General features: G+C 45.4%; 1 protein-coding gene across 2 annotated transcripts; it reads right to left on the bottom strand.

The window, feature by feature from the left end:
• Window positions 1–18705: 18705 nt before the first annotated feature.
• PGD (phosphogluconate dehydrogenase) lies at window positions 18706–51652 on the bottom strand. 2 transcript variants are annotated; one of them, XR_014962867.1, is made up of 13 exons: window positions 51482–51649; window positions 48801–48876; window positions 41973–42152; window positions 37224–37289; window positions 31073–31191; window positions 28979–29045; window positions 28605–28739; window positions 27492–27681; window positions 23505–23635; window positions 21358–21491; window positions 20347–20544; window positions 19566–19688; window positions 18706–18938 (listed from the first exon to the last, which is right to left on the bottom strand). XR_014962867.1 is itself a non-coding variant. In XM_085609830.1 (13 exons), exons 1-13 carry the CDS (start codon window positions 51487–51489, stop codon window positions 18819–18821), a joined length of 1449 nt encoding a protein of 482 aa, XP_085465956.1. In that variant the 5' UTR covers window positions 51490–51652; the 3' UTR covers window positions 18706–18818. The 2 variants fall into 2 exon arrangements, 1 of the variants encoding a protein (XP_085465956.1); XM_085609830.1 differs by having other exon boundaries at window positions 20347–20446; window positions 51482–51652.
• Between the last annotated feature and the right edge of the window lie 20437 nt (window positions 51653–72089).

Below are 72089 nucleotides of genomic sequence, written 5' to 3'. Positions count from 1 at the left end.
GTCTACAGTAAACTTACCCAGAGCTGGATCTCCTTTTGAACCAAACTCAAATCTGGACGCATTGCCATTTTCTTGCGGAAGTCACGGTCATAGATATACCACCCAATGCCCCCTGTCTTTTCCGCCTCATCATGGATAAAATGAGAATACTGCCACATTGCAGGACCCTGTTCCGGGAATTTCTGCAACACCACCGCTGCTAATATCGCAAACACTTCACCCCATATTTTAATGGTCTTTTCTAGCTATGCCTGGAATTTTACCTTTTTCTCATCGTCCTTCCCCCCCCCCCTCATCTTTCTAGTGTCCTGTCCATCCACCCCATGCATTAGCAAGGTAAAGATATCCACAAATTCCCTTCTCCAGATTCCTTCATTAGCCGCCAATGGTACTTCCCAAGCGAGAGAGCAGCGACCTGATGCTAGCGGCGCAATTGTAACAAGAGGCAGCGGTGTTGCTGCAACTGTGCCCGCCTTAGTTGCCTCTGCTGGTGTGGCGGGCTTGAGGGCATCCGGGGGGGCTGCAGACAGGGGGGGCAGCCTTGTTTACAGGAATGGTGCTGGGGAGGGTGTGGGCTGCAATTACCTGTGTACTGGGTACAGCCAGCGATTGCCCGCTGTATGGCTGCTTCTGGCCGGGGCGCCCCGTGTTCTACTGTAGTTTGTGCTGGCAGTCCCTGCCATAACCCCGGCGGCTGCTGCACCCGGGGGTGTCTGTGCATTAGCGCTGCCAGCCATTTCCCTCCACACCTGCACAACAGATGGTGGACCCTCCCCCCCTAGGTGCAGCGGCCACAGGCGTGGGTGTTTGAACAGTATTACAAAAACGTGATTTAAAGTCATCCAAGATCAACAGAGTCCATCATCTTACCGAATTTATCAGAGTTCGTGTTGCTAACTGTGATAGGGGGTGGCAGCCAGCCGGGATGACTGCAGGCTTCGCTGCTCGTGGAGGGGAAGTCACCCTGACCTTCTGCGCTGGAGGCCCTGCTGGAAACTCCTTGTTCGTCGGCCGGCAAGTACGCTTCGACCTCCCGAGTGCTGCCTCAACTGGCACTGCTGTCGATGCAGCAGGCGCATCCTCAACTACACCAGAGTCTGCTTGTTCACAGGCATCAAGCATCCCTTTGGCCCAGGAGACTCCTCTAGCCTTCACCATTTCCCAAAAGTCTGCCCAGATTGCCTCCTGCAACGGGCCGGGCTGGGACTCTTCCACTGTGGTGATTTGGGAGAACAGAGGGGGCGGGGATCCTTGGCTGTCCATGCCTCTGGTTTGTAGTGCAGAAACCTCTACGCGGGTCCTGTAGAGATAAAGGATCATGAATATCGGACCCACTGGACCTTACCTCTGGTCTGCGGGCACACCTCCCCCGTTCTGTTTGGCCAGAGTCCATACCCCCTGCATACGCCAGTACTTACTTCTGTCATTGCTTCCTGGCTCACCCTAGCCCGACAAAGTATTTACACTGATTTCAGACGTCTGTTAACGCTTGACCTTGTGTGTGTGTGTGTGTGTGGGGGGGGGGGGGGTCGGTCTCCGTGTTTGCAGGCAAGTGAAGGGGGAACCACTCTGCTGTAAATAAAAAAACAGGTTAAGCACTTAGCCGCTTCACGGGACCACCCACCAGGGGTAACAGGATTGTGGAGGGGTTGCTGATCGGGGCAGAGGGAGGCGGTTCGGAGGGGGGGGTGGTTTTGTGTTCACCTCAACCGATTCTGCTGTGATTTGCTCCTGGCTGAAGCGACTGTCTAACTACGGTCTGTTCACCTGTCCTGGAAAGAACAACGATTAGCACGGACATTCATAGCAGCTTGGTAACACCCCAAACCAGGTTTGGGGCGCCAGGTAAGGGGACTCCTCCTGGAGTCCCGCAGTAGTAAGGAGGGGGTGAGAAGTGCCCAAATGCCACTTAAGGGGCAGCCCTTTTAGGTTGGCCCCCTGAGGGGGCTGCGGGCAGCCGCACATCCAGGAATTCGCCATGAACGGGTATCCCCGGTCCAACGTGGACACTCCCCTGATACGTGAGGAATTACAGAGGGACTTGGTAATTCTGCAGACATGCCAACCCTCCCGATTCAGGCGGGAGACTAGCAATTTCAAGGCTAGTCTCCAGCCTCCAGAAACCAGATTCCTCGGGGTTTCAGCCGACAGGGCTTGGTATTGTGTAACGTGCTAATTCTTCCGGTCAGGGTGGCGATGCAGGCGCTCTAGGAGGGGTGAAAAACCAACAAAGCCCCATTAACAAGCGAATGGTCTTTTAAAGACCTGTGAAGTACTCGGGGCGGCTGTGTGTGTGCCCGGGAAGCTGTTTCAGCCCGGGCTGCCACACACGAGGAGGGGGGGGGTGCACAACACTTGCATCACCCTCTCTCTGCCTGCCATTGCACTCTAAGCTTCTGAAAGGTAAGAAAAAAAACATGCATTTGAGTTTCAAATGTCCGATCCTGCAGCAGCACACTTCCAAAACCCATACATGACAGTAACCTGATTCAAGGCCCCATTCTCCCGATTTTTTCAAAAAAATCTCCCACTTTGCTCTTCTGAAATGCTGGCATGTATGAGTCTGTGTTCTGTCCCCACCATAATTTCTCATTTTACTCTGGATTTTCACCTGCAGGTTTCTGCTACTTTGAACAGATAACCACTGGACGGCATTAAAAGGACTCAACTGGTTTCCTCAGAGGTCATATTTCTGCTGGGGCTGGTAACTACTGCTGCCGGCGCCATCTTGTTTATTTACATCTGTGCTTTGGCTTCTATAAGGACTTTTGACAGAGGGTTGCAGCGTCAGGCTATGGACAGAGGAGGCAGGCAGAGCCCTCAGCCTCTCCCTTTTGTATGTAAAACTCATACCATGTTGCGCTTAGTAGTACACAGACCTTTTGTACACAAGCAACGGAAGGTGTGCCACGTTAATCTGCCCTTTCCAGCTAGGCCTACTCTGTGCTCACACTGTAGCTGCTAGAAGCAGAACTCTGATAAGGCAGCGCTCCTCTTCACAGTACAAGTTTATTATTAATTTCTTAAGGCCCTTTAAAGCTAATCAGAAATGAACAATAATACTCCGTCTTTATTTGTAGTTCTTATCACATCTTTACGTTACTGTACCTATTTACTTTTAATCATTTCATTTTAACTCTATGAAATGAAAGGTTGGTTAAGCTAGGATTCAAACCAGAGACATGCAGACCACACAGATTTCAAGAGCTAGGGTTTACCTCAGTGAACTAGGATAGTAGCTAAGACATCAGACGGTAGTACACAGAATACCTCCAGAGGTCTACAAAATCATGACTACACTACCTGTAAGGCAAACATTTTAAAGGATCAAAAATATTAAATGTAATCATCACACATTATGAATAATTACTGGGGCAGGCATAAACTGAATGTCTTTGGGTCCATTAGTTGTTAGGTCGTTGGTATTGAAAGTTTATGCGCATGCTTTATTAAAGCTCGGTTAGTTAAGCAATCACTGTGGAGATCTTTCTATCTTCTGCAGGTTCAAAACTTTGCATGCTCAGCTTATCCTTTCAGTTGAACAAAAGGAGAAGCAGTCTAGAATGACTTAATACCTATATACACATGTTTTGCATAAAGGATTTAGATAATATATACATAACATGCAATTATTATATAATTACTCGGTTATTTTTATGTATAATTTTTTTACTTTGAATGAAGCATGAATCCTAGGCAAAAGGGTATAAAGTACGCCTGTGCAAGGGCCTCTGTATGGTCGCCGCTGCTGCCCGCTTGTAGTTCGAGGCCCTGCCATACTTGTGCTTCTGCCACTGTATTGTGTTTTTGTGAGTAACTGTAATTTGCCCTTATTCTCCCTTGCACTGTTGTATTGTTTACCCCTTTCTGCCTTCTGTAACCCCCGCCTGCGCTACCCTACCGTTTTTCCTGCCGCTGCATCCCCTGCGGCCCCGCCCCCCTGCTCGTCGCCCTGCTCCCGCCTCCCACCACTCCTCCCTCCCACCTCCCCTTATATGGCAGCCGCTGTGTGGGCGCACCTAAGATAAGCCCATCTGCATCTGGACCACGCCCAGCGCCAGAAGCCCTGGCCCCACGAACACCACGACAGCCGATGCCACTACAACACCAACACCCTCCATGCACTCAACACCGGACGACCACACACCTGCTTCCTGGCCGCCCCGAAGCGCACCAAAGGACCCTTCTCCTGCCGGAGCTGCAGCTTAACCAGTCTCCGAGCCGCCAACCCACCCACCGTGAGAGGACACAACCACCTCAGATGCATACTACTGAACACCTGTTCCTCATGCAACCAGGCCGTCAAACTCTGGAACCTGCTCGACACATCCTTCCCGGACGTCGCCTTCCAGACAGAGACCTGGATGAACGACCCCTCGGCACCCAACATAGCCTAGCCATCCCCGACGGCTACAAGATCACCCGCAGAGACTGCACCAACAGAATAGGAGGGGGGAAATCGCCATCATACACATGGACCACACCAAGGTCTCGACCAACTCCAACAACACCCTCAGCACCGCCGAACACCTGCACTTCCAGATCCACACTGATTCCCCAACACCACCCTCAAAGGAACTCTGATCTACAGACCCCCTCCCCCGGACCCCGGCCTCAGTACAGCGACTATCAGCACGCACTCCCTCGCCTCCACGGACTACATCCCCCTCGGAGACCTGAACTTCCACCTAGAGAACAACAACGACACCAACTCCACCACCCTGCTCGACAACCTCGGAATCCGACAGCTCATCACAATGCCCACCCACTCCGCCAGCCACACGCTTGACCCAATCCTCTCCGCAAGCTCCTACGTCTTTCAGCCACACCACCGAACTCCACTGGACAGACCATCACTGCATCCACTTCACCTTCCGGAAACCCACCACACCCAACAGATCCCCCACCGCAGCTGGACTGAAATCACCAAAGACCAGCTAAACACCGCCCGAAGCCTGAAGCCCACCCGCTGACCCAGACACCGCCGCCAGCAACCTCAGGCATTGGGTCGACGACTGCGCCACTCTTGCCCCGATCAAGAAACCCTCCAACAGATGCACCAACATGAATGCCAGCTGGTTCTCCGTGGACCTCCAAACAAACCTGCCAAAAACTAGAGAAGAAATGGCACCATGAACAGACCCCGGAGAACCACGCAGCTCATAAGAACGCCATGTGCCAACACCATTGCCTCATCAGATCCGCCAAAAGGACCTCCTTCATGGACCGCCTCGACAACAACGCGCACACAACAGCAAAGAGCTCTTCAACATCATGAAGGAACTCTCCAACCCCAGCTCCAATGCCAACATCCCACCATCGCAAGACCTGTGCAACTCCCTCACCACCTTCTTCCATCGCAAGATTGCCGACATCCACGACAGCTTCGACGACCTGACCACCCCAACACCACCTCAGACCCCACTGCCACCACCCACAGCGACCCCCTGCTCACATCAACGACACCATCAAAATCATGAACACCATCCACTCCGGCTCCCCGTCAGACCCGTGCCCACACCACATCTTCAACAAAGCCGAGATCAACGCCCTGCTCAAAAAAAACAAAGCGGATCCTGTGAGAAGTTGGCCTGATGTATGATGTCACTAGTTCTAGTGTACACATTATATCAGTCCAAATACCCTTATGGTGATTGGTTGTAAAGTCAACCTTATAGACCAGCTATCCTAGTGGCAGCATGGACAAGAGCAGTCTTAGGCTAAACTCTGAATGGCATGTGAAGCCAGCTGTGATACCATATATAATCCCTTGAATACCAAATGAAAGGACACCACAACAGATATATATATAAAATAAAGTGTATTTATTCTAGTCAAACCCTCAGCACTCTTTATGAGATTAGAGGTAAGTACAACACAGTCTTATTTAAGCATACATTAAGTCACACAGGTAAGTAATACAGTTAGGCCCTAGGGGCCACGCAAACCATATACTAAGTAAGTGGTTTAAGGACCACTGTCACGGAAATAGAATAGGCCTAGGGAATCGCTGGGGCTACACTACACTAGCGTTAGTTAGGAAGTGGGAGGCCCACGGGATTTGTGTGCAGAGTGGAAACACTCACGCGTAATGCGTAAAAGTCAATAGCAATAGTACAGTTTAGAAAACGGTAGATTTAGGACACTTCCGGAGTAGCTAGGAAGTTGAGACTTGAAAACTAGACACTAGGATAGTCACTATCCTGATGAGCACCGGAGTACCCAAGTTACCTAGCCCACAGGCTGCGGGTGCATAGGGGTGAAGATGCGTCGTTTTCGTCGTCGACTCATATGGATGCCTGAAGAAAGATGCTGACAGGCAGTCAGTGAAGAGTGTCCGGTGGATCCCAAGGCTGGGATCAAGAAGAGGGGAAACCTGCAAGCAGAAGGGACAGAGTCAAGGTCACTAGCCAGTGACCACGTGGAACCAGGAAGGAACCAGGCGATGTCGTGAAGAGTGAAGGTGAAGCTTGTCGCTGCAGCCAGGAGGACCAGGAAGCGTCGAGGACGACCAGGACCAGGAGGCGAGCTGTCCCACGAAGGCTCTTGCTGTTGGCAGCAGCGAAGTTGGACTAGGACTCACCAAGCGGAACCCACGAAGAACGGAGGACTTGCTTCTGGTGCAGACCAGGAAGGTCTGGGGTGCTTCTTCTTTGCAGAGAAGCGGGAGCCAGTCTGGAGGAGCCAAACCAGCGCAGAAGATTTCAGGGAGCGTCGTCACAAAGGCCACCAGCCAGCGGGCAAGCAACCGGACAGACGCGGCAAGCAGGAAAATGCAGAAGGGCCCCACGCAGGACTCGTGGAGTGTGGGGGGCTGATCTTCGGTGCAGATGGTGCTTGGGGTTGGGGCTTCTCAATCCCCGGTGCACAACTTCGAGGGTGCCTCAGAAGCTGCGCTGTAAGTTACTAGCCACTTTTCCCAGGTAGCCGGTCCCACGTCGCTCGTCGCCTCCACGGATCTCAGCTTTGCTGTGGATGTGGATCAGGGTCGGAGAAGTCTGGAAGTCAAGGCTCTGGTCGGGCTCTGCAGTCGGTTCCTCGTAGATCGTGGGCAAAGCAAAGGGTAGTCTCTTGATGGTGCCTGTTTGCACAGGGTAGCCACTCCTTGGCTACAAGGGAGATTCTTCAGTCTTCTTCTTTCGTCGAATGTCGAAGGTCCAGAGTTTCTGTTCAGTTTTGCAGGTTCAGGATAATCTAAAGTCTTGAGGCCCAACCCCCACTCTTATACTAATCTGGGGGGCTGGGATACCTGCTAGGTCACGCCTTATGGGTGGGACCTGGGAGGGGGTGGTTACACTCACTTCCCTTTGTCCAGTTTCGCGCCAGAGCTGGGGCTGGAGTGCCCCAGCGCCGGTTTGAACTGGACTATGCAAGGAACACCTTGTGTGCCCCAGGCATGTCTCATTCCTTTCAGCCCACCCTGCCCCAATACACTAAAGGCTGTCTGGGGAGGTGCTAGCACCTCCCCAAGCAGGAAACCTATTGTCCAGGCCTCCCTGGCTGGGATCACTCCCAGCTGCAGGAGGTCAGACTTGTGTCTGTGGCAGCAGAATCCATTTTGTGATGCTGAGGCTTTGGTTAGAGTTAAACAGCAAAATAGGATTTTAACATGTCTCTCCCTCTAGAAGGGAGGAAGAATATCCTCATCACCAGAAATGGTATGGGGGTATTATTCCAAAGTGTTAGACACCTTACACGACATGTTTTGATAAAGCCAAACCATAGTTACCATAACCGTTTAAGATTATAAGGCACTTTAAGAGTATATGGTAGGCTATATCATAGAACAGCTATAAGGACATGGTTCCGAAAGCTGCAGACAGGCTCAGCTCATGCTAGAGCACCATCTCACATGTTACCAAGCACTCTGCCTCCAGGATTGTTAAGGCCTGCCATAGGAGTGGCTGATAGGTACACATGTGTCTATATATAAGGTAGATATAGGTATACTATATCTAAGCAAGGGGTGGTTACACGACCTTGCCCCAGCTGAGTGATCAGCCAGTTGTGTCTGATTGGAAGGCCAGACCAGGGGTGGCATAATACATGCTGCAGCCCCTGGGAGGCCTAGGGTACACCTATGCCCTGGGTACCTAGGGTACACTGTACAGGGTCCAATAAGGTGATCCTTACCAATTGGTTATGTACCTAGGGTACATGGAGTCCATTTTAAAGAGAGAGCAGACAGCCTGAGACCCTGAATGGCAGGATCTCAGGCCAACTAAGTCGAAAAACCAGCTAGACACTAGGCAAAAAGTTGGGGGTAACCATAGTCAGATATCCACCTTCCTACAGATCCGAGCAACCTCAAGAACTTTGTGGCCCAGCTCACTGCTCCCGTTCCTGACTAAGGTCATCGAGAAAACCATCAAACAACTGACCCGCTACCTCGAGAACATCCTGGACCCATCCCAATCCAGGTTCCGCAGCAACCACAGCACCGAAACTGCCCTCATTGCCACCACGGATGACATCAGGGACCTGCTGGACAACAGAGAAACCACGGCCCTCATCCTCCTGGACCTATCAACCGCCTTCGACACGGTCTGCCTACGCACACGCCTCCACAACGCAGGGATCCGAGACAAGGCTTTGGAATGGACCACCTCCTGCCTCTCCGGGAGAACCCAGAGTGTCAGCCTCCCACTTACGTTCCGAAGTGTCCAAGATCTGCGGCGTACCCAAAGGATCATCCCTCAGCCTGACATTGTTTTACATCTAAATGGCCCGCTCACCCGACTGCACAACATCCACATCATCTCCTACGCAGACACACAGCTGATCCTCTCCCTCACCAAGGACCCCCCCCCCCCCCCTCACTGTCAAAACCAACCTCCACAAAGGAATGAAAGCAGTCACTGAATGGATGAAGAACAGCCGTCTGAAACTGAACTCTGACAAGACGGAGGTCCTCATCCTCGGCTCCACCCCCTCAGCCTGGGACGACTCCTGGTGGCCGACCGCCCTGGGAGCAGCACCAACACCCACCGACCACACACGCAACCTGGGGGTTCATCCTCGACTCAACGCGCCCCATGACCAAGCAAGTCAATGCCATCTCATCCTCCTGCTTCAACACCCTCTGCATGCTCCGGAAGATCTACAGGTGGATCCCCACAGACACAAGAAGAACAGTCAGCAGGCTGGACTACGTTAACGCAGGAGCCTCGGCCAAACTGCTGAAACAACTGCAACGTACACAGAACGCCTCTGCCAGCCTGATCCTCGACATCCCACGACACAGCCACATCACACCCCACATGAGAAACCTGCACTGTCTTCCCGTCAACAAGAGGATCACCTTCAAGCTCCTCGCACACAAGGCACTCCACGACACTGGACCAGCATACCTCCGACTCACCGTCTACACCCCAAACCGCCAGCTCCGCCCTCACTACCGTCCCCGCATACGAAGAGCAACCTCCGGCAGCAGATCGTTCTCCCACCTCGCCACCAAGAAATGGAACACTCCCCATCCTCCTACGGCAGACCCGGGACCTACTAACCTTCAGGAGGCTACTCAAGACCTGGGTTTTCGAGCGGTAGCACCCCCGCCACACCTTGAGACCCTCACGGGTGAGTAGTGCGCTTTACAAATTTCATGATGGATTGACATAAAAAGCAATAAAATGACCTATATTTTAAATTATTTATGATCCAGGACTATTGCTCCACCCTCCTACAGCTTGTGAGCCCTTATTTTCCCATTATGATATGGACAGACCACCTATCAGCCCTTTTCCAGATTTTCATAATACTTCTGTTTCGTAAGAAATCTTCATGTCACCTTCTCTGCCAGGTGAATCTGTTAAGGATTTTATAAAACTTTGTCACCATGTCCACCGCGATCATCACTTGCACCCTCTCCCTCCGCAAAAAAGTATTTCTTTTAAATCCTTACAGATTCTATTCTAGCCTCCTTGTATTAGCTGCTTCCTCAGTCTTGCCTTATATGCAACCATGAGCAACCCTTCGAAAACATGCACACCCCTTGTTATTTTTTTTTAAATAACTTTATTAACAACAAAATATGCAGCATTACAGCGGTCATGACACATGCACAGACAGACTGAATACAAGTTGGGCATATGAGACAGTGAGCATTGCATTGATGACAGCTAGGTCAAAGTCACCCCCAGTCGCGGCACATTAAAGAGGTGATTCTCTACCCCGGTAAGGAACAGGGGGACCCACCACCCAGTATCTCGGCTAGGTTGCTCCAGGTGCTCAGGACGACGCCCCAACTCCCAAACTGTCTAGTATGGCCTGTCTTTGTCGGAGTTCTATTGTGGGAGAAATGCAAATGTCCCCCCCGATATTTATTCCATCGTCCCCATTTGTGATCCCACTTTGCAGGGCAGCCTCGACCTTTATAGACCGTTTTCTCCGCCACCATCGAGAAATCCATATCATTGGCCCATGCGCGCAGCGGTGGAACAACGGCCACCCCCCACTTCTGAGCAATATTCCTTTTAGCTGTGGCCCAACCCAACGCCGCCCACTCATGCTCGGCTTGGGTGAGGTCGGTATCATCCCACACATTGAGAAGGCTGAGGGGAGGGGGTGATCGCTTTACCAATGGCCCACGCCATCTGCCGCGTGACTTCTACCCAATAGTGGTGTACGGGGGGGGGGGGCAGGCCCACAATATATGTATAAATGTGCCAACTTGATGACAATTCTGCATGCAGTGCTCATCAGGATGCCTACCTATTTTACACAGCAAGGGTGCATCAAAGTACACCCGGTGCAGCACTTTGAGCTGAACCAGCCAGAGTCGCATTGGTATCGCCACCTCCCGAGGGGAGGCCAACGCATCCCTCCAGTCTTCGTCAGATAGGTCACCCACATCTGTTTCCAACCGGGCCCGAACGTTCTGCATGGAGTCAGTGCGATTATTAATTAACTTTATAAGTTAAGGAGATAGCCCTGCGGTCCATTGGATCTAGCAGCAATGGAAAGGTGAGTAATTTGGAAGGGATGAATCCGCGGGCAAGGCGCGGTCAATAGCATGGCTGATTTGTAGATAGCGACAGTGCTCTGAGGGAACAAGCTGGTACTGAGTTGAAGCTCAGCGAATGTCACCAGCTTACCTTAACCCCAGACGTCCCCCACCTTAGAGTTGCCAATAAGATCCCACTTATCAAATCCCACGCAGGTGCTCAGCCGGCCCAGACATTCAGGTTCCCAGAGCAGGGTGGCTTTCAGCCGTCCGCACCACCCCATGCACCTCTGGAGCTTATGCCAGACCTCCACCGTTCGGGCCGTCGGGCCAGTCAGGCCAGTCAGGCCAAGGTTCTTCGGGTTGGAGTACAGCACCCGGTTGTACCCTCCCTTTCCCATGAGCCAACGGTCCATTCGAAAGCTGGGGTCGTCATGACCCGAACACCCACTGGTTAATCGCAATCAATTGCGTCGCTTGGTAATAAAGGCATAGTTCCGGAAATCCAATCCTGCCGTCATACCAGCCCATAGTTATTTTTTGCATCACGATACGCGGTGTACCAGCTTCCCACAACAGCCCACGCTGTGCTGCATCGATCTTTAAGAAATAGGACTCGGGGATGGGTACGGATGTGTTTTGAAGGGCATAGAAGATACGGGGAAGAGCTAGCATCTTGAAAAGGGCCGCCCTTCCCAGGAGGGTAAGGGGCAGTGTTTTCCAGTGAATCACATCGGATTTGAACCGCTGCAGTGGGCCCCACAAATTACGCTCGTGGAATAGCGCCGAATCCATAGTTATGAAAATGCCCAGATATTGAAAACCCTGTAGCGCTACCGGTATATTATATCCCCTAGGGCTAATCAGCAGGTCACCCCAGAGGGGATACATCTGGGATTTGGACCAGTTGATCTGGTACCCAGAGTGGGCCCCAAATACATGAAAAGTGTAGCGCTCGACGAATCGAGCGTGCGGGGGAGGCCAGGCACAACAGAATATCGTCCGCATATAAAGAGATGCGATCTTCATGATCCGCTGTCCATTTAAGGCCCCTGATTTCGGGGGTCACTCCGGATCCAGACCGCGAGCGGCTCCAAGGCGAAGAGGAGCGGCGATAGGGGGCAGCCCTGCCACGTCCAAGGGAGAAGGATGACAAACGGTGGTTGTTGACCGAGACATGGGCAAGGTATATAGTAGTCGAATCCACCCTATCAGCCGGGGACCCAGCCCGATACAGGCTAGGACAGCGAAGAGATAATCCCACACCACCGTATCGAACACCATTCTCGCATCGAGTGCAAGCAATAGCGCCTCCTCTCGGAGTGTTTCCGCCCACCCCAGGACCCCGTGAACACGACGCAGATTACACGCGGTATTGCAGCCAGGCATAAAACCAGACTGGTCCGGGTGGATCAGGGCCGCTAGATATGGAAGTAAACTGTTGGCCAGCAGCTTAGCCAGGATTTTGGCCTCCACGGCGATCAAGGAAATGGCCTGTACGATGTGCACTCGTCTGCTGGTTTGCGTATCACCACTATTGTGGCATCACAGATCTCGGCCGGGAGTGTACCAGTCGCATAGCATTCCTTATACAGGTTGAGCAGGTGGGGCGCCAGCTTTAGGGTCATAGATTTCACTAATTCTATCGGGATACCGTTAGGACCCATGGCTTTTCTGGAGTGGGTATCCCGGATAGCTGTCTGAATTTCATCGAGCGAGATGTCCACCTCCAGGGACTCTCGTTCTTGCTGGGAGAGACATCTCACGTCTATGGTGGCCAGGAGGGCCGCCGCCCAACACACCTGCGAATCTTGTGGCTGGGTATATATTTGTTCATAGTATTTTGCAAATAGCTCAGCAATGCTTTGAGGGTCGGTGATCAGTTACCCCTTGTTATTTTAAAACATGAGTTACAATTCTTCTTGAAACTCCTTCTGAATAGTCATGTCCTTCAAGGTCCTACAGAGATGTTCTCCCATGATCCTATATCTCAGCCAGACCTAAAATCAAAGAAGATCAGATCGTAGTGACACCATGAAATGATTCCATCCAGTCACCTGTGCCTAAACATGCTCCTCCAAATCTCCCTGGCTGATCAAGTGATACCAATACATCAGGTGTAGTATCCAACAATGACAACACAACCAATAAAAAAAAAAGAAGCTGATCAGATTTGCTGTAGCTATGATTCACTTCATCCAGACTGTTGTATGTTTTGCTCCTACCCACCCTGTGTGTCACACAACAGACTGTAGAACGCTGACATTACATAGTTTACCAAAATTAGGTACACTGTAGAAATTCCAGATGACCCTTATTGGCTTACCGGGCTTAAATTAATAATCCCAAATGCTCTTTTTAGGTGAGAGCGGTTTAGGCTTCTCAGAGGGTAGTGTTAAGCTTTTGTTGTACACAGTCGGTAAATGAGACATTTGAGAGAGAAAAAAAACGAAACCAAAATTCACTGGGTGGTGGATGCCAGGCTCTTGAGGGTCTCAGGACCACAGAGACAACATCTCAGGCTGGACAGCTCGGGTGAAGAGGTGTTTTGGCAGGCGGGTGGCTAGTGGCTGGGAGATGGATCTAACCTTCTGGAGCACCGAAGGCCACTTATTGGAGTGCTGCTCTTTCAGTGGGCCCGGGAGACCAGTCAGAATGCTGTACTGGGCAGATGTGGTCAGTGCCTGCTGGTGAAGGGAAGTGGCTCCTCCACGCCAATGGAGGAGTTGCTGGGCCAATGAAGTGCTGGTCAGACCTCAAAGGGTTATGGGAGGCTACTGCAGGAGTCGGTCGATGATTGTCCAGAGAGCAGCAGCCAGGCCTGGTTTTGCACCAAGTTAGTTTTTAGTTCACAGTTCACGTCTTTGGCTTTTCATTGTCCTACTTTCAGGCAGATGAATCGGAGTTCCTGGTGTCTGGGGTCTATCCAAATTTAGGGGCATTAAGAGGAGTGAAGGAAGTAGCCAATGGGCTACTTAGCCCTGGGGTCACTACACCCCATATATGACAACTTCCTGTGGAGAGTGGGCATAACCCGTTCCCAATTCCACGAATAAATAAAAAAATAAGAAATGATTGTGGAACCCTTCTTTCATGGAAGACATCAGGTAGGCCACCTTAGGGGTGTGACTAGCCTGGAGGTGCAACATGCCTACTGTACAGCTATTTTCCCGCCTGTCCTTGTGTCAAATGGGGATCAGGGCACTAGGTGGCATCTCCCACATCTGGGGGAATCTCAGGTTGCATATCAAAGGCAGCAGGGGCTTGGATATGCTTAATCACTAGCCATCCTACGGGAGGTGGTCTGAACACCTTCCCTCAGAGCAGGCATGGTTTCTGATCTCAGAATGCGCAGGCTCTCACCTGCAGGGGGGTCAGAAACCTGTATGTAGTGGAAGGCTGGACAATGCCAGTCAACCAGCACACTAGAGAATGGAAGGTTTTTTCAGGGGGGCACCTTTAAGGTGCCCTCTGGGTGCATATCATACTAAGTCTAGAACTGGTAACAGTACAAATTTGAGACAAGGTATTGGATACCAAACACCATAGGTTTCAGTAAAGCCATCATGTAGCTGGGAACTCGTAATGACCAGTGCCCAGTACATACCTTAAGATAGCTTCCCTGTTCACCTGCAATATCTAGTTATAGACCTAGACATCACAGGGGCATATCTGCTCTTGTAGATATGCCCTCACATAATTAAGGCTTCTACTTTTCAGTTTTTTACAGTTAATACAGACATAAAAACAAGGCTTCCGGTCTTTATTTTTTTAAAGCGAAGAAATACAGAAAGTTTTTCAAGAAAAGTATATTGACGTTTGACATCCTTTTATATACTTATTGACTTCTTTGAACAGTGTTGAACCCCTTGGTGTGTAATTTTGTGACAGGACTTGTTCCTGGTGAGGAACAGAGGGAGTGTTCCTTGCACTGTAAGAATCTCAAATAAAAACACTATTCATTTGTAAGGTGTGGTATCTATAGCCCCTACCCTCATTGTGCGTACTAAATGTGGAAATATACCATTTTGTGACTAATCTCAAAACTCAATATGGATAAATACCAATAAGATGGCCCAAAAATGATTGATAAATAAACAGAAATGAAGAACACAAAAAAAAAAATAAGAAACCTAAATACCATCAAACTGGGAGCCCTAAATATAATGCACCCTGCCTTAGGGCTACAAGGCCTGCTGGGGTGATTTACATATATTATATGCAAGGACTTTGACATGGCATACATTGTGTGCCATGTTGTGCTTTCATGCACGGTTTACAACATGTCACACAGTTTGCAATGTCAGCCTGCACGCAATTTTTATGGGGGTCCCTTAGGGTGGAATACTACAAGTGATGCCCTGCCCTGGGTACCATTTACTAGGGACTTACAGGGGTGCTAGTGTGTGACAATTGTAACACAATTCGACCATTTTACCTTGCTTTTAGAGAAGCACAGGCATTGGGGCCTGGTTAGCAGGACCCCAGTGTACATCAGTACCAGTGGCAAAAAGTGCTGGTGACCACGACAAAAAGGGGCCCTTTCCTACACAGCCAATTTAAAGCAAACTTGAACCTAGATAAAATGTGCCATTTACCTTAATCATCATGCCCAACTATTGGGCTCGATGGCACACGCAGGTCAAACCCACCCCTGAACCTTACTGTATTCATATTATCCTTTTAGAACAAGTAATGCTTTGAAGAGATGATTGAACATTTCATTTCGAATGGGTCTTCATGACTTTTGCTATACAACAGTTTGCTTTTGCCGCACCCCTCTGCTGGAATCGGAGGCCTTTTACAAAGACCTTTTCATCACTAAGTGAGAGAAGGAGTGTGCAAATAACAGAACATTCTCATACCATCCATACAAACCTCAGTTTAGGAGCCTTCGCCACTTTCTCACTTTGGTACCAATGCAGTGGCATTGCGCTCACTCACCTCCCACAAGGCCAGTGGACACTCTTCCTAATGTAACTGAATGCACCACAGCCACTGTGCTAGTGCTCCTGCCTCATCATGGCTCCTGCAAAGACAGCAGTGTATGGAGATAGAATAAACACATCTCCTTAAAAATCTATCCATCTCTTGCCCCTCCACTTCTCGCAAGATCGGTTCATCAGCGAAATGAGCTCCTCCATGTGCCTTATGCTCTAGAAGCTCCAGGACTGTAAGCACCGAGCAAATAACTTCCTAAATGTCTGCATTAGCCTCCAAACCATATATTAATTAAAATTCCAAATTACATTTACAACGCAATCAACTCTGCCCAATGTCTCAGATCAAGATCCGCTCCGCCATCAACACCTGAATTTACTTCCATAGACAATGCGTGGACACTTAAAGCAAGGGTCAACTCTTCTTGTGATGCTGCCATGCCTGCTTCTCACCCAACCAGTGTTTCACTGGAAGGAGACAGCCGATCTTGCAGATTCATGCACACTGATCCTGCCTTCAGTTCTGGCCTCTCCGCAATTAACATTCACCCATCCTTAGCTGCTCTGGAACCTTCGTCTCTGCTTTAAACACTCCACCACTATCAGCACGACCTCCTTTCATGAAAATGAACATTTCCCCTCTTCCTTATTGGGCAGAGCTGATCACAAGCCTCATATCCCCCATGTTACACCACATTTCTGAGAATGTAAAAATGTAGATTGCCAAAAGAAAAAAAAGCTATAAACAGCAAACAAAACAAAAAAGCCCTAAACGAAATTTTCCAGACATATCGAGTCCAACTCATTGGAAGTGAGTCTCACATTTGATTGCAATCCCATGAGTTAACAGCAATTTCAATACGATTTGCTTGTACATCATCCATAAATCCAGGAGGCCATCACACGACAGGATGGTAATAAAGGAGCCGATGGACCTTACCAAAGTATCCACCATGTCCACGGCAGAGCCAATGATCTGTCCATCGCACATAATTTCTGCAAAGTGGTCACAAAAGTATGCTGAAAAGGACAGGATGGCAAGTTGCACATCTCCCACAAGCTGTGGAAATAATGGGAGAGGCAGAGTTGCCTTGCCCGAGCATAGGACAAGGTTCTTAACACAGAAGACCCCCCCCTTCTTTCCCCCCCCCCCCCCCCTCTATTGCATTAATCGCATTTGACTGCCTATCTAGAGGAGTAGAGGGAAATGAGTCTGGGTTCTTCAAGGAGGAAGAGGAAACCTGATCAAGGTTCTCTGGGAAGGGATAAGCGGTCAAGAATTTCAGATTAGAGTGCTAGGCGATAGGAGCACGAGCCCTGGCACATCACGGGTAAAGCGGAACCTGGCTCACTCTATGAAACAAAGTTGGGGCCCATCAATGCCCCACTGAAGAGCAGCAACAGCTCTACTGTCAGAGAGGAAGGCTGTGGAATCTGAGAAGATTTCTTGTGGAGAAGAAAAAGGACAATTGCAGCTAAAAGACGGCAGCAGTCTAATGAAATGGCAATTTAAGTGGGAGGCCGTGAAGGACCCTCCAGATCAAACTGTGGGGAAGTTTCCAGTCTTGAAGCTTGAGTGCAACTACTGTGTTCGGGACAGACCAAGTAAAAGGGAACGTGTAGTGGTTCAATTAGGATAGAGCGAAAGTACTTTCAGTTTGACACATCTCAGTAGTCACATAGAATATGTCAAGTAAATTACTTTTCTGGCAAGTAGGAAGTGTTCTCCCTTTCAAGCCCAGCATGGTAAAATCTCCCAAGTAATGCACAGTATCGGTTGGATGGAACTGGACCTGGTCAAAAGGTATACTTTCTGTATTACAACCCCACCCTTTCACATGATTGGTTGATAAGGCTTAAAGACACTAAAACAATGCAATGCTAAACCATTACTTATTCGTTTTTAAAGTATCATGGATCATAGGGTGCAATTCTGGCAACCCCTAAAAAGAAAAACATAAAATCGAAAGTTACTGCAAGACTAACCTTTGCATTCACCCTTGCTGTACTCATGGGACCCTCACTGTCACACAATATTCAGTTTTCTAATCATACAATATCACATTAGGAACAATATAACAAACTGCAAACATAATGAAGACACTCAACTGCATACTGATTCACATCTTAACTCTACCTACCACGAGCAAGGGTGGAGGTGAGACTTATGGTAACATTGAAGACTTATCGCTCATCCCCACCATCCTCACTCAACTTTAACTCCCACTCCACATCTTAACCTCTGCGGGTTACAATCCAAGATGATCATGCTCGTTTTACGGGAGGAGGGGTGGGGTTATAACTTCACTACATGCATGATGTGCCCTGCGGGCAGTGCAATGGAAAATGTTCATTCCCAGCCTGCCCATTTCATATTTCAGGCCACTAAGCATGTGGCTTGCCGGAATAATCAGAGTTCCAATTCTGATCCAGCAATCGACTATGAAACAGATAGTGTGCTTGCAAGTAAATCTATCATTGGTAACACCCAGCCACAACCTATGTAAATGCCTGGCAAAGTACCAATCAATCTACAGCCCTGGCACAGCGCGGACCACCTCACCCAGAGTCAAGCGGGGACTACCCCAAATTGTACATTGAACTAGACACCCTCCTCACTCTTCCATTCAGAGTGAAACAACTCACCACTAACTCACAACATGAAAGAGAGAGGGTCCTGGAGCTCAAAATAAATGCAAAATGCTCTTGCAGTTAGGCTCTGGGTACTAACGACTATATCCCCTCAGGGCTACGAAGGGGGTAACCATTATCAAGACTAGTGGACAAAAATAAAACTGGAGTAAAAACCACAGAACAACAAAAGCATATAAAAAGTAGTTTTATTGTTTTCTAAATACTTTGATCTTTTAATCTTGAAAGTGTCAATTGGCGTAGTGCGCTAAACAGTGCTCTGGTTGGGAGGAAAAGGGTAGATTTTAGGCATTGTATGATGTTGAGGAAACGTTCCCTCCATGGCCGGTCCAATTGGTGTGGATAAACTGTCCTGGTTTGGAGAGCAGTTCATATGTGTGTGCGCCAAAGTAATCCCGCTGAGCCTGTGAAACACAAAAAAAGTACTTGAAGTCTTGGTGGAAAAGAGGCACAACCCAGATATTCCATAGACTCTGGGAGAAACATCACCCAATATCCATAGACACTCAAATGCTATGATGCAACGCTCAAAAGCAGTAGACGTTAACACTGGGAAACCATGCTGGTGCTGCAAGCTGATCTAAATTGTACTATTTCTGCTTAACCTTGGGGTGCCATGAACAGGGGGAGAGAAGGGGGGGGGGGGCAAAGAAATAGGCAGTTACATTCACGAGTACGAATTCACATGAGATTATGGAGCTACCGTCTGTACTGGGAATTCAGTATCGATTGTGTAACTAAAACTAGTAGGCACATTTCTTCTGGGGAATAGCTCAGAAGGCCAGAGTTCATCTAAACGTATAGATTGGTGTGTGCCAAACTCTCTCAACTGGAGGCAGTCTTCCTTCTAATCATGGGACGTACTTTCCATCATAGGCACTAGTGCCTCCATCATAGCCTAGACGGTTTCTTCAGGTTGTCTAGACTCAAGTTCCTTTACACCAGTGAATGAAGCTCACCAAATACACTGAGCCACAGTATGCATTTCTCCATATTAAAATCACAGCTACGTGTGACAAAGTAGGCCTCACCTGGATTAGGTTGGCTGGGAGCATCTCATGCCGGTATCCATCATAGAAGGAGAGCGCTGTGGTGAAACAGGGCATGGGAATTCCAAGCTGTACCCCAGTGCTGACAGCCCGGCGCCAGGAATCCTGCAAAGGTCAAAAGCAGGGGCAACGGTTCAGCTCATCACAAAGGCCACAGCAGAGCCATCAAAGGACCCTCAAACATATCTGAGCCTTACAAGAGGCGGTCATTTAGGTACACTTCACAGGCTGCACACGGGGAGTTAAGATGCCCCTTAAAAGCAATCAAAGCGAGCAGACGACTGAAGACTGTGGGTGGAGACAAGATGAATGGGTGGATGAGGGGGTGGTCAGAGATGATACACAATGAAACATGGAAAGAAATCACATGCCTGCAACAGGAGACATAGATGGGTGGGGGTGGTGAAAGGCCGAACACCGAGTGGGGGTAGGAAATGGGAGGTCTCGGGCTCTACAAAAGGAATCTAGGTCCATGGTGAAGAAGTCAACCATAGGGAGACAAGGTACGCGAGAGTTATAAACTACACAGCGTGTTGAGGTCACAGGTCATGTAGAGGAGGACAAGGTGAGCAGGAGTCAGACTGTACATGTGGAGAGAAGATGGGTGGGTGTTCCAGATTGTACATGAAGCAGGCGTTTGCACCTGTGACTTTCAGGAGGAGAAGTAACTGGTTTTGCAGAATAGACACCATCACACCAATAGGACAAATGTTCTTTTCATTCAGCTCGTGTACTCAATCCGGTTTTTGCATAACACACTCACCTGACATCTTTCCATTTCCTTCTTGAAGAACTCATCTAGCAGCAAGTTCTGTAGATTTGGATTTCCCTCAAAAGCCTCTTTGATTTTTCCCAGGAAAACACTAAAAAAATATTTTTTTAAAAGGTGGTCATTGGATGCAGGTCAACGGACAACGTGAGCGGCAGATGCAGAGAGTTCTGGTGTTCATGGGTGTGGAGCCTGCATTTCCATCAGTGTAGGTAAAAAAAAAGAAATTGAACTGGATGAGGAGTAAGTAAATGACACCCAGATGCTGAAGAGCTCTGAACCGCACCCCTGTACGGGCATTAAGATATATTAGCATCTTTCAGATGAATGAATCCTACAGCATCATTGCAAATAAAGGGCTGGGGTCGTAAGAGGCGTTCTCCACCCCACACCCTCCCGGCTTGTAGCAAAGGGAACAAATCAGGTCTTAAATGTGGGTCAAACCATCAAAGATTGGTTCTGGAGGGGATCATGGGTGGACCAAACAGAAGAGCACGCTCTCCTGCTTGAGGTGATTGCAATGCTACAAGACTCAAATGCCATCTCAGGTGAGTGAGATATTTATTTTATCTATTTAAAATACTCCATAAATTTCAGGAGCAAGTCTTTGGTGTGTGTTGCTGCTCAGAAAAAAAAAAACAACCTGTGGTTAGCAAGCAGGCCCAATGAAGAGAGGTCCTTACAGGCTTATTCAACGTCGTTATGGGAACTGTGTAAGCCTCAGTGTCACCACAACAATGTTCAGTACAGCCCCGCAATATATGGTAAAATGAAGCAGACTAAAGGGTAGATTCCTTTATGTAAAGAAATATTCTAGTCTACATTGTTACTAAATCCAGATGAAATATTTCTCAATTGACAAGTGGTAAATAACTTGCACTTATTATTATTATTTATTTTTAAACTCTGATGTGGGTGTGGTGCATGGAAGGCTGTGAATCCGAGGTGCACTGGACACAGACCACACCTCACGGTAAGCATTGTTCAGTCGACCACCTTCCTCACCTCCGGATGATGCAACCTCCCCTCCACATCATTGCAATGCCACCGTAATTGAGTGTCCAGCCAAACTCCTTCGCCGCCTCCCGGAACAGGATAAATCCCTGGGCATACGAGATGATTTTGGAGGCATAGAGAGCCTGTGGAGGGTACAAAGATTTCATGAAATTGTTTTCTATGTTAAGTTTGCACCACATGCACTCACAAAAATTGTTATCTGGGATAAGAGAAATTAATTTGCTACTGTCAGACAGATCACTCAGCACATGGTATCAAAGCATTTCACTTGTATTGAATCGCATACCCTCTGAAAAAAGAATCATAACATGATCGTGGGTTACAAGCTGTGCACCAGTCATTAGCATTCAAAAAAAGGACTCTGACATGGACCCTGACATGCTGCATGCTTCTTTGGCATTTTGCTTTGGGGGAGCTGTGACTAATCTGCATGCCTGCAGTCACTCTTACTCCAAGGCCAATATGTTCTTTTCCTTTTTGCTCACCGGTTATCAATACATGTTGCTGGACTCTGCGCAGGCAGTTTTACAATGGTTGATGCCACCAGAGGGAGTTACCCACTGTTCCTTTCCCAAACCACAACAATGGGGCAGGACAGGTGGTCAATATAGAGCATCAGGCCATTGAGGCTTTTAGTAGTGTTGGGTAAAAACGTCTTATATGAAATTAAGCAACATTTCATACAGACTGCATAAAATTGTTAAGAAAATCCGACATCCTGCCCTACATTTTAGTGCGACATATGTGCTTGCGTCAGATGTTCTGATTGTTCCCGCTGTATCACGCAGCAGGGTGTAATTTCTAAGGCTTAGCTTTTAGAAAAGCATCTCCCAGATCTAAGAAAGCGACTGAAGATAAACAAGCCAACTACCTTGGTCTGCTTCATGTACCTGCCACTGAAGAAAAAAAAAAAAAAAAAAAAAAAAAAAGCCAGCAAATAGTTTGGGACAGCATTCTAGGGAGGTAATTTAGAGCTCGGAAAGTAGTCCACCTGCTGCGGAGGACCACCAGACTTACTAGGAAATGCCCACCTGTTAGGTTGATCCTTTCAGATGTGCCACTGCAGCTGGAGCACTTGCCTCAAATCTTGAATGCTGGCATTATTTGTTGTTTTGCAGAAAATAACCCGAGCTCCGACGTTCATAGCCAGACATGGCTACAGTCTGGCGGGCGTTTGACAGAGGAGTCAGCTGAGACCGACATTGGAAACTAGTGCTTCCTCCGCCTTTCAGCTTTAGAAGAGAAGGGATTGTTTCTGGAGCAGCGATTCCCGCTCCACCAAACTCTAAATTAACCTCTAGCGTCCCAAGCCAATTTCAGCATTCCAAACAGGTTGATATAGACGATGTACACAGGTAACACCAGACAACAAATTTTCTGTCATCACTCAATGGTCCTAGTTTTAGGTTTGCTGCAAGACAAAGGCGGAGTGGCCTGCTAGAATTTGTACTGGTCTCACAAGTGACACATGAAGCCAGGCCCAGTACACAGCATAAGGAGACCACACAGAGAGCAGAACACAAACTGAATCAGTTACAGAGATAGGGTACACATGTCTTTGTGATAAAGCCTGATTTCTCAGGGTCTCCTAGCCCTCGCTTACAAGCTACTTTTGGGTTGCTCAATTTTCCGAAATGACGTAAGAGCAGTATTGCCAGAGAAATCGGAGAATATCAGCAAGCAGCGGGGGTACAGGGTATGACAAGTCCAGCAAAAGGAACGGTCAGAAGAGGGTAGCCTGGTAAGAGGCATTGCCAAAGGAACCCAGCAAGGTAAAGCAGCGCAACAAAGCGAGACCCCCAGAAATCTGGCAACAGGAGAATGCCTGAAAGAAACAGGGTCTACGAAACAGGGCCGTCCCATTTGCCTTGTTTTTTGGATGGCATAGGGCATGTCCAGCAAGCAGGTATGCAACAGGATTATGCCACGTCGAGCAAGGGGAGGCCAGAGTAAAAGGACAGGCCCAACAAAAGAACGCACACCATCGAGACATGCCAAGCAAGAGAGCAAAAAGCTGTGCCAGATAAAAGGACAGGGCAAGCCGGCTGGCAGATACAATCCAGAAAGAACTGGAGAAGCAGGTGAGTGAAAGCATTATGCGCCTCTAGTATGAACTCAGGCCCTGTTGAGTTTACCAGGCGGATGTCCTCGAGGAAGGTCTTCTTGTTACCACTGAACGTGGCCTGCTTCGGTCCCTTCAGATGCTTGCTGGCCTCAATGCGCTCCTCTTTTAAAGACGACAGACAGCGTGCAAACACCGCTTCACCTGCAGAGAACAAACAAGGTCAGCACGTGCCCAAGACTAGAAACACTAACATCAGAGGCCAAAGAACTTCAGCCAGTAGCCAGCTAACACGTACCAGAAGCGGACAGGAAATTACGACACTGAGCAAGAGTAAGGAGTGAGTAAATGAATGAAGCTAATGTTCCCACATTCAGCGTCATTCATACCTTGATCGAGCAGTTATTGTAGATGCAATTTTCACTTCACCCAAACTGTCTAGTGACAGAGGGAGTTCAGTCTCAATCCATACCGCGGGATTCAGGGTACGGACATGCAGATCAATCAACCCACATTGGAGGTAAGGATAATCGTGACAGCAGCCTCAGATACCTCATCCCATATTAAACTACTTTATTTTAGAGCAAACATTTAACTTGGAGTTATCCATAAGTGGGCATTACATTTGTACACTCCCACCATGCATACAGCAGCATAATAGGAAACAAAGGACGTCCATGGCAAATGAAGTGCCAGCCCACCCTCCTGTGAATCCGGAGTCAGTGTTAAATTCATTTAGTCCTGCTCTTCCCACCAGTTCAGCGCTAGCCGGGCTTCCACCTGGGGGTGGTTAAGGAGCTGGCCTCAGGGAATGCACGGTTGTTGCCAACCTCACCTAGGGGGACGATTAGTGGTTGGAGTGGAAGCGGTATGCCTAACATGGCTCCGATTTGGCTCAGCCCATTTTAAAGGGTAAAACTACAACCTGGTTATATCATTCCTACCTCTGGGGGCAGTGGCTGCAGCCTATACACACAGCGTCCAGTGACGCAGTCCTGAGGTTCCGGATCAAAGTAAAGATGCCGCCCTGGGCTCTCACCTCGTTCTGAGGCTGCGGAGCGGGTATGAACACCGGGCGCTCGGATAACTGCAGCCCTCAGGTCCCACATTACCTTCAGTGCGTCGTGACGCAGTCCTGTGGTCCTCAATCACATTAAGGAGTTCATTCCGCGTTTGGGATCTCGTGACCAGACTAAGGGAGATCTGGCTACTGACCTGGATTCAACCCTTTTTGGGGTGGGGATGGATTAAAGGGAAGCAGTGAGAGCAGCTCGAGGGGTCTCCCTTACAGGTGAAAGAGTTCATGGTTGAAGCCCTAAAGCCTGAGCGCATTTTGAGACTAGTCACTGCAGATCCGAGTTCTCACTTCTGCCTCAAGAAAAAAAAATTAGAGTAGCTTTTGGGTCTCATTCCCAGAGTGTCTGGAGTAGGAAGCGCTGCAAAACACTTGTCGTGTGAACATAGTGTGAGCAACTAGGACTGCAATTCTCCTTCTGCTTAAAATAAGCATCTTAAGTACACAACGCAGACAAATACCTGGAGCCCCTAATATCCTCGGAGCACTGCTACCCTGATGACCCAGCACATTCCACTAAGCTGAGCATCTTGCCCCGCCCCCCCCCCCCCCCAAGACCTGGAACACCAACTTACCACAGCCCTACAACCTCATTAACGACAAACCTGGAGTCCAAGCACACTCCTCAGCCCTGGAAACCCCTCTACAGCGGTGGAGCTCTCTCTTCCTTGCCCATGGACTTCCTGCCCTGCACACAAACCTATAGCGCACATGCACAGGAGCACCTGCTTCACCTCCGTGAGAAAGCTCACATCCACCCCATTACAGCTCAGAGACGGGGAAGGCTGACTCGGGTGTACCGAGGCTGCAAGTCATGCTGACTACCCAGCCTCAGTGAAGGGGGAAGGAGTGGCATGTTTGCACAAGGCTCGTTGTGAAGCTCTGCACTTCCTGAAAGGAAGCACAGCACAAATTACACAACTCCACTCCTTCCTCCAGCAAATCAGACACAGCACCCCACAAGCGGAGCACTCGGCAGAGGGGAGTGTACAATTTGCTAAGGTTAATGGTGGGAGAACATAGCTAGAGAGGAGCCCCCCCCCCCCCTCTTCCACGTATGCCCAGCCCCCGTCTTGCTTGGAGGTCATGTCAGTTGAGGAATGCATCTCTGCCAACGTCCCACTCTGAGCAGACTTAAAATGTCAAAGAATTAACTGAGTACAGAGTCTTAATCTCTTCAAGGCCAGAAGAGCACAAAGTATTCATGTAATGTTTGCCAGGCCACACCCAGTGGGTGTGCCTCATAACAGAGGCAGGTAGAGACAGACTCAGTGTAATGACAATGCTGCCCTGAGGCACATGTACAATATCTGTGAGAACTATGTACAGATCCAGGGTCAAAGTAGGCACTGTGTCCACGGACTCCAGAGGAACACCGGAGAGCTCATCTCAGAACCGTGCCTGGTCTATTCAGTTCCTAGATCCCTGGACTGCTGGGAAAGCTTGGCTCAAAGCCATAGTTGGAGCAACTCTCCAGCTCCAGGAACTGCACTTACAACACCCGAGAGCGCTCTGCACGTCAGAGCAAGTTAAGGGTTTCAGGCTCTGAACCTGAAACACGTGGGAGAGATCTACTAACAGCAGATCATGGTATATAGAGACAGAATCTACAAGACACCTGGGAGACGTCTTCGCTGTTCCAGATTTGGGAGCAGGCTATGGGGATCGACATACAACGACTATGTAGACACTGGGAGTGGTCTGCTCAGAGACAACTAGCAATCAGAGCAGGCCTAGTTGTCCAGTGATGTAGCCTAGATTACCTGTGAGAGCTCTGCTCAGAATCGAGGGGGTTGCAATCTAAGGAACCTGCATCTGGAGGAACTCGGATCAAAAGCAGACTCAGGAGGTATGGCATCAGTGCAATAAACTGAAAACACAGAGGACTCTGATCAGAGAGCCTGTGCCCAAAGCAGATGGTGTAACCCAGGGACCGAGCCTTTATGACCTGTGAAAGTCTGCTCAGAGACCAATTCAGAAAAGGTCTCGGGATCTAGTAATTAAACAGACACTTGGGAGAGCTCTGCTGAAGGACAGGAGCAGCGCAGATCTAGAAAGTAAAATGTTAAACCTGCATCGCCTGGAAAAATCTGTGCTCAGAAGCAGGCATAGTGTCGAAAGACTGAACCAAAAAGTCTGAGAGCTCTGCTCACATCTACTTTGGGGGAGGAGAATCAAGGGACTTCTCCTATAGCACCTGGGAATGGCCATAGAATACAAGAAATCAACCTTCAACATCTAGAATTCCAGTGATGGTGCAAACGTAGGCCTGTGGGATGGGAGGTGAGGGAGAGGGAGAAGGGGGGGGACGGGAGTCGGGTTGCAATACGGAATCTACATCACAAATGAACTCTGCAGACAGGCTGTGGGAGAGGCAGGCCTAAGAGTACAAGGGCAGAATATACAACACCTAAGGGGGCTCTTTACGCCCGGGGTCAGAACAGGAACTGAATCTGCAGGATCCAGGCCAACTCTGGGTCAAGGCAAATCTTGAGGATGAACCTACAACACATGGGAAAGACTTACAGATACAGTTGGAGTTCGAGAATGTCCGGGGGCCCAGAGCATAGAAATCCTGGGGTAGCTTTACTTGAGGCGATCAGTCCAGAGACCTAACCTGCAACACCAGGTCAAGCAAGCTATGTTCTGGAAAGGGTCCAGGGTCAAAGTAGGGCTTGAGGAAGGGAGACTTAACCTACAACACCAGGGAGAGCCCAACTCAGACCCAAGTCAAGGCAGGTCTAGAGACTCAATCTAAAACATACAGGAGACCAAAGGAAATACTAGACTATGGGCTCCGTTAAGACCACAATCAAATTCATAGAAGCTTCACAAAGCGGAGGATCTCTAGTGAGCCCTTGTGCTAACACCATGTTACATGACTGGAGGTCTGTGAAAGTCGACCTGCGATGACACTTGGGCCCACAATTGCCTACATCAAGAAATATTCGAAGACTGAGCATCGACGTAGGGGAGCACACTTACCAATCAATGTAACAGGAATGCCAAATTCCAAGGCAGAGATGGCGGTCCATTTGCCAGTGCCTTTCTGTCCAGCAGTGTCGCGGATTTTTGGCAGCAGGTATTTGCCGTCAGTGTCCTTGAATTTCAGGATATCAGCTGTGATCTCAATAAGGAAGGAGTCCAACTCTGTTTTGTTCCAATCTTCGAAAGCCTAGTAAAAGAATACAGGAATGAGTTGGCCTCAGCAATGTGAAAATAAGTAGGGTGATGGAAAAGTACTGCCTGTGAAGAAAGAATATGTGGGCACTGTGATATATAGGACGTGCTGGGGGTATCTCAAAAGAAAGACTTCCAAACAGATCATAATACCAATGGCTGCATAGAATGTAGATGAATAGGTTGGTTGTCATCATGATGAGACCGAACCTCCAAAAGATGGTTCATGCTCATTTGGGGCAATATGTGGCTGGAAATAAAACTAACTTACGGTGTCTTTTGGGATATTTCTGTAGTGTACGAGGTTGAACTGTTATACTTTGGAATGCTTGGCCTCCTTACACGAGTTTGGTATGAGTGCCAATGTGGAGAGCAAAGGAGCTGAAAATGCAGATACCCTGAGGGGACAAAAACAGTCACACACCCCCGGGACAAAGTGAGGAGATCTTGTTCCAAGTGAAGCGATGCCTCGTTAGAAGTAAAGTTATTGATAGAACCACAAGAATCCCCTCTCTTTCCTGGTAGCAAACTGCTAACAATATGGCTTGATGTATTGTAGGGCCCAGAAATACACATTACATGGCCTTCAAGTCTGCACTTCCCCCACATTCCATGTCATGGAAAAGCGACTCCAAGTGCCATCCTTTGACTGGTTACCTTGTTCACAAAACTCTGTCAATGCCAGGCTCTCGCTTTATCAGCTGGTACATAGTGGACGAATAAAGAGATGCGCAAGGGGGCCTCAATCTTAGTAATTCCCTCTGCCCTACTCCATGCCCAGCACATTCTTCATCAGCACACTCCTGGGTATGCTTTGACCCTCATCCATAGTTAACACATTCTTCAGCAGCTGTAAATTAAAGTGTGGTGGGTGGGGGGGGGGGGGGGGGTAGGGGGGGGAAGGAGGATTCCACTCACCTTTTCCATCTCGTCCTGATTCATGCCCAGCACGTCCTTCATCAGGTGGTAGGCCTCGCAGATGAGCTGCATGTCCCCGTACTCAATGCCATTGTGGACCATCTTCACAAAGTGCCCAGCCCCTTCTTCACCAACCTGTCAAGGGAGGGGATATGTCAGTGACCGCCTTAAGCGATGTTCACCAGCACCTGCCAATGCCCTCTACAAAACTATTATTAATGAACTAACATGAATAAAATCAAAGCATAGCAGCCAGCCACATATACTTTTCCTCCTCGAGAGCGACACAGGTCACATGCACAGAAAACACACACAACAAAAAACGCACACATAATGAAGACTGTAGACTTAACTAGCGGCCTCTTTCTACTCACCCAGTCGCAGCAAGGTTCACCCTCCACTTGAGCAGCTATTTTCTGGAAGATGGGCTTGATATGCGGCCTGTAGAGGGACAATGCGTGTAAATATTGAAGTACACCGACAGTGATTTTTGAGATCCAGTACTGAAACAGCAAGGGAAGCTGCAGGGGAGGATTGTGGTGTACTGACAGATGTCCATACCCATTTTATGTGCACCTACATTTAGAACACTTAAATTGCACCTAGCTATCTTAAGAGCAGCATACCCCACTCAATACACCTGTAGTTTAAACACCACAATAACTGCTACCACCACCACCACCACGCCACACACAGCAGCTTTATTTATTAGAGGACAAATGGGTAAATTCATGGGGCGAGATGAATCAACCCAGGGGATCTGGCTTGGTGCTTAGAGCCAAAAATAGGACTGTGGTTATTGAAAGAATTGTCATGTAAATAAGATAGCCTGTTTGGTTACCATATGAGTTTCATTTTAGTACATTTGATTATATTAGTGTATTGAGAGACATGTATTAACCTTGATGTCTAAATAAACTTAGACGCCTTCATACTAGAACTCCATCCCCCCAAATGCTGGGGTAGTACTGCCAAAGGTGAGGCAAGAGGCAATGGACTTCGTGGTTTGCACTGCATCAATGGCCAATAATACTTCATATGGAGTGACTGTCTTAACAATACACGAGTCAGGATTTAGTTTTTGTATAGTTCACTCTGAAATGACTGCTTCCATGTGCTTTCAAATCGGGAAGCAATGGGGAAAAAAAAAAAAAAACCCAATGAAGTAAGTACTTTGCCCAGGATAACACGCTTTGGCCAAATGGGGAAGCCAATGAGCCAGGATTCCACATTCAGAGATTAGGATTTTCAGACACTGAAAATATATTGGTATGTTTACTTTTACAGCACATTACAAGACTAGAAGGCCGCATCCAAGCACTTAAGGACTCGAGATGAAAAAATATAGCACCAGGAGAGTGTAATGGAAGGGGTAAATTGGGAAATGCTACTACATACTCTTTTATGGAAAATAACTTATTTAATACAAAATAATAAGTTAGAGCTTTAAAGACCTAGCAAAGTCTTGCAAAATGTAGCAGATGCAAAATCTTGTAGACAATTAAGAAATTGCTTGTAGATGCAATATAAGCAAAGTGACTACAAAAGAGTCTCAAAGGGGAGCAAACATACCCAGAACATGTAGAGCACAACATCAAGCTACAAGCTATAAAATACATCCGAATTGCTTTCTAAAACAAACCTATTTTAGGAGAAGCCCAACACCTCATTGAAGACAAATAAATCAGCAAAACCGCAAGGCCCGACGTTCACAAACAGCTAGCTTTCATGTGGCAAGCTTTCAACGGGACAATGCAACTCCAGACCACAGACCTTTCCTCTGGCTGGTTATCCACTTAGAGCAATTTCAAGAAATAAAATCTACATTGCAGGCTGGATGAATGCTGCTCAGAAAATTTAGTACGATGTTGCCTTTTTCAGGAGAGAATGGCCAGAACTTTGCAAAACTGGGCTCAGCTCTGAAATTTCCCGATAACTCAGAAGACATGGTTCAAGCAAGCCGAAGACGAAGCTTCTGCCCCGCGCTGGAGGTGATCTCATTGTGGCTTGTCCATCTATGCTATTCCTCAATGTACCATAACTCAAACCCCGACACCCCCAGCTCACATCCCCCGGTCCTGCACAGCCTGGCAAAGCTCCAGGGACTAACACATGCTGTCCCTTAGGGAATACACAACCACTCCCACTGAACAGGTCAACTCACACAGCAACCTCGTATCAGTCACTACACCCTTTGCAACTGCTTAGCCACCAAGCACAAAAGTCATCGCATGTTTACCTTCCTTACTGACACAGCCAATTCTACTCTTGAACACAACTGATCTTGATAAAATCGATGCCTGAAATTCAGCCCCAACTCTACAGCAAACCTACCCTCTGTGCCTCCATGCAGAACCAGCCAACCCTTCTCGCATTCACCACTTCTAACACTACGCTATTTACACCTTCCAAAAACACCTGCATAGATTGCCCCTAGTCGATCAATAGCTGCCCGCCCAAATACTCACCATGCTGCCTTGTCTCCTCCAGGCATAAGGGATGGACCATAGCGGGCACCATCTTCTCCTCCGCTCACTCCACTACCGACAAACAGGATCCCTTTCTCCTTTAAATCTTTACAGCGTCTCTGAAAGAAAGAAATTAAAAGCATTATGCATAGAAAGGGCTGTTTTCAGGCATGGTTTTTCACCAAGCTCTGCCTCGGATGCCCATAAAAGGTCTATTCCTTCAGACATTTCCACAATAGTTCTTTGCAAGACCTGTGCTACTGTGCCATCTCTTGGGGTGCTGGGACTGCCCATCCAGCAGGGATTTAGATTCCCATCAGACGCTTTCAAAGAATGGTTTGGCAGTCCACTCATGCAAGGTAATCAGTCTGTCATCCTATTTACACAGAATTATGAACCATTTTGTACGGAGTTTCTCCAATTCCGTACATAAAATGATGTAATCAAAGGCAGAGTCGCCAACTGGTCTAACACCAGGGCACCTTTAGAGAGTCATGCTTTTAGGAGAAAAATCCCATTAGGACTGGTTTCACTTTTTCCATTTACACACATGTACTTACAGGTTTCACAATACAGGGTTTTGCTGACTTACAAAAACAGGTCTGGAGGTCTAGTGAAGTTGTTCCTTAAGATCTGGAGTCAGCAGATTATACAGTGTTGCCATAGGAGAGAAAAGAATTGAGGGGGGAGTGTGGTCTTTAATCCAGTGTTAATACGCATGTTTAAAGGAAGAACGTGTTTTTTTTTTAAATAAACTTTAATGAAGACAACTTAATGTTTCGAAGTCTGCTGATTTACCCATGAGCAACTATTCATATCTACCTCATTTTTAACTTTCTAGAAAGCTTTACAAGTTCTCATTTATTTTGTTAATCTACTTCACCCGATGAAATGAGAGAAAGGAAGTGCTGACAGAAACTTTATCAAAGCAGCAGACGTGCACAGTAAGATGTTGCAATTTCTTTTACAGTCCACCCAAACAAAAGCGAACAAATTTGAGAATCCTGTTTCCACTAAAGGGCTGCAACCTCTGGTGATCCTACCACCCCACATTACAGACACAGGAAAAAGGTCTTCAAAATAATTTCAGTTCTCTCCCTCTTTTGCTGCACATTTATTTCAGTGATCCGTTGCCTTGAGTGCGCCTTAAGGTGCTCCAGTCCTACCAGTGAAGCACCCAAGCAGAGTTCCTGTTTTCAGACTAACATCAGCAGACATTCCCCTACAGACAAAAAGAATCCTCTCCGAAGACATGATATTCATTAAGCGCCTCAAGCAATGACTTCTAAAGAATACAAAACCTGTGTGTTGTGGTCAGGAAACTACCATCCAACCAGTCCATTGCATATTAATTTAGGAGGGTTGCTAATAAAGATCTTTTTACCTTTCAAAGAAGGGAACTGCACAGAGACACCGAAGCGGGACAAAAGATGCCACATTTACGTGAGAATTATTTGGTATTGGGCATGGTCAACAGGTTGACAATCCCTGTCAGTACTGGTCAGCGGGCCACCTATTCTCATGTCCCTGTGGCGTGGCCACACACCACTTTTTGGAGGCTAAATCTTCAGACACACGTCCGCTAGCATCTATTGGACAGAACACACCAAACTGCAAAACGTGGGGTCCTGTGATACCAGAAATAGCATCCAGTATGAAAGGTACAAGGAAGTGCTTCTGCCTTGGAACTCCACCAAACAGAACAAGGTAGCCAGGCCTTTGGTTCCACCTCTGGCAAAGAGGGAACCTGGACAATCTGCATCCACGGTTCAAGTACCAGTTAATTTGAAGCCTGCACTTCATCAAGACTCCTGCAAAAATCCAATCTCTGTTCCTTGTATGGGGCACCACAAGGGGTTGGAAAGCAAGGTTAAAAATAAAACTGGGACCAAAGCCAGTAGCAGAACCTGCTTCTGGAGTTAATTTTCTTGTTCAGAAACAAGGAAGGAGGAGAATGCACAGAGAAAATAGATGACCCTCTCTGAAGCAGTACCAGAAAATTCAGCTGTAGGTAAAAATAAACTAAAAATAAACTAAAAATTACATCTCTCTCTATTCCAGTATCAACAATTATAATCCGATTTGTGTATTCCCAGAGCCCACACCCATTTTAAAGGGACTTTATTAATGCTTTCAAATCCTGCCTCTGGTGTGCTGCCAATTTCTGGTCAATTATAGAGAGTAAAGCAGGACAGAATAATTAATATACTGTGCCATCTACCCTCAAGGACTTCGCAATCCTGTACCCTCAACTCCATCGTAAGACATACATACCTGGCAAATTGCTTTTCTGCCTGCATTACTTTGAATATTATAACTTGTACCACTTCTACCAGGCTCAAAACTTCTGGTCTCATTTAACCTACCCCTATTACTACTTTTGGTGCTAACTTTAGTACAACTGCGGGCTCTAGAGGGAATAGCAGGCATTTTCAAGGTTTGACCACAAGAATGAATTACATGGAGTTTACCCGCTTCCCAGGTCGGGCTGCTGTAGTGCATGTGGAAAGGCATAGTCTGCCTGGTTAATGGTGGTCTTAAGATGAGTGACCAGGTGTCAGAGCTGAGGCACTCATTACCAGACCTTTCGGTGGACTGCAGGGGGGGGGTTTCGAAGAGCCAACAATGCTAGCATCCTTAGAGACTACTTGTAAACTAGTAGTAAACTGAAAATGTGAGGGGCTCAGTTTTCTTATGTAATTGCCTTCCATGGAGCATCTGTTTCCTACCCAACACAAATGCCTTTGTATTGGCTTTGAAAGTCCTGCAAAAGATATAAAATCTGGTGCTTTTAAGGCCCCTTTCAAATTATACTCTACACCTCAGCAGAGGCAAACCCCGGTTCTGCCTGGCTTTAAAAACAAGCATTGGCATAGCCAAATAGGTCTCGCCTTTGGGACCTTATAAGTGGTTAGCCATGCAGCAGTAGATGTTGCACCAAGTATATTGTGCTGCATAACTAAATACTTATAAGGTCCCAAAAGCGAGACCTATTGCCTATGCCAATGCTTTTTTTCTCTAGACTTGGGTAGATGATTATTATATGTGCATCGCAATCCAGGTTACTAGGTCTTATGATGCGATTACCTTTATGTTACCCATAGCGGTGTTTCTAGGGTGAATGCTGGCGTGATTGTACAGTTGAGTTAGCTGCGCTTTGGTAACCACTGACTCTGGAGCCATGTGTGCGTGAGCGTGAGATGGCTCTGTTTAGGGTATGCTGTAGGAGTATGACTGTTCGCGGGTGAGATTGCAATGATTATGTATAGTGGTGGGGTCGTGTGGTACAGCAAGATGTGGGAAGCCAGATGCATGTCCAGGTATAGTATACCTGGAGGTAAGCAAAGGATTGAGACAATGTGTCGCAAGCCTTGAGTTGGATGGTATGTGCATTCAGAAAAGTTTGGCACAATTCCCTTGGGGATGTTACGCCAGTGTCGCAAATTTGTCGAGGGCTCCAATTTGCCGCCCTAGCCTGGGTGCTTGGAGCTGGGTTATTCCTGTATCAGGAACCCAACCAGCCTGCTGATAATGGAAGGATGGAGTGCACATGAACGGGCACACTGCAGAGACATATGTGCAATACACAGGCTGAAGATTTGGAACAGGCGGTCACCTCTGAAAGGCTGGTAGAGCGTGGGAACAAGCCACAAGCCAGTCAGGTTACTTACTGTTCCCTAGCCCAGGTATTCTTTGGGTAGAAGTAGTCACCTGGCAAGCTCTGACACTCCCCAGGCTAGCTGGCCTCTGGTGGTCAGTTGAGTGACTGTGGTGGTGATTAAAAACAAAGACCCAGCAGCAGACCAGGTGACTGCCCATACAGGTATTCCCCGAGCAAGTGCGAGTGTTCGTGTGGGTGGGGGTGAAGATGGGGTGGCATCCATTCCGCATTTTAGTTTAGTAGCCTGATTGCAATAACTGGGGGCACGTGGGGGCACGTCTAAAAATAAGTTAATTCAACCCTCCCCTCTAACATCATAGGCATCTGTAGGTCGGCGCCAACACAAGCCACCAAAAAAAAAAACACAAAGCTGGCATCTGAAACAGACAGCAAGCAGGTGGTGAGCAAGGAGCCGCCTACTGAACAAGTGATTAAAAGAGCGGTACTGAGAAGTGAACCATCAGCAACACACAGGAACCCAGGCAGGGGTATTTCTAGGACTAGAGCACTGCGCGGAAATGTAAATCCGCAACTTTGTCTCCACTCTGAAGTAATTTAGTCAGAGAGCGTCAGCAGAATTCACTCCTCCAATGACCTCATACTGTCCATTCACTCTGCTCTTTCGGCACCCCCTTCACTCACCAAGGCAACTAAAAACCATGCGAGTCTTCCTCACCAGACCACAGCGATTCTACAAACCATTCTAAACTTAAATAAAGTGAAGCCTACTAAACCTGGTTTGAAAACTTTTAATCTTTGTCTCATAGACAAAAACAATAAACAAGCAAACAGCCATGTTTAACAAGCACACGCGCCTCAAGTGTTATATATTCGAGTGGTGTGCAATGTGCACCCACCAGGACGAGAGAGGAAAGCCAGATGGCGCCTCTGCTAATCATTGTGCGCTTAACCGCATGCTCTATGCCAGACAAAAAGCTGTGGTCGGGCTTTTTAAAGCCCACTCACTAAATGTCTTGCCAGAGCAACGGATGCGTGGGCTCAGGTGAGACCTAAAAAAATGGGAGGGGGAGAAAAGAGGATGCCGAAGACAAATGCCAAACACATCTTATAGGACTGTAGATAGCATTCGCCGAGGTGTAAAGTACGTACACTAGGGCAATAAACAGAATAGGACTAGAAAGAAAGGTCAGAACCACCAGCAGCCTGTCGGATAGTTACAAATAAAAGGACACCTTTTCATATGCGCCCTCGCAGCTGCAAATACAAATACTAAGAACAAGTAGACCTCAGCTAAGTAATCTGCAAGACAGTAATGTGGCTGTTCCCAAGTTAATATGCATTTTGTTGGCATTAATTGTTTCAATAAATATTTTCTGTTCACAAATGTTAACAGAAAAAGTGACAAGAAATGTGTAACACAAAACCAGTGTATTTGTTCACAGAAATGAAGAAAAAAAAAAAAACCTTGTTCATGCAAGATAAAAACTCAAGGGAAGATGACAGTACTTGCTGTCTTACAAACTCATCAGTGGACTTTAGAAACATTTCAGAAACTGTTAAATACGGATATTCAAAATAATTGAATCCCATTGATGTGCATTTTCTGCCCATCTAATTTGTTATTTAACCAGTGTATGCTTAGACAAAATATAAACACGGTTGTATTACATTTCACTACTGGGTTCACAGTGGCGTGTTTAGTTTCCATATCCGTAGAAGTAGATTGCCCACTTCCTTGCCACATAAAGTAAATATTCCAAAAAAAACTGGTACTAAGGAAAATAGTATCCTACAGGTTTAGATGGCATACAAGACCAGGGGAGGAGGGGGGGGGGGGGGGGAAATATAAATTTCCCCTGCTTTAAGGTACCTTCAGGTTATAGGCGCTCACAATGAGATAGGAAGGTGTCGTAGCACACAATGCCACAGTCGACATTAGATGTAGAGTGCGCAGAAACTGCCTAGCCCAAATACCGAGCAGAATCATGGCGCTGGAGTTAATTGAACGATTGTCTCATGCGAGGCAGAGAGAGACACACAAGACAAAGCGAAGCAAGAGTCACAATAGCCCTCTTAAACCAGAGAACTGCACAAAGACTTCTCCACGACTGACCCATGGTAGATATGGTTAATAAGCAGTGTCAGCCACGCGACTCTCCGTCTGAGCACTAGGATTCTGCCCTCTGTTGCTTACAGTACCTTGTGCTTAAAAGGTTGGAAGAGTGCCTTCTGGGCTAGGTTGTGTGTATCTGAAGAAGTAGAAGGCCTCTCTCGTTAGGAGTGTTGTGCGTCCAGAGATGTTTGTGGAGTGCTGCAGTAGAAGGCCTTGAAGCCCAGGGCCAAATGTTTGACAACTGTTGATTACACGGTGGAGAGTCTGGAGCAGGCAGAGGTGTCGCTTCAGACCGTAGAATTAAAGGCAACAAAGAATCATTATATGGATGGTACCAAAGGGTGCATGTCCTTTTACAGGAGGATTTTAAGTAGGTCATTAATCTCTACGAAACCAGTGGTCATCTGTGCACTTACCGTACTGTCCCGATATTCTGAATTTCCCCCATCGATGATTATATCTCCAGGCTCAAGCAACGGGATCTGCGACAAGGGATTGGCAAGAGAGATTAGTGAAAAAGCAAGTAATTTTACAAAAGCTCAGTGACCGTTTAAAAAAGACGGTATTAGATAATTTAGTTTGTGGTTTCATAGAGCTGCAGAATGCTACCTTTAATGATCTTTGGAGAAGATCTCAGGCAGAACAAACAGCCATAAACAAAAAACAGCAGAGGAATCCACATAAAAGACAGTCCTGGGGTTGAGAAAGCATCCAAGAATCCTATAACAGCCAAAGGATCATCTATGGAGAGCGTATGAAGGGTTGGATTAGATCAGAAATTAGCTATGGAAAAAAGTATTATACACCAACAGCAGGGTGCAAGTAAGCAAACCAGACACTCCATTGAGATCGGGTGGGTGTTTGGGAGCTAGTTTCCTTCCAACCCAAGAAAAATGGGCGTATACAGTGCCAATTACAGAAAAAATAAATACAATTTATTGGGTCACAGCTTTCATCACTGAATCATGGCAGCCTATCCATCCCTAAAAGTCACTCTACCATGCTGCATACTTGTGAATGCTAGAAAGAGGATACGACCAGACTGGGTAAGAGTTGTAGTAGGTTAGTGAGCAGAGTAGGAGCATCAAGGAGGGTTCAGATGACCTCTACTATTACATTGATCACGGATAGGGACAGCAAACAAAATCAGCAGGACATGACCTCTAGTGTTGCAGGGCCTAGGGCTTCACACCGGGAATACAAACTAAGTACCCTTTGCAAGTGGAAACTCGCCGGCAAGCCAGTAGGTCTTAGAAAACAAATTCACATATGCGCCTCCTGCTTCAAACTGAGGTGGCACAAACATCACACTTGGTAGCAGCAATCTCTGGTGAGTAGCAAACTCTTATGGGGTCTCAATATATAAAAGGGAAACAATCAGTGATGCCTCGTGTGGTTGAAAACAAGTTTACAAGCAGAAAGTGTTCCAAACTATAAGCGATTTGGAGTGCCCTCTAGGGGAAGGGGATTCATTCCCCTGCCACACCACCCACATCCCTGAAAGTCTCTGCAAATAGCAGATAAACACAGCTTATCCCAGAGGACCAGCTTTCCTCTTGCTTACAAAATAATCAATATCCTCCCGCAGTTGTAGACCCACTGCAATGGCTTCGGAGCGTAAAGGGTGGCTGGAGACTTAAGTCTCGAGCACCGCAGCTTGATCCTAGAATGATCTTGTAAGCCTGTTTGTGTAATTCAATGAAGGGCTCTTTGCTCAAATTAGAGGAGGATAAGCCATAAGAGGTCACCATCTGTCTCCTAATTCAGAAGCAGGTGCAAAATTTAAAAGTGCAACTTGTGGAAACAGTTCAGGATCCGACATGACATACTACTTCAAAGGGGCCGTGTTTTGAGGTTGGGATAGATTAGCTTTGAGGTGTGGATTGCCTTTACTCTGACCTGCAGCCTTCACTGTCTCACCTGGGGACAGAATATAGCCAGTAGAACCAGGCCAGGAAGAGTGGTTCCTTACACGGACTGCAAGGTGTTGCATGTTAAAATGTAAGGTTTAGCTTCAGTGGGATAGACTTGATCCTATCCACTACCCATGAAAACAAGGAACCTATTCTTACATTTTGATACAGGAGTTTGGATTACCTTATTTATTTTTATAGGACATCTCAGAAGTCACCCCAGAATGACGTGTTGGTGGTCTTCCAGACAGGCTTGTAAAATTATATTTTATTGTAATTGCATTTATATAGCACTTACTTCCCCTGACGAGGCATCAAAGTGCTTTTTCGGCAAGTAGCACGCTACTCCGGAATCCATAAAGGATTAGTGTTGAATTAGTATAGTGAAATATGAAAGTAATTTGAGTGGTGGATAGGTTAGTCAGGTATTTGGATTCAGAAGGATAGAAGAGGGAAAAAGGTTTGTATTTATATAGTGCTTGTAACCCCTGATGGGGTGTTGAAGCACTTTTTGGCGAGTAGCATGCTACTCCGAAACCCATAAAGGATGAGTGGTGAATTAGTATAGTGAAATATGAAAGTAATTTGGAATGGTGGATATTAGTCAGCTATTTGGAGTGAGAAGGATAGCGGAGGGATAGAAGAGGGGAAAAGGCTTGCATTTATAGAAGGCTTGTTAACCCTGATGGGGTGTTGAAGCGCTTTTTTGGCAAGTAACACGCTACTCCAGAACCCATAAAGGATTAGTGTTGATCTTTAGTATAGTGAACTATGAAAGTAATTTGAGTGGTGGATATGTTATGACAAGTTGCTCTTACAAGTACATGAAAGACAAGTAGTTCCTTTCATCCAGGAAAGAGTGAGAAGGGGAGCTTTGACTGTGGGGCTGGGTAAGATGTAAATTCCATCTTCCGGCTCAGGAAGACAGAGTGAGCAACGCTCCTTCGGTGTCGGTGATAGGGAGCCAATGGCCTTCCAGGAGGTGTCAGATTAGCAGTTCTCCTCAGGGCCTCGCAGGGATAGAGAAGAACCATTACCTCGCCTTAAACGACAAAAGGCGAATCTTGTTTTGGTCTGCGTAAATGTAGACACCATTCTTCCACTAACCTTCACGGACATGTTAGGGTGAACTACTGTATAGTTTTGGGTGCAAAGGAAAAACATTGCTTGGATGTAGGGGGCACAAGCCACAATAATAGCTCATGCTTTGTGATACAAGGACAGGCAAGGGGGGGGGGGGGGTTTAAAGAGCAATTTGAGTCTTTAAGCTCAGCAGAGGAGCCTCTCCATGCCATTAGTTTGCTCAATTGTGAAAATATAAAAATAAGCCTTTTAGGGTGAACAAGCAATTCTCTAGACTATGGGCATTTGTTGCAATAGCAGGTCTTATTTCTTTATTTAAAAAAGGCTGCTGCCAAGTGTACGGAATCATTTTAATCTCCACAGTAATAGAACGGCATCAAACACATATGAATGTGTTTGATTATGTAGAATGGACTTCCCGACTAATTCTTGTCTAGTATTTTAGTGACTCACGCAACAAATAGTTTGTTCACTCGGCATACACTATATACTACAGTGACTTCTTTGGTGAAAAATTGACACTAGGCCGTTGTTGAATTAAATGGTCTTTTACATAAAGGGAATTTCAACAAGGAAAGAGTGGTAAATATAAGCTCTGAAGCCATTCTTTTGTAAACTTCCAAAGGGTGCCCGACTAATATTTTGAATGTTGCAAACTAATATTAGTGATTCGTGGGAGGGTGGATGGAGAGGAGGGGCACATACTTTAGCATATAACTTGCAGACTGCTGAACATGAACATCGTGGTTTGAATTCCAGCTTCACAGCTTGGTCAAATTGTAGAATCTTCAGCAAATCGCTTTATGTCCCTGTGCCAGAGACTGTTTTCCAATGTGTGCAGGAAAATTATTAATTAATATTAAGGCTTCCGGCTTAGAGTGACCCCAAGTGTGTCACACCTTGCTCACAATGACCTCCTCACCTCCCAAACTGCCATACGTATAGCGGATGCCTCTAGTTAAATGCACCAGTCTAAGGTGAAGCGCAAGTTCGTAGCTACTAGACACATCTGAATTCTAATCCAGTAGTCCAACATCTATACTAGGTCATCTTCTAAATGTGTTACGTACCCTGATGGGAGTTCAAATGAATCACTTCCTCCCCCCCCCCCCCCATAAAAGATCTCACGACATTGGATGAAGGAACAAAAGCGATAAACACATCCAAGTGTGATTTTGTAATCTGACAGAAGTCCAGATGGATTGAAAGTGAGAGCAGGAAAGGCGGGGGCGTGGGGGGAGAAGAGAGAAAATGGAAGAGCAGTAGAGTAAAGGAACGATTAGAAAATAGAGGCAGTGAGAGAACAGGCGTAGAAAGAAAAAGAAACCATATAAATGAAGAAAGAGCGAAAGAAGGGAAAAGGGAGTGAGGAAATACAGAAAATGGTAGGACAGGAAATAAAGGATAAAGTGATGGGTAGAGAGAGTAGGAATACAAATAAGGACATTGAAAGGACAGGATTAAGGTTAGCTTTAAGCACAGAAAAAGAAAGAATCAAAGAGGAAGAGATGGTTATAAGCTGGAAAGGGAAAAAAGGAGGAAGCTACATTGAGAGCAAAAGCTAGGCATCAGAGAAGACAGAAGGGGGCATGAAATGGCAGTAGAAAACCAAAATCAGCAATGGAATAAAGGCACTGGTTAGTTTCCAGATAGTTCAAGGGTTTGTAGGAGGTGAGCATCTCTTTGTGGTGTTGAGCACAAAGGCTACAATATCCCAGAGACCATGACCTCGTGATTGTGTACCAGCATATTTTGTTTTTTAGCTAGTTGTACAATAGCATGCGTCCTTTCACACTGTTACTATCTTGTCTCCGAGAGACTCCTGTGCACAAGCTAATCTAAAGACAGTCAGTCCAGAGAAAGCTTTGTACGGGAAACGGATTGAAATCATTTGGTATTCTGATGAAAAAGCTGCACGTCACTGCAGCACATCTTCGGCACCAAAACAGAAGCTTGATAAAGGCATGAAAGTGTAGAGGTTTAAATTGCATACAATAGGGTGTGGGTATTTATGAACACCAAAAAGTGGACTAAATTGATGTCCTGCATTATTTTTGCAATTAGTGGTAGTCGAGAGAAACAATCTTATCCAAGGGGTTGGACCACAGCGTGTCCATGTACATGTATGCATATAGCCTCTGACGGCACCCCCACCCCCTCTATCCTCACCAGACTGTTGATGAAGTCGTCGACGGCCTGGCCCGCTTTCACCAGCATCATGACCCGCCGGGGTTTCTTCAGCTTAGACACCATCTCCTCCAGGGAGTGAGCGCCAATCACTTTCGTGCCTTTCGCCTCATTGGCCAAGAAGCTATCCACCTTGGAGACTGTCCGGTTATAAGCACAGACCTAGAAAGAAAGGAAAGGTCAGGGTAAGAGCGAGTGATAAACCGCAGTGTGCACCGCTTACAGACTGTTTCAGGACGTAAATGGTACTATCACTATACATAGCGATTAGGATGCTGTAGAAAAACACTTGGAGGGCCCTTAAGGAGAAGAAACCAAAAAAAAATTATAATATCTACCCTTCAAGAATGGCCATAAAGAGCAAGCAGAGTCCTTCTTTAGGAAGTTAAGGAATTGTTTGAAGTGATTGTGCACATGTGGTTCTTACTCCGACTGGCACTGGGGCATAACAAAGTTCAAAAATCCGTTTATCCCAAAGCTGAAAGAGTTGGAGGGCTAGAGAGAGAACTAGGAAACATAGGTGTCCATGGATATTGTAAGGGGGGGGGGGGGGGTGAATGAGATAATTTAGCAGCAAAATAATGCAAGGAGTCGCTGCTCTACTCCAAAAATGCATGCTTACAACTAAAGAATGCAACTGTAGTCTAAGTGGTTAATTTCTTTTCTGGAGGTTTAGTGAGCCGCTCTTTGTTAGGTCATGCCAGGATTCCTGAACCTATTCCTCCAGGGTTGTTTAAGGGAATGCATGGCAATCTGCATATCCAGTCATTCATGCAGAATCCCTGGGGTCACTAACACAAGCAAGCCTCCAGCACAGGGAGGTCTCTACTGCCCATGCAAACAATGTCCTCCCCACTTCCTTCCACACAGAGCCACTACCATCTGCTCAATACTCCCACAATTAGTTCAGGGCCCCTGCACTTCTCTACGTAACAACAACGAGCATCAGCTACGCCACCCACTACGTGGAAATGAAGCCCCAAGAATCTTGATCGACACCAATAAGCCTCTTGCACATAGATTTTAAATACTATATTCACCTTTCCCCGTGAGCTGGAAGCAGGTGGGTGGGATTTAGTTTACAGAAACTGTCTACACAAGTCACTCATTCATTTGTTAACTGCATAGTGACAAATTCTGCACAGATCTTCTGGAGCTGGCAGACACAGGCAGCGAGATGCTCTTCAATATTAGGTATGCATATGTTTTTTTTAAAACAATGTCACTTGCTGCATTTGAATGTCCTCGCCACTCAGGAGTTAGCCAGACACCTTAACTTCAAATGATCACATTCTTCTCGTTCCCAGTGTAGTAATACTCAATTTCTCATGGTGTGTAAACGTGTCCGCCTATTGATTAGAGGCCAAATTAAAATCAATAATCTTTTATTTCAGCAGCATATTGCTGGAAGAAAGAGGGAGAGAAGAAATAAAAAAATAAAAAGCCCACTGTGGGGTGGGAAAAGGGAAACGTTTTGGCTTGCAATATAAGTGGCAAATCAGAAAGACAATGATAAGTAACTAGGAAAGATGACTGCTAAAAATCATAAAGCTATTGGCACTGCCTTTGAATATTTTGTTTACGAAAATAAAAAGTATGTGAAACAGGTTCGGGAAATGTAGACTAATCTTGAGAAAAACTAGAGGCAGCAAATGTGGTGAAGCTCTGCCACTTCCGCATGATGTAGTGGGTGGCAGCAAAATGTCCACACAACAGAGAATGAAGCTTGCCGCCCTAAAGCCCCTCTATGTACGTACATTACGACTGTTGGAAAAACAATACTCTGGTGAAAAAATCATCATGGTCACAAGGCCAAACCTAAAAATAAGATCTGGTATAGGACATTGAAAAGCAGCTCCGAAGTGGGTTGTTTTAAGAGTAGAGACCTTTCCCAGCCTTAAATTAACAAAAGAGATGGCCTAGACTTAGCCAATACTATGTCAGGGCTCACGTGAATCTGGCTGAAATTTTATTGTGCAAAGAAGGCAGGTGCAGGTCGCAAAGGATGTCATTTAAATGTTCAAAGGCCTTTAAAACCCTCCAACTGGTACAAACCGAATCCACCTCAGTACTTCTGGTCTGGTGGGAGGAAAAAAAAATAAAAAAAAAAATAAAAACAATTCAGCAAACCAAACTTGGTACTTTTCGGGCCAAACAGCTATCCATCACTAAAGTGAACTAACTGCCAGTATTTGCTTATATGTTAAAATGAAACCCAACTCTATCCAGCACACCACAAGGCATGGGCAGCAATGTTCTTGGTCCAGCCACCTAATCTAGCAGCCAAAAGTGTACGACAAAGATCACCTCCAAAGAGACTACCAAAACATCTGTTTATTGGAGACTTGTTCCCTGGCAATCCGTCCTACAACCTAGTCACGGAGAAAACAGGCTCTCTAGAATAATGGGACAGGTTGGTTGAAGTTGTGGCTCTAATGTTTAGGGCAGGAAACAAAATATGCCTTCACATATCTTGAAGAGTTCAACCTAAAAGGTTCTGATGGAAACATTGATATTCTCTTAGACAAGAGGAATAGACCGGACATCAGTTCTGAAGCCCAGAATAGGGAAACAAGCTTCCTCTAGCTTGAAGTAACTCCCACGCTCTTCCAGTCCTGCTGGGCCGCCACCTCTTAGCGATTCAGGACCAGGTCTGGGTGACACGGCTCTGGCTGCAGGTTCTGTAGGCCAGCTCATGCTGAATGCATGAAGAGCCAACATTACCTTGCACTGAGCACGTGGAGACAGGGAATGTTATTAGGCTGGTGGAATCTCTTTTACTGGATATATAGAAAACGAAAACAAACTGTAAGAGGTGTTTTTTGTATTCTGCTGAATGCTGTCATGGTCACGACAGAGAACAATACTGAGTCAATGACCTCCGAGAAGAAGGACCAAGGTAGTCAAGTGATCCATGTATCGGGGAGTTATGAATTCTAGTTTAAAAGACCTACACTACTGTATCCTTCTCAGTACAACCAGGATGTCATTTCAAGATGGACTTCCAGTTAACGCTAAGAAGAAGACCTTGAAGTGCTCTTAGTGAAATGTGGGCACTGAAGACTACAATTTGGAAGCCCAACAAAATACACCAGTTGGGATGTTTTTGGTAAAGAAAAAGGGTACCATAAATTAAGCTGTTATTTATTACGTTTGAAAACCAAGCTGAACATTTCAAACCTGATCACATTCAATTTTGCCACAAAACAAGCCCAGAGAATTGCTTCAATCAGAATATACGTAGCCACACCACGGGATTACTGCTCACACCCACACTCGATTTAGCAACAATTGAGACTGGAGTAATACTGGTTCCAGGTTGAGAAAAACAGGCTTTGTCAAGGGAGGCCTTGGAGCTCTGCTCTTTCGCCTATTTTTTTTTTCGTTTAGAAAGTGTGCCTCTAATGAAACATATTTAGATGTTCAACTTCCGTTTCATTAAGTATAGGAATTATGTGGAGATCATTTTCCATATGACTTCGGTAGCAGAAGTGGCTTCAAACAATCAAATGCTTTAGAACGTCCAGGCACCTTCTCAGATAATTAGTGCTACTTGTCCACAAAGTGGCCTCAAAGCCCTGGAGCAGGACAGGGCGCAGTCAGGTAGTTAATCAGACCCACCAGCGCTCGGCCGAAACCTCCTACCGTGGAATGGGAAGATCCAATAGCTCTCACACAGCAGAACACCGCATTTGAGGGGCACTCCTCCACGGGGCATTGGTCAAATGAAAGACTTTAGATCAGCAATGCACGACTCTGGGTAGGAAATCTGTAAGGTTCAGAACAGTCTTTGGCAGTGAAGAATTCAAAGCTGAAAGGCTCTGCCATGCCTTGATTTCTAAGGCAGGAAAGCCCAGCTGTCCATGTTGGAGATTTGGCACCATGTGACCTGAACTTCACAACCCCACAGGTTAGTCTGTTGATACTACATGTCTATGTTAGCCCCAAAAGAGAGTTCAAGTTTGAGGCACTGACCCATTACAAATTTGTAGAAAGGGACAGAACAAAATGTGTACAACTGATGAGTTAAGCTTTACCTAAAAAAAAACAAAAAAAAAAACAAACACAATCTAATGGCTGCATTCTGAACAAACACAAAGGCCTGAAACAACTGCTTGTGCGATGAAGTAACCGAAATGCAGGCTCACAAAGTAATCCAGGCACAAAGAGGGGTATGTGGGGTATAGCCTGGGCTCTCTATGTGAAGTTGTACCCACTCAGCCTGACCCATCACACAAAGGTAGGTCTTTTTTTTTTTATTCCATTTGTTCCAGGTTGCAAAGATCAAATCTTTTTCTCCGTGGAAGGGGAACGTTAACCTTTAACTTCCATTTAAAATTACCCAGTAATGCAAGAAGTTGTTATAGTGTGCTCATACTACACACAGCCAATAATGACACATATTAAACAAGTAATTTGATGAGTTACTTGAAGAGAGAAGCCTTCAGTGAGAGGGAGCTGGCAGAGTGCAGCTAACGGAGCAGCACGCCTCCAGTGGGAATCCACTGTCAAACCACAGAAGTTGCTTCTACCGAAGACAGATATGTGCTAATTACAGTATGGAATTACTAGTCCACATCACCAATGCCATAAAGCCACAGCAAAGCGCCATTGTCCTGTATTGATCACAGGCACGCTTGAATCAAACACCTGAGGCCCTCAGTAACAGAAGGTTAAAAGAATATATATTAAAAAAATATAGTCATTAACAAATGTTGTAAGCAGCTGAGCAAACCGAACAAAAAGACAACATACAAGGAATAAAGCACCCCCTGCTGTACATTAGAAGGCTATTATAAGTCACTGAGGAGTTCCATAACCATATAAAGGAATGAGGACAAAGGCAGAGTTCATTTATAGGGTTATGGACCTCTGAGGTGACTTGCAATATCCTTAACATCTACTCCAGAGGGTACTTTATCACACATAATACATCGTCACACCATCCCCTTTCTCACAAACCACTCAAAGCCTTGGTGCATAGCTCTTTCATATGAAAGAGTGAGCTGGTTTGCAAACATGAGAAATATGAATAAAACCTTTAGTGCAAAATTGAGCACACCAAAAACCTGTTAGATATTTGTTACAAACAGATATTAGAAACAAATTCAATGTCCAGTAAAAAGAAAGAAAAAAAGCTGCATTAGCTCAGAATATGAATAAACATGCAGAAAGATTAGAGATTCTCTCCAAAATAGTACAAAAAGAAGTCTTTCCTCTCTGCCTGTCATTCTAAGCTATTAAAATAGAGCAGAAGAAAAAAACGTTCTTTTTTGTTGTTGCTATAAACAGCTGCTTCAATTATGCTCGATGGCCTGGCCTCCCATTAGCCTCGGCTGCTGGCAGGCATTGACAGTAGTGGCTGGCACAGATCAGGGGTATAGAAGGGGAGGGAAAAAAAAAAAAAAAAAAAAAAAAAAAAAACCACAAACCTTCATCGCTGCTCTCTTAGTCTTTCCAGGAACAGAGCACCCAGGCTCCCCCGACCCATTCACAATGCTGCAATGCAGCATTGTGATTGGTTGGAGCGCTGTGGTTTGGTGCTCAGACTGGGGGTCTGGGCATGTTCTACACCCAGGCTGTAATGCAGCCTGGGTGGAGAAGATGTAAAGTGTTTGGCTGGCCCTAGATGGCCAGCCAAACGTTCATGCGCACTTAGAGTGGGAGAGGAGTGGTCTGCACTCCCTGTCAGCAGAGCAGACCCACAAAGCTGTTGCAACAAGGAAAAACGAAAATGATAATAACTTAAGCGTTATTATTTATACTGCTTAAAAGTAGCGGTGACGCTCCTCCACCTTAGCTAGGAGCTGCCACTGCATTTGACGTCAGAACCGGACAGAAAAGAAAAAAAAAAAAAAAAAAAAAAAAAAAAGTCGAGTTCTGATTTCTTTATCATCAGTGACCGGGTGCGTCATAAGTAGCCAATTATAAAGAAATTTGAGACTGCTGTTCTTACAGGGGTTATTGAATCGAAAGTAGTATAAAATGGAGGCCATCAGAGGTTAAAGGAACCTTTTTCTTTGAATGTGTGTGTTTGAACCAAAATTATGGGAGGCTCCATTTTGCACAGCTCAATCACCAAAAACTGCCAAAAAGAACCAGAGAAACTTCAAGCGCAAAGCTTGCGTTCTCACAGGGCCTGGAAGAAAGAGAGAGGAGAAATGTTCTAGAGAGACTACATGCTGGAGAGGATAGAAAGGAGTATAAATGATATCCTAGCACATGCTTATAGCGACACTAAAGTAGACCATGATCGCAACCTTACACCTACGACAAAGTAATCAAGGCACCAAGAAGGATTACCATGCCCCATAAAGTTACTCATATGCCTGGAGAAACGTTTAAAAAAAAAAAAAAAAGACAAATTATCCTTTTCCTGGATTGGCTCAGAAGGAAGCTCGAGTCGCATGTCACAGGAGAAAGAAAAGAACTGATATTAGAAGTATTTGTATCAAGCCGTCTTAAAGTGGTTTTGGATAACCATGCCCAGAAGACCCTTTGAGAGAATATCTTTCAAGATTATCTTGAGACAGTGCAAACAACAAAACAAGGTCTTGACATTTTTCAATGGCTCTTTAAATCTAAGAATCAGTGGGTTCTCCTCCACGGAGCATGCAGAAAGAAAAAAAAAAAAGTCCTGGTGTCTTCTTACTGTTACACAGACGTTCAAACTACACCAAGAGCAACCTCGGAAACATATTTAATAGACTAATAAAGGTACATTTAGCATTTCATATCTCTGCTAACACCCCAACCACGAATGTTCCCCTCTACCCCCGTCTATCACATTCCTACAATGTAATAACTCACCACAAAGCCATGATCATTCATGTTCAGTACCAGGTTCTGACCCATTACAGCCAGTCCGATGAGAGCGATGTCTGCTCTGTGGAAAGAAGAAAAGCGGGGTGAGATGGAGACATCAGAGCAGGGGTGGGTGGCATGACAGCAGAGAAAGGGGGGGGAAAAAATTACAGAATGAGGGAAAACATTCAAAGAGGAGTGGAGAACATCCATGTAAGGTCCCTCAGATACAGGGGGAGGCCATTAAAGGTTGTGAGGGATACCAGTGAAGGGAGTTGGGTGGGAGACCATCAGAAGGGATGGGTAGACCCCTGAATGAGGATAAAGAGACCATTAAGAAGGGACAACCCGAAGGAGAAGGCAAACAGAAGGGGAAGATAAAAATCAATGGCTATCAGGAGAACAGAGAGAAACAAGAGACCATCAGAGTGGAAATATGCAACATAGTAATACAGCTGGAGGATTCCATCAAAGAAGGAGAGATAGAGGATCGTCTGAGCAGAGACCACAAGACAAATTCCATCAAACGTGGAAGACACTTGCAAAAATTTTAAAATGGCAATACCATCAAGGCAGATTGAGGGATGCATAGACCATCCAAAGCGCAAGATTAGTGGGGCAGTACATTATAACAAAAGGCAGAGATACCTTCAGAAAAGAAAGAGAAGTGGTGGAGGTGTCAGGAGGTGCAAGAGAATATGAGAGGGGAGGTCATCGGGAGTATCAAAGATGGGCAGTTTATCAATCACCATACAAGGTGGGACGAAGTGAAGAGATTTACTAAATCAGGAAACTAACATAAGGGTAAAACGATACGTAACAAACACCACAATGGGCATAAAGATGGGTGCATCAGACAGCGAGACATGGTCTGTAATCTTATGAAAGAGGCCCTTCTATGGGATGATTGTCAACGAGATTTTTGCTTTTTATAACGTAAATAGAAAGCCAAGTAGACAAACATCAAAGCAGGGACCAACATAAAGGGGGTGGTTCCCAACATCAAACAGGTGGATAAAAGATCAACATCAAAGAGAGAGAACCAACAGCAAATAGGGATGGAGAATTCCTTAACATATAACTAAGGGTTGAATCGCGAACAATAAAGGAGATGGGAAACAAATATCAAAGGGGCAGGGATGTAGACCAGATGAAAATCAGAGGAAGGAGAACGGCATAAAGAGGCGGTTGGGGGGAAATCAGCATTAAAGGGAGAGTGAGGAGACCGGCATCAAAGAGAGAGAGACCGCCATTGAAATGGTGGTAGGGGATGAAACCAGCCTCAAAATGGGCAGGTTGAAGCCAGCATAAAAATGGGGGCCCTTATTAAACTGAGCAGACCTGCTTCACATGTAGGAGGGTGTGAGGTGAACAGCAAGGCTAGAACCGGCAGAGTAGGTGGAGAACCATCAGTGGGGCCATCAGTGGCACAGCAGAGATCTTCAGTACAAGTTAGACCACCATCAGACAAGACAAAACAGTCATTGGGCGGTAATCATTCAAGCATGAGTGGGGGGCGGAGGATCACCAGAGGTGGTGGGGGGGCGGGGGTCGTTTTGGGAAACAATCACAGGAGAGGAAGAGGAAAACCTTTCGGAGGCCATGGGTGGCGGAGAGCCTATCGGAAAGGATGGAGCCATCAAAGAGGGGGGGGGGGGGGAAGGAATGCCTTAGTTGAGAATAAGCCAACATGGGTGGGTTGTCACAATCGGATGCAGACCATTAGAGTGAGGCATGAGACATGCATTGACCATTGAGGGTTTGGCCACTTTAGGGGGCATATCAAAGGCGGAGGCCACTGGCAGTTGAAGGTAACATCAGGAAGGGTACGAGGGAGACCGTGAGATTGAGTGGAGGCTAGGAGCAAGGGGAGCATTGATGAGCAACACTGATAGAATGGTCAGGTGGCGATCAGTAATAGTTGAAACCATCAACGGAGAAGCTTTCAGAATGTAAGAGCTCATTTGGAAGGGGGGGGGGGGGGAGAGAAAAGTGGAAGATCCCATACAGAGGAATATGAGCATCGGGAGGTGGGGAGGGGTGACTGAGGGTGTAGGCTCTCAGGGGAACATGAGGGTTGTGCACTATCACCAGGAGAGATATTCTTCAAAGGAGAGAGAGAAACTCAAACATAAGCGAAACTTTCAAACGAGTGAACTGCCAGGGTTAGTATAAGAGGCAAGAAATGCAGCAAGACCATAAGAGTGGAAAGATGCGTTCACTAAGAGTGTAGAGCCAGGTCAGAGATAGATAAATTAGGTAGATAGACTGGGACTGCCACGGGAAGCGTCGCGGTCCAGGAGGTGCCAGATGGGAAAACACTGACCTGGTGGGGTGGGGGGGGGAGAGGAGAAGAGAGAGTAAAACCACCACAGGTGAGAGAGACGTGAGGAACGCGTCTGCAGTTTGCTACTATAATCACGATGCTTCTTTGTATCGCTTCTACTTAAAAATGTAGAGGGGTGTTCGTTTAGTCCTATGCATTTGAATGGACAGCTCGAGTTGGCCCAATTGCTTCGTTTATCCTCATTACTGCACAAGGGTCACCGTCAGATGACAGACTAAAACACCCGGGGGAGGAGACGGAGGTGTGCAAATATTAGAAGGGAAAAGAACATGGTGGTGAGACCAGGAGAGAGGGATCTCCGGGGTTAAATGGCGGTAGCTGAAAGAGTTCCTGCACTTACTGAGCCATGTTGCAGATTTGAGGTGGCTGTGATTTTGTTGTCCGGTGTTTCCTCTTCGGGCGCTCAGCTCCCTATGCTACTCTTCCTAGCCAGGCAGACTTGGCATTTAAGCTCCAGCACGCCAATCGCTGGGCGGCTACAGTCAGGCTACACTGTCTGTCCTCTGTCGGCGATTTGATTGGCGCGTGCGAGCCTCCTGTCAATCTATGCAGTCCTGATTGGTTTGGGAGGAGGATGTGCGGAGTAATATTTCACAACTGAAGTTGGCCATTGGGTAACTTTAGAAGGGTGGAGTTTCGGTAATTCAGAGCACAAATGAGGAGATGGTGTCGAACGTCGATGTCATCGATCTATGCTAGACGGTGGAGCCTGTTCCCTGTACTGGGCTGTGTGCCTCAGGACACAGCGAGACGTTCGGTCTTATTGTCAACTGCTTTAGTCTGAATGATAGATAGTGTTTCATAGACCGGAGAGTTTTCATTGAGTCACCATGATGCGTCATTTTCTTTAGAAAGATATAGGGAACTCGGCTCGTAGTAATGCATCCCAAACGGCAAATTCCCTAACATGCTCCGTGTTGAGTCGTTACTAGTACGTGCAAATCGCGCTTTAGGCACAGGGTAAGACAGTGAAAGAATTAGTGTCATTGTAAACCGAATTACTCCGGTGGCGTAACAAGGTTGCTACTTTCATATCCTTCTGTGTGGCGCAAGTCTCTGTTCGACGGGTAAGCACGCCCCATTGCGGAAGTGGGGCAGCTCTGCTAAGTCCTAGGCTTAGAGTAACGCATTTTTTTTTTAAAACGGTATCTGCATTTTCGCAATGCCAGAGATTGTCACAACTCGTGACACCTGGCTGACCCAGGCTGGTACAGCTGATCGAATAAAAGTTGGGCACTGAGCTGTGGCCTGCAGCGTCTCAACTCATTACTACCTGTCCCGCTCTGCCTCTTTGCACACCTGTAGTGCCTGCTCAGTATTGATTGATTCTGCACTAAGCAAGCAGGCCTCGCCTCCACCCTCTCTTTAGCAGTGGAGTAAAACGTTTTATAGCTATCACTTACAGAGAATTTACAGTGCTAAGAAGGCGAGGATTATGCATGCTTACTTTATTGCAAAACACAGCAGTAAAACAAAAAACTTAATTTCCCGTGAACTGCCCTATGACATCATCACCTTTATCCAACAATCTGAGTAGGGAAGGCTTATACTTCTTTCTGTACACCCCCCTCCCCCAGCCGCGGTGCGTCCATTGGGGCGTAGGGGCGTCGCCCCACCAGCCCTGCTGGACCCGCGGCTGCCAAAATAATTAAAATAAATCATGTAAAAATAAAAATAAATGTACGCCAAAATATGCGTGCTTAGCGCGATATTTATCCGGGCATCACCCGACTGATTCGGGACTCGGGAGTGCGCAGGGGGGGCGTTAGTTGTTTTCCTTCCCGGTTCCCGCATGTATGCTTCGGGCAGCAACTTGCCCGAGCATGCGCAATAAAGTCCCCAGGGCGTAGCTAGTAGGGGGGGGGGTGGTTATGCTGGCGGCACCCCGGCCTGGCAGCAAAAGGGCGACAGGGCGAGCAGTTGGTGTGCCCTACAAGCCAATCCCGGCGCTGCATGCAGCGCCAGGATTGGCCGGTCACCGCGCAGCACAGCAGGGGCAATCCATATTGGATGCCGAGCGTGGGTGGTTCAGCCGCCCTGCACAATGGCCAATCACTGTCTCTGACTTAATGTAGTCATGCAGTGATTGGCCATTTGCGGTGCGCGGCGCTGTTGGGTTCCGGTTCTGCCTGGTTAAAGCCTGGTAACGGTCGGGTTCACTCCTCGCCTGAGTCGCCTCGTGGATTGAAGTCCTTCGATTCTGCCAGCAAGCGAAGGTAAGTAAGTCACTGCTGCGGTCGGTCTGTTTAATAAGATGCGGTTTTGATATTTCTGGAAGCTCCCTGTAATCATGCTGCATTAGACTCGATTTATCTGCCGCCGTTCATTGTTGCTATTGATCGATTTTTAAATTAGATGAATGCAATCAGTAAATACCACCCAATCACGGCCTACAAACATACCGGAGATGAGACCATTTAGGGTAATCATTGATCCCTCATGATTTAAGGACGGTTTTGTTCATTTTCTCCGCGCTTTTCTCTCTTTATTTCGCCCGCTGCCTCTGTCCACGGGGTTTCATGGTCCAGGGGTCAGTTTTGGCTGTTGGCATATCAGTACTGCCCCTCCACTGTCCCCAGTTCACATTAATGTTCTTTTAGTGATCTAAAATATGTATCGAAGTGGGGGTTCCTCGCCTGTTTCTGACTTCAGCGAGGCCACCCATGTTCGACATTAGCTGCTGCCCCCTTAAATAGTAACCCCAGAGCGAAGCCACGCAGCTGTGGGGGGCACAACCTCTCCACAAACAGGTGACATTACACGCGCAGCGCTCTTTGACACTACAAACACACGCGCCCCCGTGACTCCTGGCGCACTCACGCTATGCTGTGATGACCCTGCGCAGTCCACCTCTCTCTCCTACCACACTTACGCGCGTCACCCCTCCACTATCCAACAAACCTATGACAAAATCCAACACCCTCGTGGTCAAAGCACCGTCTGAAGGCTCTCCTGTGCACTCTGACCTCCACTTGCACTTCCGGATGCACCCAGGAAACACACCAAGCAAGCATGCACCCTTATCGGTACCCGGGTGCCCCCAAAAATAATCCATGCATTGCGGCTCACACACAATGATTCGGTTCCATCTTGTATGTCTGCGAGCTAGAGTGCGCTCTGTGTGCAGTGCATGCATGTCCATTCACTGGAGCCTACTGTCAACTATACGTGTTTTGTGTGCAAGTTATATGCGTGTTTTGAATGTGTTGTGATTGTATTGCTGTGTATTGTAAGCGGTGTACCGTGTTGTTCGTTGTGTGTTTGACTGTTACTTTTTATATTCTGCTCTTTGAATTGTTGTGAAAAGTGTGTATTTTTGGTTTCCTGAAATGTCTTTATGTACAGCATGTACACATAGTTGTGCATTGTTCTCTTATGTGTGCCCACTGCTTTGCAAGTGGCTGAACTGCTGTGCATTGAGGTGTGTGTGTCAGTATATTGTTACCCAATGTGTTTATATGCGTAATTACATTTTACACTCAGAACTGTATGTAGCAGTCCGAGTTTGTAGCTCCGTGATCCGTGTACATCTGTTTGGTTGGAGCCGTGCTGGGTTTAGGACTGTGGGTTGGTTCCTCCTGCTGTGCAGTGCAATCTGTGTCTGGATCGGTATTGATTGTGGGCTGTTTGTTTCTTACTGACTGCTGTGTGTAGAGCTGTGTATTCCTTGCTGAGTGTTTTTTTTGTCCTCATTCATCCCAGGTCCATACCCCGAGATTTTGCACTTGTCTTACCAAGGTAGCCATGCCTGAGGGGCAGTTTGCTTTCTCTCTCGGCGTGCATCAGCATATAACCGAGTATCGAGATACAGAGAAAAGGATGGATGTAATCATAGGACAAAGTTATGAACCATTCACTCACCAACATTACCTTGTTCCAACCAACTCGTTAGTGGTAACCAAAAAGTATGTCTTTTAGAAGCCAGATGTGCGGCATCCATTCTTAATATGTATCTTAACAAGAAGAGCCATTCAGTATACTTGGGTGGGAAGTCTATGACCCTTTCCTGCAAATCTCTCTACATGCTAAAATTATTAAGTAGAATAGTAGCTTTGTTTTATCTTTACTCAGCTTTACTGGGCCCTCTGGGATCCCAAATATAATGAGGGAGAGGCTTACCTTAATGCTTATCCCAAAAATGTTCTTCAAGGCCTTACCCACATTTTGCCAGAAGCTGTAGATCCCAGGACATTCCATAAACATGTGACCATCACTGGCCTTCTCTAGCCCACATTTTATACATTTAGCTGGTATCCTTTTTCCCATCTTCGATATCCTATAGGGCGTCCAGTATGCTCTGTGCAGGGAAAGAGATGGTCCCTCCTTAAACTAGCAGGTTTGACAATATAACATGCTCATTGATACTTGCCGTAATTCATTTAACAGCCAGTATACTTCCACAGCTCGCCTGGTAGCGTACATTTTTCTTCTGTTATATCCATCAGTAACCAATACCATCTTGAAGTGTGGGTTAAGGACAGGTGATTTCTAGTATACGGCTTGATTGAAATGTTAGGTGGAAAGGTGCTGAGGGTTAATACCGTCCTCATTCTTTCATGCCACCATGGTACCATCTACTGTGAGCAGGTTCAGTCTTTTCTTGTCAGATATTAATCCCCTATATTGTAAGACATAACCACTATTAAGCTTGACAACTTTCTATACATCAATAGGTTACTTCTGCTAAAGTTTACAATATGCCCTTAATCTCTTCATATCTAGAGGTAAGTCTCTGATGCGTTCCTAATTGTGAATTTATAAACCTTCATCTTCATATGTGCCCCTTTTCTCATCGAATGTGGTGTCTTTCCTGTGAGGCTAATTGACTGTAAGCCTCATGGCAACCTTTTGTGATATAACAGAGGCAGATGGTCATGTGATGTCACTCCTGCAGTGTCATTAAGGGCATATTGTGAAACAGATCGCTCGGTTGCTGATGACATACATTATTTTTTCCCAGAGTCGCAAGTAAGTCTAAACTTAAATGATTTCCTGTGCCATACTCTGTACCTTAGACTAACACTCTTCCATCCCCTTTTCACTTTGCTTAACGTTTCTTTCTTGAGTTAAACTCCCTTTCGGAAGCCATGCCACATTTGCACCGCTGCACCGTGAGACACAGGCTGTCTTCGCGCTAATATATATCACTTTGATTCTGTTTCATTTTGCAACTGGCGGCTAAATGACCATCAAGCAGAACACGCCACACTTAGGTTAGAGTCCCAGGTAAAACAAAATGCTTTATATTTTTAGCTTCTGCTTCAGCATGGGTCTTTGAGCTGCAATGACTCGCAAGTTGGGTTGCATGCGTGTGTGGCGCGGGCTTAGCGTCTGGTTTGGTTTCTTCTGCACTGTTTGTGAAGTGAAAAATGACTGCTCTGTGTTTTTTCCCCACAGTCTTTGTTTCATTACCCTACTGTTTCAAAAATAAATTGTTATCTTTTCATTTTCAGCACCTGACAACCTGAAACATTACCGCATTTTGGGGCAATTTTCCTGCAAACAACAAGAGGACCCCAACCTCCTTTGCTGCTCTCTCACCCGACCCCGGCTACAACCCAGCAAACACCAGTGTTAAAGGTAAGGAAACTGATGCTATATATTTTTTTACATCGTAGTTAGAGCTATGTATGTGGTCACTCTCAAGGCCCTCAAGCAGTGTCTTTGCACCGCGAGACACAGGCTGTCTTCGCGCTAATATATATCACTTTTATTCTGTTTCATTTTGCAACTGGCGGCTAAATGACCATCAAGCAGAACACGCCACACTTAGGTTAGAGTCCCAGGTAAAACAAAATGCTTTATATTTTTAGCTTCTGCTTCAGCATGGGTCTTTGAGCTGCAATGACTCGCAAGTTGGGTTGCATGCGTGTGTGGCGCGGGCTTAGCGTCTGGTTTGGTTTCTTCTGCACTGTTTGTGAAGTGAAAAATGACTGCTCTGTGTTTTTTCCCCACAGTCTTTGTTTCATTACCCTACTGTTTCAAAAATAAATTGTTATCTTTTCATTTTCAGCACCTGACAACCTGAAACATTACCGCATTTTGGGGCAATTTTCCAGCAAACAACAAGAGGACCCCAACCTCCTTTGCTGCTCTCTCACCCGACCCCGGCTACAACCCAGCAAACACCAGTGTTAAAGGTAAGGAAACTGATGCTATATATTTTTTTACATCGTAGTTAGAGCTATGTATGTGGTCACTCTCAAGGCCCTCAAGCAGTGTCTTTCAGTGCCTCCAGCAACCACTATGGCACAGAGAGGCAGGAGGCAGTACGGCTCTATTTTTAGCAGTCATTTGAGATGTATTAGGATAATGCACAAGATATATGTATAATGTATTTATACTGAAATTTCATATTATTGCACTGCACCTTATACGTTGTACTTTGATTATTGACAGGTTTCTTTAATATATATATATATATATATTGGTAAGGCCAGCAACACCCCATCATGAATACAGTACAAGAGCTGATTACAAAGTCATTCCAGTCACGGCCACTTGAACAAAAACTACAGTTAAAACAATTGGGACCTCATCAGCCTGAAATAAACCTACAGCAAACTAACCAGGACAGAGGAAAAATGTCAAAACGTACATTCTCAAATGCCTGGTACACAAAAGCTGATTGGCTTACAGGGTGCCCTATAAGAAATTCTCTGTTCTGCTTCCCCTGCTTGCTGTTTAGCGGTGACTTTTCTTGGACACGGCAAGGAATGGTCGACCTGAAGCACATCGCTGAAAAAATAAAGAAGCATGCGCTCACAAGAAATCACAAGAAATCATCTGGAAAACCTGACAAGACTGGGAATGTTGGGGGAAGACGCACCAATTGAGCAGCAGATAAATGATGCGTATCGCAAATCCATTCAAAAACACAATGAAGCTGTTGATAAGAACAGACAAAATCTATCCAAGATCATTGATTGCATTCGTTTCTGTGGTGCTTTCGAACTGGCATTGCGAGGCCATGACAAATCAGAAACTTCCTCAAAACCTGGGATCTTCCGAGGCCTAGTGGATTTAATGTCAACCATAGACCAGGATTTGGAAAGACATTTAGCACATGCTACAGTCTTTAAGGGCACCTCTAATACAATACAAAATGAACTCCTTGACTGTATGCTCGAAATTATAAGAAGCCATATTGTGCAAGAGTTGCGAAACACAGACTTTGTGGCTATTCAGGCTGATGACACCACTGATGTGTCCACTCAAACACAGTCCGTGTTAGTGTTTCGGTACCTTGACAGTGACAGAAACATTGTGGAAAGATTTTATGGCTTCACGCATTTAAGTGACTCTAGTGCAGCAACCATCACTGAAGCAATACTGTGTCAACTGGACTTAATTTTCCCGGACCTGCCTCAAAAACAAAAGCTTATCGCACAAAGCTATGCATCCGTAATGAGTGGGAGCCTTAGTGGAGTTCAGAAGGGAATTCGAGATGTGTACCCTAATGCTCATTTTGTGCACTGTTACGCCTACCAACTCAATCTTATTATGCAACAGGCGGTATCAAAGATCAGAGAGTCACGAGTTTTCTTTCAGGATATCGGAGGCATAGCAGCATTCTTCACACGTTCCCCCAAAAGAACAGAAGCCCTTCATGAGATTGTGGACAAAAGCGTACCAAGGGGATCCTCAACTCGTTGGAACTTTCACATTCGTACAGTCAACTTAATCTTTGAACAGAGGGAGGGCCTTGAGAAATGTTTTGTCGCCATAGCATCCAGAGCAGACTTTGATCACACAAGTCAGAATGAAGCCCATGGCTTTATTAGAACACTACAAGACAAAGAGTTTCAGTTCTTACTGTTTTTATTTCATGACATAATGATTCCTGTTGATGTGTTATACGATCAGTTGCAAAGAAAAGACCTAGATACTGTCTCTGTGAAAGCCAATACATCTGCATTTGTACAACAGATTATGAAAGTGAGAGATGGGGTTGAAGATTTAGAGAGCAAACTGCCGGAGCATTCTGTTTTTGCAAACCGCAGACAAAACATCACCTCTCTGGTTCGAATTGGAAAGGAGATATGTGACATTGTAATTGTGCAGGCGAAAGAACGTTTTTCGTTCACAAAACATTTGGTGAGTGCGACTTTATTGCAAAGTAAAGAGTTTGCACAATATGATGAATCCTTCCCTGAGCGTGCTCTGAATCAGGCTGTGGAAGCATATCCTATGCTCAAAAAAGAGCAGCTGAGAACTGAGTTAACTGTACTCTACGGAATGCCTGTGTACCGGAAGGCCACAAGCGCCTTGACTTTGCTGAGTTTAATTCATAAACTGCATATGGAAAACTCACTTACAGAGACAGTGACTTTACTAAAAATTGTGATTACGACTCCAATGACAACAGTTGAAGCTGAACGATGTTTTTCAGCCTTAAAGCGCATAAAGACATTCCTCAGGAACACCATGCTAGAGGAAAGACTAAATGCTTTGGCGATGCTATCTGTAGAGAGCAAGCTAGTCCAAAAGATACCGGACTTCAACATGAAAGTAATTGACAAGTTTGCTACACTGAAAGACAGACATGCGGATTTCATATACAAAAAGTGAATGCTGCTACTTGTTTGAATACAAAAAATTCTGATTGAGGTAAGAAATGCATTGTTATCTCTGTTTTTAAAAGTTTTGTAGTGTTTGTTCTATTTGGAGACTACACAGATTTGCTCACCTTTGTTCACTGGCCGGACCTGTCTCCCGCAGGGTGAACGATTCGTTGCTTGTGTTGCCTATCAAACCTTTCCCCTTGGCAAATTGCGAAAACCTTTATACCATTTATATTTGGGGTACTTGCGTGGACCTATGTGAAGTGTGTGTTCAAAGTTCAGCTCAACCAGAATCACGGTAACAGCGCGTTGCGCTGCCTCTTTTATATTCAGTATATTGTAAGACTGTTTTTCTTCCCCCGCCTTTCCTTGTTTTGTTTCCCTGTTTTCCCCTTGCTTGCCATTCGTTACTCTAGAGTCTAATATTCAGTATGTTGTAAGACTGTTTTTCTTCCCCCGCCTTTCCTTGTTTTGTTTCCCTCTTTTCCCCTTGCTTGCCATTCGTTACTCTAGAGTCTAATATTCAGTATGTTGGAAGACTGTTTTTCTTCCCCCGCCTTTCCTTGTTTTGTTTCCCTGTTTTCCCCTTGCGTGCCATTCGTTACTCTAGAGTCTAATAGTGTCGGAAGGCCGTAGGGGAAGACTGTGGACTTTTCTTCAAGTTCCTGACGCTCCTGCGGAACGAGCCTGGCAACCATTACACTGCTGTGCAACTTCTTCTACTCTTAGAGCTGAGATTTCCATGAGTCTTATAGTCTGAATTCAGCACCTGAGCATAATAGGACAGAATGTATGAAGCTCTGTGGTAATACTGAATAAGCAGCTACCTATGTTATGCCATCTATTAATGTAATAACTGCACTTTCACAATTGCTTTATTAACCTTCCTGCTTTCTCAAATTTGCTTGAAAATGCACGATTTTTCTTCTTTTTATCCTGATCTTTTCTGTGATCCATCTAACTAACTAATCTAGCATGTGTGTTTAGGGGCAAGGACGGTGCAGGAACTTTTGCGGTTGGACCTACATCAAGGCAATCAGGAGGACTCTCCAGAAAAGAAACATGTAGACAGGTGGGATTGTTCGGTCAACCTACCCTGGGGATTATTCATGCCCCGTTACACTTTGAGATTGATTTGCTATAATATTTTGATTACTAGGAATTTAGAAGGAAACGGATTGACAGCCTTTCCTATAAAAAGATTGTACAAAGAGCCCTGACGAAGTTCCATTGGAACGAAACGCGTTGGCTGTGCCTTGTTTTAAAGATTGAAAAAGAATAAAAGATTTGTCTTCACAAGATTGGAAGCTTCTTGAATTGTGTTACATGGTGCACCGTCCTTGCCCCTAATCAGTTTGGTATCTGTTTCTACAGTGGAGCATAGGTGTGGCTTGCTCCGGACGTGTTGTGCACAAACCAAGGACTCACAAATTGACTTTGAAACTGAGGTGCCTAACCATGGTCAGCCACACTGTTCTTTTCCAATGATAATCTAGCATGCGTATCTGGGTCCAAAGCGAAGGGGGTGAGACAAAAATATGTACAGACAATAACAAAAAAGAAACCTTTATTTACCGGTCGCTGCTTTGCTCTTTTCCCGATCCTCGACTCCAGGGCCAGCTGGTGCACACTGCGCAGGCTCCCAGATGCTAGTCCAAGCATAGTATTGCCAGCATGAGAGAAGTGCTGGGATTGGTGTGAGCGGCCTGGTTTGCCGCTCAGACAGTGCCTGGGAGCCTGTGGATTTTCTCCACCAAGTTGTACAACACAGCAGGGTGGAGAAATGCTAAGTGTGCATGACGGTTTGACGGTATAGCAGAGTATGAGAATAGGCACCATCGCACCTGCAGATGAACAGTTTCAAAAATATGATCTGGGATTAGTGTCTATGAGTTGGGTCCACTAAGTATTCAGAGTTTACTCAGTAGCATCAAATATCGAAGCCACCGTTAAGCCACAAAGGGAGTGCCGTTGCATCCACCCGGGAGCGAGGCACGACCATCTTATTGGAAGTGCAGTTAAGCTGCCAAAGGAGTTCTACATGAAGTAGGAGTGGGCAAGCCACCACATTCTTAGTCAATCCAAGGGTCTAGCTCAGCCTTAAAAGCTAAAGTACGAGGCAAGCTTTGACAAGGTTTGGTGTGTAAATCATGCAATAAATGTCATGTAAAAATATATTAGAGACTATTAAAACAAAATATTTTGTCTTCAACGTTTGTGAGTTTTTCCAGTTCATGCATTAGACTATATCAGTGGATTGAGTGACATTTATTGAAAATATTTGTTACTAAGTGTAAACCGAGAAACATTAACAAATACCTTTGGTTTTTGGGGTGTTGCCATGAGGCAGCAACGAAGAACATCAGTTTGACATGCCCTTTGTGTACAGCCAGTATTGTTATATGTGAAGTAACATTATTGTCTATTAAGCAATGTAGGGTAATCACTAGAAGGCACTGTTCCAGGGTCGGTATGGTTGAAAGTCAACCAAGACCAGACCTCAACAAGAAGCAAAAAGTGAAAAAGAGATAGATCTATTGACTTCTCGGAGCATAGGCACTGGACCATTAACCAGCTCCTGGTCCCCCCCCTCTCTTTTTTTGATACAGTATTAAGCGATGTACTCTCTATTCAAGAAGTACATATATCACGTTAAATCCATGCAACACTATGTATAAAAAAATCTTTTTAGAAAAAAGTACACTATTCAGCGAAAGGTAAGGCATGACACTATTTTTATGTATATATCACCGACTTAACAAAAACAGACCGAGTCCATGTCTGGCTCAACACCTCATGACTGCAGGTAAATTGATCAGCACAACAGAGCATCCCAGAGAGAGTGATCTACAGTGCTTCACGAGACACGTGATGCGTCGAATGCCTGGCAAAAAGAAGCATTTACATGTTTTATTTTTAAGTTCAAACAGACTTTCTATATTGCTTCAGCTCTCCTATGTTTAACAGTTTCTGTATTTCAAAAACGGCATTAGGTAGAGAATGGGGCAGAGGATGTAGTGTTTGACCCGCATCTACTTTTGGGCCTGTCCCCAGGGGACATAGGCGAAGCCACAGCCAAACATTTGGTTGAACCAGGGTACTGCATGCCTTGGCTTGTCCACTTCTTATATGGAGGTCAACTAGAACTAAGAGGGGCCCCACCCATTGGAGGCAGAGTTGTGGGCCAATGGGGAAACGTCACCAAAGGCATTAAGAATTTCAACAATTATGGTGTCACCAAGCAAAACAAAGTGTACAAAATACCAAACCCTTTCACGCGATGACACGGAGATGGAAAATCTGTAGAAGTAGGTTTTTCAGAAAACATTTTCCCTGAAACATGAATTCAACACCTATGGTATAAATCTTTACGGAGGAGCAGAGCATATTCCTTATCTAAATGACCTGTTGACACCGTGAAATACATTTAGACAACCTGTGGAAAGCCAGCAAAAAGTCTTAGTGAGATTAGAATCAGATATTTAGCCACTGTTTGCAGGTTACTTTGCATTTGATATATAAGTATCTGAAAGTGTCTCGTCAAAAATGAGTGTGCCCAGTTGAAACCTAGAGACAAAAAAGCGATGCACTCAAAGCTGTGCTATTTATGTCCGTTACTTACTGAACGCTGTGTCCTAAACGCTGAGAGTGCCTCAAAACTGTGCTAATGGAATACCTTGGCTAAGCTCGCAGGCCCATTCTGGGTATTGCGAATCGCGATCTTATAACTGATGCACTTACTCAAAATTCTCTTAGACAAGCTTCTGGTTTTAGTAATGCCGAGACTCTTTCAAACCTCTACTCCTGATAATATCCAAATAGTTACCTCATGAATTCTACTGAAACGTCCACCCAAAAACTTAAATTATTCCCATTAAGAAAAATTATGTTCCCAGTTGGAACCCTGGACATCCAACATGAGAATGTTTGCATAACAGGACAATAATTTTTGGAGTGACCACATATCACCTCTTTTTTTTTATTTACAAAGTATCAACGTACATATCTGAGTTGAAACAGTCTTTCTGATTTATAAAAAGGTCTTTTGCCACCAATTACTAATCGCAAATAGGAGGGAAAATTAAAGTGAAATACAATTCCTATTTGGGAGCAACAGAGGAACATATCAATGCTTCATGACCACAACTGTGGTCACAAACTACTGATCTCAACCCAATGCCTCAAACTCTAATTTACAAAGGAGGACAGTTTCCCTTGTGGGAATCAGGTAAGGAAACCTCGGGTGGGGGAGGCAAGCAGTGGTTCAGCAGGCCTCTGCTTGTTCCCTCGATGTGTTTCCAAACATGCAACATTATCTTTTTTGAAGTAGCAGCCGTCCTTTTACTTTTTAAAAAGTGTTTCCCTTTTAGGAAAGTCTAGTTTCCTGTGTGTTCCCTTTCCCTGCATATCTAAGGTGGTGTCTGGGATGCTGCGAGTGGAATGCTGAGAGGGAATGGTGTAATGGAATGTTGATGTGTGGTGTAAATTAAGACCTAGGGGATGGGGACGGTTGGAGGAAGGCTGAGTCCTTCCTGACAGAAGCTACCCGCTTTTGCTGTAATCTAAGGGCATAACATGAAATAAAGAACCTATGGCCAGATGTATGTACATTGGATTTGCTAAAAGTGTTTGAAATATGTGTACCGATTTTTAGCGAATCCAATGAAATTTGGAAAACGATCTTAGGTTGGTTCACAAAATCCCAACTCGATGTAGCTCATGAATATTAATGAGGTAGGTGGCAAATTGCGACCACCTATGTTTCTCTGCCATCATACGGATGGTGACGTACTGGGTCAGCAGACCACCATGTCTGTAATTGCTTTTAAATAAAGCAAACTTTATTTTTTTCAACAAAGCACATTATCCTTGACACTTTGGTGTATGTTATTCCCTCAGTTCTTGACTTTTAATTGTTTTTCATATCACAGTTTCTTGCACCACAGGGCTTTTCAAATATAAGAGTTTCTCATACCACAGAGGTTTAATATATTGTAGTTCTTCCTTTGAAATTGAGTCCCTCTCTTGAGGAGTTCGTTCCTACCCAATTAAGCAAGAATCTTTTTCTGAATAACACTTGTCTTTGCCAAGAGTATGTGGTGCACGAAGTGCGCGGTCTCTTTGCAGTAGGCCTGCTTTCACCAATCTTTTTGTCTTTTTTGTTTGTTTTTTGCAAACTTTTTCTGGGTGACTGGACCAGGGGACATGGAAGTGGCCAAGAACAGAATGACACTTAATCAAGGTTCTCCTCAGGTAAGTGGCAAATTTCTCTGAAAGCTGTTGTGTGTTTCCAAGCAACCGTGCTGACATGAATATTCGAGACCAAATGATTGAAGGGTGCATTCTTGGGTAAGGCTTTTATAGCTCTGAGTTCAAGATAGCCACAGGGCCCAAGCATTGCAAGATTTCTTCTTTTGACACTCTAAGAGGTTTCAAGTCCTCACGTTTGCTCAACCTCAAGTGATCATTTCTTTTGCTCATTGGGCACTCATCAGCCCCAGAAAGACCTATCTTAAGCCAGATGCGTGACTCCTCTGGTCCTGCAAATAAGGTGTGTGGGTCATGACGCATAAGGGGCAGCACTGGTAAATGCACATTATGATTTCTCAATTATGTGAACTGTGGCACAGGCTACTCCATGATTGTTAGTAGGTCCCGCATGGAGTTTAAAGATTTTAAGCATGGACGTCAATTCACCAAAATGACATGGGTAGCGGAAGTGACTTCACTTCACATGCCCCTTGACCATCACTTTTACTCACACATACATATGCTTATACATACATGCACATTCACACATACACACACACACTCAAACATACACACACACACTTTACCTACACATGCACATACATTCACGCATACACACACTCTCGTACAGAAACACACTCAAAACTGCAAGCAAACACACAACATCCATACATTTAAAACCATGTTTTTTACTTACCTCAACTGCCAGGAAGAGTCATATTCCAGCTATTTGTACTCCATTTTTTTTAAATTAAACTACTAGCAAATGATGTAATATTATTCACTATTAGTATAATACAAAATGGACAGGAAACAAGGTGAGTGAAGTCCCCACCGACATTCATAAGTACGAGCTGCTTCTGTGTGCTAAGTTGATAGAAACTGTAGTACCCTGTGTTGAAAGTTGCATGAGGTAGAACCCATGGGTGCAATGTGACAGAAGTGAACGTCCATGTTGCAAGACGTTGCAAGGGGAAGTACCACATAGAGTGAACATTTCGGGAAGTGCAGTACCCTGTGGTGTTGTAGGTGATAGCAACAAGTTTTACATAAGTGTGCTTTGGAACCAGTCGTTTTTCAGCACAGATGAAAAGATTTGTGAGACATGTAGTACAGGAAGCATTACATTTGTCAATGTGTGGTGATGTGTTTTATTCAGTTTGCATATAATGGACACAGTCGGTTTGTTTGAATAGTAGTGTTTGATGTGGCTATAGTGTGTTGACGGTGAATACTTCTCCACCCAGGCCTTGAGAAATCTACTCGCCCACTCACTACGTCTAGTCAGATTTTATCAGAGAGAGATCCAGCTGCCAAAGAACAGGTGTTCTGTTCATTCTGAAAGTGAAACAGCAATAAAGATACCTTTAAATCTTGTCACATTTTCTGTGTGTTCTAAGACAGAGGGCAGATGTTATCTAATGTCTTCTTACAAGTTACTGTTTATTTTATTCTGGAAATTGGTATTTACGTTTCGTTCTCTTGACTGCAAAGTTAGAGGATTTTGTGAAGTGAATGGTCTGACAGTCGTACTGAACATACAACAATTTAATAGCTTTTGTAAATAAGCCATACAAATATCTTAAATATATTTCAGTAGTTAGGAAAGTACATTTTTGGTAATTCTGAAGTGAGATGGAAACAAAGATTTCCATAGGCTCAAAACACATCAGAATGATTTATTTGGTGATTTGTAAACCCAATTTCCACATTATTGTTTATCTGCTATATAATTGTATCAGTAAAACTGAATGTCAGTGGGAAAGTTTGTGGCCATTTCAATAGAAATTATCAGTCTGTAAATGACAGTGAACTACCACATCATGCTTTACTAATATTTTTATTAAAAGCAAGTTTTTAAATATGAACTGAGAAACATTCCTGTCACCTGCCCTGATGACAATGTTATTTGTGAACTAAGAGGCAAACAAGGGTCCATGTGGTACCCTATATGTAGGCTAAATATTTATTATACATGAAGCAAAAGTTTTGAGTTTTTTGTATAGCAGACATGCTGAACTCACATAGTTGAAGGTGTTCTCGTATGTGATAATGAAGAAAAAGGCGACTTGGTGAAATCAATTATTTGCCTAGGACCACACAGTTTGAGACGAGTTTATGGGTCAAGTGCATTACTGTTAGTTTGAGTAGGTTATTCAAGTGATTAGACCTGCAGCTATGGTAACAATTTTCTGATTTTTCGAGGCCAGTCTCCATCTGCTGACATGGTCTAGTTTCAGTGGTTGTATTACTGGCCTGCTCTAATGTTTGATTCTTGTGTTGTGTCAATAATGTTTCAGTATGCGTCTACCTCAGGCTGTCAATAATCCATTTGGAAGACGTCCCAACTTTTACTGGTGCAGTTTCCAAAGTGCGCGGTACTGTGTGCACATCAAGTGACTTCTTTGGCCTAGCATTTGGTCATGTTGGTTTGGCCAGCTAGTATGACTAGGTGTGGGGCGTGTTGGAGTCCTGGGCTTCACTTTTGTGTGTAAGTGTGTTGTCCTTGTTCAGATGTCTGTGTTGCTTATGAAAGATTGAGGAGGTGTGAGTTTGTTGTGTGGCTTAATTTGATAAACTGAGGTTGGTGTCTGGGGACATTGTGTATGAGAGAGGTTGTGATGATAGGTTTTGTGATTCTGGGCAAGGGAATTTTGAGTTAGGGTAATGTATGGTTAAACGTTTCGTTTTAGTCTTATTTATGCTGTGAAAGTGTAGGCCTAAGGATGGCGGAGAAACACTTCTTTGTCAAATGGAGCCAATGGGTTCTACACCCTTGCAATCGTGTGGCTGAGTGTCCGTGACTAAGTGTTCTGCATACATACAAATTATATGATGTATTGCGTGTCAGAGTGGTAGAGCCTCATGTCCAGGGAGGTTACAAGGCTTGCAATATTAGTCAGAACCTAATTGTTTTCTTGTTTCTTTGTTTGACATTAGGTGTGTAGAGTTTTAACCCATCGCAAAGTTTCTGTGACTATTATTTGTTGCCTTTGTGTGTCTGTTTGGGTAATGGAGAGTTTAACAGGTTGTTGTTGTGTAAGTGAATAAGCTGGACATGTTGAAGACTCAGTGATTGTGAATGATTATATGCAAGGGAATGGCTACTATTTGTTTTATTTTTTGAAAGAAAGAGATATGTGTAGTATCCTGTGTGTTCCCCTTCCATGTTTTTCTGGGTTGGTGTCTGGAATACTTAGAGTGGAATTCTGAAAGTGAACGATATAGAAGAATGATGGTGTGTGGTGTGTAGTGGAAGCTAGGAGATAGGACAGTTGACAGGAGGATGGAGGCTTGACAGTAGCTATAATCTAATGGACTAACACGAAATAAAGAACTTACTTCCTACCTGAGTGGCTCTAACCTGTAGCATGAAAACCCTGCCCTTTAATGTCAGTAGAAATCAACTGCAAATATGGTGGTTTGCTGTTCCTTACAAGCCACCATCCTTCTTTTTGCAGCTGTTCAAAGGAAGTCACAGAGTGCAACCAGCCTAGTAGATATACATTAGCCAGATTGTTTTGTGACTGTCTCTGAATAGACATTTTGCAATTAATCCTAATAGCATATAAGTCGCATTGTGAAAAGACAGGCAAGTTGCAAAACCCCAGTGCACAATTTGCACCCACTATTTTCTCCCTACTTGTACATTCAGATGGCATTTTAGAGGCAATCCTTTTTGTAGCACCTAAAAGTGTGTTGACTTTGAGAGGCGCTTTGTTCCCGATATCTCTTGCAAAGCATAGTTCTCTTGTTGTCTCAGTTTTAATTAAAAGACCAAGATGGTTCTATTAACCAGCAAGTGAGACCCAACTACTATTTTAAATATGTAAGTTCTGTGAGGTTTGGAGGGAAAATACAACACACAGTTGAAAGTTCACGAACATATCAAAAGAAAGTACAATATATGATACTAACATATATGAATATCTGTTGCTCATCAAAATAGAATGCTACAAAGTACACTGATATGCTGATCAGTAATTGTGTTAGTTTCCACTGAAAAAGGCAATGCCTAATAAGCAATAAAATAAAAATAGGGTTGTCTAACTTGGTTTTCATCACAATAAATACACCTTTGTACATTGGTCCATTTTGATCTTTCTAAAATAAAACTTTGTCCCTGTTACAATTCAAAAGTCTCATTTGAGCTTCCAACAAGGGTAATACTTTTTAAAAATATGTGTAGACTTTGCAAAAGAAGAAACAGATCCAAATGTATTACTTTATTTTAGGAAATATTTGAACTTATTCCTCCTTTTACCAGTGTGTGTGTGTGTGCGTGTGTGTGTCGAACAAAGACAAACGTCCCAGTCTGTACATTAAAAACGCACTCCTCAATCAAATGCTTAGGGTTAACACTAATCATAACGTATCCCATGTAAACTCAAACACTTGTCCAGAAACTACATTGTGAAAATCACAAGTTGTGTGTGCAACTTTCTACGTGGGCAGCTTTGAAAATTTCAATCTTGCCCAAACTGGGCTATTGCAGTTCATACTTCGAAAAGGAACCAATAGCTCTGTACTAGGAAAATTGGCTCTTAGACTCATTTCCAACACACAATTAGGGAGCACACCTAGGCCAGTCTCAAATTTGTTTATTGCTCCCTTTTAAGGGGTGCAGAATAATCAATATACTAATCCAAATCCACAAGCCCACCCACAAGGTCAACACCAAGCTACTTCCAGGGCCACTTTCATGTGCTCTCCCCAACAAAATTCCATCACTTCTCTTATCAGCATCTCATCGATCACCCTTCTCCATCCAATGTCCTTCTCAAGAGGCTAAGGGATTGTAATCCTCGCAGTGCCTTATGAAACTCATCTCCAATTTTTAAGACACTGGAGACTGGGACATGCTGCATTCCAGGAGCACAGTACTCTAATTGATGAGGAGACAGAAGCTGACAAAGGCACTGGCCCGCAGTTCTCACAACCTACCTGGCTCCAACAAGATTATATATCCTCTCCGTTGTGACTTCAGAAGAGTGGTGGTGGGGTCAGAGGTGTGACCAGATGGTCACTCCTGCATTAACTCCCAACAAAAGCTCTTTCTTACTACTAAACCATGCCTCTGCAAGAAAGTGGAAAAACTCCTCTTTAGGAAGCCGAGTTAGGTGGTTGATCACAGCAGCTGGTGAGTTAAACAACATGGAGCAACTTTCAGTTTATACGGACAGTGACTGTGCCAAGCGGAATTACCATTGAAGGTGAGGACTGTCACCCCTGCGTCAACTGTACAAGTAAGGTGCCTGGAGAAAATGATCACTAGTGCCAACTCAGGAAGCCTCCAGGCAACTACTGTTCTCTGAGCAGTGGTGGAAGTGGGGGAAAAAAAGTAGGGGAACTGTGGGCGGAGAATCAGAGGGCGGGAATGATCAGAGGATGGGGTCAGTGGGCGGAGTTAGAGGTGTGGCCAGGATTGGCAAAACATCCCAATCTTTAGTATTTGTTTGGCATTTCACTGACCAGTTACAGCTTATTATGGTATGTAATTCAACCAATGGATACACATGATTATTTAACCTCTTCAGTGCCCTTGACGAGATAGTCTCGTCATGGAGCACGGTTGCGCTGTGCCCATGACGAGACTATCTCGTCATGAACCCCACCCACTAGTGCAACGCCCGGCACAGGAGGGGGAAAGGGCGTGGCACTGAAGGGGTTAACGATTAATAAGAGTTATTGATATTAAATTAAATTCACAAAGAGGGATATGTTTCTAATAACAGAATGTCTCAAATATGCTTAAAAATGGAAGCAAGCACAAGCCATTTGTTTCCGAACCATGGAGTTTCTGTCATCAGCAATATACACAGAGACAATCAATTTTACGTGTGTAAATCACTGTATAGGAAATGTTACATAAGATAAAGGACTACAAGATGTAGGAGTCACATGACAACCACATTAGTAGGCAGTATAGTTTAATAGTGATTGATCTGGAGAAACACAAACTCAGAATTTAAAACTTAATACCATGATTGGGGGTTCTCTTTAATAATCATTATTGATTTCTAACCAAATGAACACTTTTTGCAACATTAGGATAATCAAAGGCTTAGGGAAAAAAACATAAAGCTCTGTGGTTCCCAAACATTTGACTCCTGCGGACCCCCATTGCGTCACCACTGGAAGCCAGGAACCCCCAAGCAATTTGTAGGATTTAAAATTCAAACATTAAAATAGTAATTCGAAAAAAATAAACACACATGTACACACAAAACAAATAACTGAATTAGAAAGTATTTTAGGGGCATATTTACAAGCCCCTATCACCATGAGAACGTCACTTTTTGTGACGCTCCTGTGGCGATAGGGCTTCGCTCTATTTACAAGGCAATGTTAAGCCACTTAACATAGCTTAACGCTGGCTTCTAAATAACACCTCCTTTCACTCAATACTTAGCGTGAAAGGGGTGGGCAGTGGGTGTTGCGGTGAGCGTTCCACTGCAACACTCATTGATTTTGAAAATGGGAGGCAGCGCGAAAATTAAGACCAGGGAAACCCGATCTTAACTTGGCGAAACAAGGACAAATGCTTTAATTCTCCTCATTTTTGCGAAACGCCTTCAATTGTTTATGTTCAGGAAAGTGACCCTTCCTGCCCATAAACAATCTTTAAAAAAAACGACATTTTGTAACTTTCATGTGTGGTGCATTAAGCAGCACATATAGAAGTGACAAAACGGCATTTCCAAATTGTTTATGTTCAGGAAGGGGAACCTTACTGTACATAAACAATCTTCCCCTGCACGCAGACACCCTTGCACCATGGAGCAAGGGTGCCTGCATCGGCGCCACAAAGTTAAGTGTAGCGCGAGCACAGGGGAAACGCAGGGCTGCATCATATTCTTGTAAATATAGATGCAGTCCTGCGTTTCTGAAGTGGCAGAGCGTGTCGTTAAGCCAAGGAGGCTAATGACACTCTCTGCCACTTCTGTTGTATTTCATATTGAAAGAATTTGCAAAAAATGAAGAAAATGAATGGGAAGGTTGGTGCTGCATCTCCATGACTAACGTTTAAATGGTTGGTTTTATTTCGCAGTACGAGGCTTCTGCTTCTGCCAGGGCCAGACTGGAAACCCAAAGCAGCCCTGGCAAATGTTTTCAGACCAGTCCCCATACGGT

This window comes from Triturus cristatus, chromosome 1_2 (genome assembly GCF_964204655.1).
Source record: "Triturus cristatus chromosome 1_2, aTriCri1.1, whole genome shotgun sequence".
NCBI classification, from domain to species: Eukaryota; Metazoa; Chordata; class Amphibia; order Caudata; family Salamandridae; genus Triturus; species Triturus cristatus.
This window is presented reverse-complemented; position numbering and strand designations above follow the sequence as displayed.

What these genes read in the sequence shown, in the direction of transcription:
- PGD (XM_085609830.1), bottom strand. An exon ending in CATTCCTGTTACATTGATTG is followed by an intron (nt 23,636 to 27,491) that starts GTAAGTGTGCTC and finishes TGTTCTCTGCAG; the next exon opens with GTGAAGCGGTGTTTGCACGC. An exon ending in AGGAAATGGAAAGATGTCAG is followed by an intron (nt 19,689 to 20,346) that starts GTGAGTGTGTTA and finishes TGACCTTTGCAG; the next exon opens with GATTCCTGGCGCCGGGCTGT.